The 72,089-nt window shown below is 38.9% G+C and overlaps 1 protein-coding gene across 2 annotated transcripts; it reads left to right on the forward strand.

Annotated features, from left to right (window-relative positions):
* Nucleotides 1-4,793: 4,793 nt before the first annotated feature.
* Nucleotides 4,794-55,511, forward strand: gabrz (gamma-aminobutyric acid type A receptor subunit zeta). 2 transcript variants are annotated; one of them, XM_007259145.4, is made up of 10 exons: nt 4,794-5,054; nt 19,324-19,401; nt 41,824-41,924; nt 42,182-42,249; nt 45,326-45,543; nt 47,071-47,153; nt 51,897-52,034; nt 52,617-52,769; nt 53,497-53,690; nt 54,064-55,511. In XM_007259145.4, exons 2-10 carry the CDS (start codon nt 19,349-19,351, stop codon nt 54,400-54,402), a joined length of 1,347 nt encoding a protein of 448 aa, XP_007259207.2. In that variant the 5' UTR covers nt 4,794-5,054; nt 19,324-19,348; the 3' UTR covers nt 54,403-55,511. The 2 variants fall into 2 exon arrangements, with proteins under 2 accessions (XP_007259207.2, XP_007259208.2); XM_007259146.4 differs by having other exon boundaries at nt 19,328-19,401.
* The last annotated feature ends 16,578 nt before the right edge of the window (nt 55,512-72,089 follow it).

Here is a 72,089-nt window from a genome sequence, read left to right on the forward strand (position 1 = left end):
GTGTGTGCCCACACTGTGAAAAATTGGCCTCGCTGGGTTGATATGATAGCTGTGTAGGAGAGTGCTGTAGGTGTTGATTGAGAACTGCTGACCCACCTGAGTTTCAAATTCTGTAAGACTCTCTCTCTCTCTCTCTCTCTCTCTCTCCATCTGTCTTTGTATCTCTCTCGCTCGCTTTCTGTCTCTCTGACAGGCTCAGGATGGGTCCAGTTAATAATTCATACAGTTTTTGCTTCGATTTTTTTTCTCGTGTTACAGTACAGTAATTCTCTTGTTGATTGGATTGTATTTTTTTTGTCCAGCCTACCTGTTTCTCCATGGCTCATCTCCTTTCCACATCAAAGTCTTGGCCCCCTGGGTCCTGCTAAAACCAGCGCAACAATTGTTACTTTTTTATGACAGTACTGAGAATGAAATTGTTCACAGGAAATGTACATTACAATATATTTTTGTAACCAGGCACAAGTCTAACAAGTAGCAACTTCATTTTTTTTAGAAAATTGGGCCTTTGAACTAAGCTAAATTATTCACAAGGATTCTGCAATCCAAGTGCAATCACTAACGCTGCAGCAAATGAGCTGCATTACTATACTCGTACAAGCCGTTTGGAGTTGTACTTCATTATTTGATATAATTTAACTCAATCACACACACACACAGTAGATCTCGCCATGATGCATCTATCAGATCAAATCAGATTCAATCAAATCAAAAGACAAAATTTGTATGGCTTCATGTATTTGAAATTACAAGCAAATTTTTAAAGCAAAAATGGTTAAATGATTAACAATTTATAGCTTTGCCTGTAAATTCTGACAAACCTCTTATCTCAAAACTCTCAGGAAGTCTATTCTCCAAATGAAATTTTTATTAAGCAAAAATGGCCAATTATCCTGTTGGCTATACCGGATAATTAGCTCTCAAAATAGGCTGCCGTTTGAAAGCCAGCATCACAGGAAACAGGCATTTAAATAAAACATTTAAAATCCTAGTGCACTATTTTAATTGTGCTGTGTTTTCTTCCTCCTGGCCTTTCCTCATTTAGAACCTGCTGGGGCTGTCTGTGGAGCTAGCCGCTAGGTGACAACGTGCCGAGTTCAGCCTTTTTCCTTTAGAGGAGCGCGTGTGGTTTGTGATCTGCACTTATTAAATGCATCTCAGTTTTAGAGATCAAAGATCAGTGGAAGCACAGATCCAGCTCTCATCAAGATGCTTTCGTCCTCCAGTCGCAGAGCAGATGTTATTGTATTGATATGCCTAATGCAGAACAGTTAACACATAAACTGCATTATATAACAAATCACAAAGATACATGCAGAGAGGAAGCGAAGATCCAGCTCATTCCCAGGTTCCCTGAGATGATGGCAAGAAAAGAAAAGAAAAGAAAAGACAAAAGTCTGGTTCTTTTAAGTGAGCACAAAGACCAAGAAATGTTTCATATTCAATACTTGGCCTCATTTTTTTATGCCATAATACAAAATATTTCTTTATAAATGAGATGCTAAGAAGTGTTTCGTGTCACTCTCAGAGGCTCAAAAAGGGCTACATGACATTCTTTACTGTTAAGTGTCTGTATAAAGATATCAGTTAAAAAATAAAGAATGTAAGCTAGGATTATTTTGATCCTTGTCTCAAAATAGCAATAATGATATTTTGTTAGCAATACTGACTAGGGGCTTTACAGGTAAATGATAAACAACCCTTTCATGAATAATAAAGTCTGATTGACTGAGACACATTCCATGCTGTTTTACCCATCACATATTAGCACATGATAAATGTTATATGTTAAAGCATTCATTCCCATGTTAATGAAATCATTTACATTCATGAAATAATCTATAATTATTATGTTGCATAAAATATGTACAACCACTGCAAGCCTTTTCAAAGTGCCCACTGAGATTTTTCATCAATATAGTATTTTCGGTTGTTTTAATAATCTGTTAAAAGCAATGTGTTCTTGTTTGGGCAAACACACAATAACATTTGGAGTCGGATATGAATATGCATATGAGATTTGTTAATGCTAATCGTGGCACCTGTTTACAGAGAAAATCCCACCATTCAACAAAAGAGAAAATTAGCTTACTAGTTGTGCAGAAAGTGGAGGAAGGTTAGTGTGCTAGTGGGGAAGATCCCCCTTGATGTGGGGATCAGCGCAAGCGCAGTAGCCTTAACAATTTTTTATTGATTCCATTATTTCTCCAAATACAACAAACTGTTTGTGAGATTTTTTTTAAACAGTCAATAAATTATACCTGAAAAAGGAGACAACAGTGTTTGAGGTTCACAGGATATCACTGTAGTGTTTTAGGTACTATTCAGAACCAATTCTGTTACAAGTGTAGCACAACGTTGAAACAGGCAATTTAGAATTCGTATTTTATCTCAGCCTGCCTGGAATATTAGTGCAAAAAAGCTAAACCTATCATGATCCACTGTCCAAACCGAAACCTGTCACCTTTTCTCACATATGTGTCATGTGATTAATAACGAAAAGAACCTGTATTGGGTTTCTGATTCTGCACAACCTCAGAGTGGAGGCTGAGGTGGTGCTCTAACGTAACTGGGACAAATTTAAACCATTTGAGTGGGAGAGCTGCAGTAAGGCTTCACTGCTCGTATTTGCAAGAGCAGGCAGAGAATATTTGGCTAGAAGAAAATAGCACTTGGCTTGCACACATTTCTCCTCTGTGGTTTCAAATGTATTTGGAGACATTTTTTGGATGCAATTGTATTATTATTTTCACAGATTGTACACTAATTTCTAAATGCGATCAGATGAGATTTAGTAGGTGTGATCTGAAGGTGGGTACATTTGTATCCAGCCAATGCTTGACCAAAGAAAGAGCATTGACCTAGGAATCAAAGACTCTGAATTTTAACACTCAGAGGCACAATGGCAGAAGCCATCAGCTGGAACTGCACCAGTTTCCTACTGAGTCATAAGCAACGCATGGCCAGTTCCGCTGACCTCTGGGTTTGCCCGACTACAGGGTTCTTTGTTCAATATGAGAGAGTTCAGCTGGGCACTGACTGACTTGTAAAGAACAGTATGTTCTAGTGAATCACATGCCCCTGCTAAATATTTGTGTCATAGGCTGACATGTCTATGACGTGACTTCTGCCCTAGAAAACTAAAGAACATTGCACTGGCCTGTGGAATATGTGTGGGGTCTCAGGTTGCCTTGTTATGAGCATGCTGCCCACCCAGCGTTTAACCTCACTCATTACTGCAATCCCATGACTTGTGGTATGTCAGCGTATGTTCTCTTGATTGTGGGTAGTGCTTGTATTGTAAATGTGTAGTACAAAACTAAAAAAATAGACCTAAAGTGTCTAACATCATTGTGAACATCAGGGAAACATAATAAATGGCACATATAAAAATACACATAAAATATAATGTATGAGAATCTAACATGAAATACATGGCCTAAAGAACACACATACAACAATGCTATTTGATTTGTCTCTTTGCCATTCTACATGTTCCAATCTCTATTTCCTAGATTTGAGAATTTGGGGATTTAGAGACCTCTTTCAGACAAATGTTATGTGTAAACTGACCTGAGTAGATACAATTTCTAACAAAATAATAAATAATAAAAAAACTTGCTTAATTTGTATATTTGCTGTTTTTTGTAATGGTAAAGAGAACAAATTTAACATATGTGTTGTTTATATTACTTGCAACTGGGATGAAGTAAACATTTTTTAACAATTATTTTACCATAAAAGTTTTAAATGAAATGCTCTAAAAGGCATTTTGAGCGACAAGAGTAGGAAACTAGGTTGCCTAAGAGTAAACAAAACTGAAATTCTTAAATCTACACAGTTAATCTACACAGATTCCTCTCTTGAAATGTATTTATTCATTTAGCGGACTGCAGCTTTGTGTAGGTCTACTGGTATTTTTTCTTATTTTACATAAATTTATTTCGAAAATTTTATCCCATTTTCTTCCCAATTTACATGGCCCAACCCAACCCACTTATTAGGACTCCCCGTATCACTAGTAATACCACAACGCCAGGAGGGTGAAGACTAGCACATGCCTCCTCCGATACATGTGAAGTCTGCCACCACCTATTTTCAATCTGTTGCTACTGACGCAGCATTGCCGAGTAGCATCACTCTGAGGAAAGTGCAGCGCCATCTACCCACCCAGAGTGAGCAAGGCCAATTGTGCTCTCTCATGGCTTCGGCAACTGATGACAAGCTACATGAATGGGATTCGAAACCGCAATCTCCCTAGTCCGCTGGACTACTCGGAGCCCCGTCTATTGCTATTGGTATTGAAATACAGAAAATGCGGTACCACTTTAAAATAAGACTACTTTTATAAAGGGTTTATAAATGGTTTACAATTAGTTTATTAATGGTTACAAATTAGGTTATAAATGCCTTAAAAATAAATGCCTGTTGTTTGCCAAATAGTGAACCCACAGCCATCTGTATCAGTGCCCTTTCTATGTATGTCTTATATCTGATTATTAATGATCTTATTTTAAGATGGTACCGAAAAAGCTTCATGTTTCTTTTTCTGAAAGCACTTCTTCAGCTGCAACCAACTGTTTCATGTCTAACCAGCGTTTATTTTTCCCACCTATTTTCGATAAGCCCCGCCTCCTGCGCTCTGAACATGAACCAGGCCTGTACAGAACACGCCTAGCGCAGAGAGAGGGAAAACATTAACCAATCAGAGCGCAGTAAAACTAGCCAATCGCTACCGTGAGAAGGCGGGACGTGTCTGAATGCGGGTGGGTCAAGAAGTCGGCAGTGCTGAGGCGGTGTGCTGTTTTCCGAGTTTCTCTCAGACGCAACCAGTAGTTGCTGCTGAGTGAGTGGTGTCTGCGCGTCCGGAGGACAGACTTCAGCTTTATCTTTCTTTATCTCGCTTTTTAGTGAAGAAAAACACGGGAATTCTGTTTAAACCGAGAACTAAATGGCTGAAAGCAGCAAGGAATTCAGCTTTCACAGATGAGCGCTTCGTTATCCTTCGCAGCTGCCTTCAGTCTAGACATGCAAACGGGTGAACGACTTTAAATGTGAGTAATGCTACTCTGACATTTATAATGTACTGCGTGGAGCTTATTTTAATAATACTTTAATTAAATGCTTCATTTAAATGAGCTTGTTCTTTAAACACTCTTCCATAATATTTGCTTCAATTACATTGTGTTTATTTGTTGACATTATGAGGTTTTAATCACTTAACTCTCAGAAAAAAGATACTGCACATGTACAAACTGTGCAAATGTGCCCTCAAATATCAGATTTAACTCAAAAGTAGAACTTAAACAATTACAGTACAGAAATACAGTACAAATATGTTCCCTAGAGCTGGGATGAGCAGTTATTTGTTTTAAGGGACCACATGATAAACTGGGACTATTTGTACAGTTTTGATAAGCTGTTACTGGAAAGATGTTACAATTAGCCATTACAATGTGAAACCGGCATCATGAAAAACACCAATATTATATAATTATTAAATCAACATTCACATCAACAATTGCAAACACAATGTCCAGGTGTCTGCAGTAAAAAACAATATTTAATTAACTTAATTCAAAGAACTAAGGCTATTTTGATTCATTTGATATTTACCTAATTTTTCAGTACGTTTTTTTCTTGTTGATTGAGGGAAATCTAGTCTGTTTTGGGTTTGAATAAGTGCATTAAAGTCCGGTTCAGTTTCTGGGGTTGATATGCAAAGGACCCAAAATGGAAAGGCAAATGACTGGTTGTGGCCCCCTGGCTGTAAAATGCACAGGTCTGCACTAGATGGAACCACCCCAGAGACAAGATGGGTACCACCCTAGTGACTCTAGTTTGTACCATTATTTTTTTATTTATTGTTTTTCTCATATTGTTTTTTTATTGTTATTTTGACTGATGATTGTTGTTTTCTTGGTATTAATAGTGCACACGAGGTAAATGCTGTTGGGACACACTGTACACCCAGCACACCCTTTTTCCTTTTCCCATTTTATATAACCTTTAAAACTACAAGACCAAAACTGCACCTAGAGGATTTAAATGGCCTCGGGTGACTCAGGAGGCATTTGGCATTGGTGATAAGAGAAAAAAAAAGGACCAACAGGTGCAGGAGGGAGAGCATAGCTTTAGAAACACATGCGGAGCGCAACACACGTGTTGCCTGAAGATGTGACTGGGTTGCATTCAGGACAAGAAAGGATGGTCTGGAATATAATGGGCTGGTTTCTCTAAAGAAAAAAGTGGGTCCTCTGAAGCCTTATTGGTACAGTTGGCTGGCGATGATAGCGCTTTTAACCATTAATTAAAATGTCTTTACATCCATTTTTTGTGTTATAAGTAGATTGAGTGATCTATGGCAATTTGGTACAGTTATGACAGTATATATTTTCTGTATTGTTTTTATTTGTTGTACATTTCCCCCAGTCATGATCTCTCTCTGTTAGTAGTGATAAAATCCTTGCGTTGAACTACTGCTCTAAGATTTTGGGAAAAAAATTATATTGCAATCTATTTTTTCTGCCTGGTCTAAAAAAGGTCACATGCTCTAATATTTGGTTGGACTGCCCTTAGCTTAGATTACGGCTCGCATTCACTGAGGCATCATTTCCGCAAGCTTCAGCAATGTCGCAAGATTTATTTCTGTCCATAGTTGTAATAATATTTCCCCAAGATTTTGTATTGATGATAGAATATTTGGAGCACTGCGCAAAGCCTTCTTCAGCATAAAACACAAAAATTCTCAATGAGGTTAAGGTCTGGTCTCTGTGGTGAACAATCCATGAACCACTCCTTCACAATTCCAGCCCCATGAATTCTGGCATTGTTATCTTGGAATATGCCCAAGCCATCAGGGAAGAAAAAAAACTGATGGAAAAAAACTGGTCTATATTCAGTATATTCAGGTAGTCAGCAGTAACCAACTGCAGCAACCCCAAATCAAAGCAGTGCTCCCACAGGCTTGTACAGTAGACAGTAGGCATGATCTCTCTTTTCACCCTGATGCTCCATTACTCTAGAACAGTGGAAGCTGGAATCATCAGACCACATGACCTTCTTCCATTGCTCCAGAGGCCAATCTTTATGCACCCTAGCAAACTGAAGCCATTTTTGGCAGTTAGCCTCAATGATTAGTAAAATTTAATTTCAGCAATTGCCTTAGATATTTTCTTTGCTTGATTAATGCCAATAATTTGACAATTCTGAAACAGATTAACTACTTTTCCGCTACACAGGATGTGTCTTTTCACATGGTTATTTAACAAATGAGAAACTACTCACTGCATCAGTTAGGGTTAAATAACTTGTTGCCCTCTAAAACATAATCACCCATGCATTGATTACTTATTTGCTTACTTAAATCCAGGTGGTGATTGTTTTTTGGCCTGGTAGTGTAAATTAACCATCATGTCACAATATGCACACTCTGTAAATCCAAGATTAGAGTAGAATTTATGATTAATGATGAGCGTGTATGTCATGGAAATATGGGAAACGGGTGACTTGTCTCTTGGCATAAAGTAGAAAACAATATACTCTACAGCCCAACAGTAAACTAATTTCTGGATCTATATGTTCATATGTTTACTTATTACTTTTCTTCACTTTTTGTTTCACTTTTGGAAAGTAAGCATTTCATAAGGTGTAATATACTCAGTGTGGTTCAGGTAATATCCTGTGTTGATATGAACCTGAATGGTGTTTTGGGATTGGAAGACACTAGTTTGAACCTCACACTTACACAAAACATACACTCACACCAAATTATCCTAAAACCTCCGGTTTTGTCATCCTGTTATCTTGCCTTTTTGCCTTTTTTCCATGTGTAGTTGGAGAAGTGTTCCTTAAGCTTCGAACATTTTTGATCCTGGCTTAGATTTTGAATTGGCTGAGCCAATTGTTTCATAACCCTGCCCTCATCTTTCATTCTGGTGTAATGAGAAATTTGTACAAATGCGACTAAAAGACCATCTTAGGATTCGTACAATGTGTGCTAAATGTAGATCAACCCCCGAGCATATGCACAAATTACTGACGTGACCCAGACTGGCAAAAAAATCTAATGGTTTAAACGGAGAAACAACCAGAGCAATTTTATTACCTAAACCTCAACATAAGCCTAAACTTAACCTAAACTCATTAAAACAATTTTACATGTATGACTTTTATAAGATCTTATTGCATCTTTATGGCTAGTTGAATTGTAAAACAATCTCTCAGCTCACAGAGAATGGATTATCTGATTTACACAAACCCTTTGTTGCAGTTTCTTGGACAGGGTTAAGTCTAGATTTAAACTATGTTTTCCTTTTAATTTGAAAATCTTAATTAATTCTAAATGCTGTGTAGTCCAAGACTTAATCCCTGTATGAGACACTGGCCACTTATGGGACAATTCCCTCAATGTAGCCTGCTGAAATCTAGCGGGTGCTACACACACTTTATAACATTGGGTGAACATAGCAACACGTGTAAAGATAAAGAGTCTTTTTGTAGTCTTTATAGTAAGTATAGTTTTTTGTGAAGAATTCTTGTTGACAGTAAGTTGCTGTGTTAATCATGTTGTGAACTGGTTAAGGCAATGCGAGGCCTTTTTAACGAGAGAGCTTCAGATCTGATATGCACGATTTGCATGATTAATTCAGTAGCTTCTTGAGGGTATAAGTGAAAATATTTTTAGGCTAGTTGAAGATGTAACCTTAAAGTAATTGGATACAGTGGTGGGAATATGTTTATGTATCTCAGTCATACATTCTGACCTAGATTTTCAATGTCTGTCTTCCATACTTTTGCAGCAGGGCTTGTTACAGTAAGTCAGAATAGCAAGAACAGTTTGGAGAGGAGTATGCTTCCAAACAAAAAAAGAACAAACCGAAAGTGTCTTATTTATTTGCAGACTTACATTCAGATCCATAAGCATTCACATTCGCTGTACACCACCATTGGCTTTCAACAGGAAACAGGAAGATTTGATTTAAAGTGTTTAGCTTTAATGTAAAGGTTTTAACATAAATATTGGATTAACCAATTAAGAATTACAGACATTTTTGACAAGCTCAAAAGTACTTTCTCTAACAAACAAACAAAGAAAACGTAAAATAAGCTTCATGCTGGTTTAACACAGCATTTTAGGTTTAATTTCTCAGCAACAAAGATGTCTTATAGTATCAGAAAAAAGTAAATCTTGAACCATCATTTATTATATAATTTAAAATACAAACCAAAATTAAGTGTGAGCAGGAATTACTGATTAGTACGCTAATATACAAATTGAATATATATGTTTTGTATTTCTTCTCAATGACTTTAACATTACATTTGGAATTGGGTGATGTGTCATTTTTAAATATCCAGTAGTACTGAAGTTACAGGTTGCACAATACCAATCCTAATAGTAGAGCAATACCAATATACCAATTTCAATATCTCTGGATAAAGTACTTTGGTTGGGATCTTAAAAGGATGAGTTTTTAATCCCCAATCCAATGCCATAGTCTTTTAAATAGACATTGGAAATAAAAGAATGATTTTACAGTGTAGGAAACTCTACTCAGATATGGACTTGAACCCAAGACCCCAGTCCTGAGAGACAAATGTACAAGCAACCAAGGTGTTGAACTGTGCTGCTCTATTGCGTACTGATTATACACTGATCTGCCATAAAATGTAAGACTTTCTAAGCAGTGACAGAAGTAAGTCACTTCTTGAAAATGATGCGTTAAACATGATTAAGGATCTGAGTGACTTTGACAAGAGCCAAATTGTGTTGACTAAACAACTGGGTCAGAGCATCTCAGGCAGGCAGATTCTGTTGATTGTTCCCAAAGTATGCACCTAACCACAAGTGCTCCCATTACAAAGAAATACCCCTGGTGAATTGGAAATTACAGTATTCTGTGTCCCAAATAAGATACAATAAGCATGAAAGAAAAGCATTTACTGTTTAAGTAACTGCACATTTAAAAAACTGAGCTTGTGAAATGCCTTTAACAAATAAACAGATCGAGCAAGTATCATTTTGTAGCAACACCTTTTCTCCTTAATTAATGTAGTTCTATACATTTAATTTAAAATAGTACAGCTGACACACACAGAGTAGCAACTGAGTAATCATGCCAAAATGTTTTTTTTTCTGGAGAATGTCTTTAATGTGTTATATTTCAGCAGCTGAGGCTAAATTTGGCTCATGAATAGCGAGTGTTTTCTGATTCGCCGTTATTGTGGCGGGCAGATCACGCTTAGCTGCGTAAGCACACAGAGTGAGCCATGGTACAGTCATCTCTGTGAGTTAGTGCTGAGTAGGTAAGTTGTAACTTGGTTCTAAATGTTCTGTTAATAATAATGTGAAAAATACTGTGCAAAAACCCACATTATTAAGGTCTGAAAAGGGTTGTTATCCAGTACAACACATTTATTGAGTTTCTCAGTTTTTGGTCTCATTTTTATACAGGAGGGTATTTGTCAGTCTGAGGAGGAGTGCTGCTGACCTGTGTCAGCCTGGATGAATTTGCTGTGTTCTTTGGAATGGTTTTGTCTTAAATGATTGTATTGGAACTTCTGCTAATGGTTCCTCTTCTAAAGGTTTTCACTTCTGAGTATCTAGAGTGTTTTCCTATCATATGATCAGAGCTTGGCTTCCAGCGTGAGCTAAAACATTTCATCCTTTACTTAAACTCTAAATCTGAAAATGTAGATGTAAATGTGTCACTAGACTTATTAAATATATGCAGTCTGCTTTAACTACTGTTATGGCTGGCTCTCATGGTTGGTATTTTAGGTTTCTGCTTGTTGTTGTGTTACAATATTAGGGGTTGAACTAGTGAAGGGGAATGTACTTTGTGGATTGATGTATGGACTGTTCACAACATGCCAGTGCATTAATTCTCTGTTGGATGCGGGACACTGGTCAGTTTTTTTCTGCCTTTAATTGTACAGCATGCTTCTTTTAAAAACTCTTTTAAAAAGGCTTTACACAGCCTCTTCTGAGGAACCAAACAAGTAACCAGGCATGAATGCTCCCCTTTACTTTAAAGTAATTGTGTATCTCAGCAGGGGCGCAGAATTGGTCTGACTTGCTGGACCTAGATTCATATAAATTCAGCCTTTTGTTTAATGCAGTTTTTATTGTAGATCCAAAATATAACAAAAAAGTAGTGCTTTTTTTGTTTTACAGTACCCCAAATATCCCTGTGTGAGACTTTGTCCCTGTCTTCACACTTCCCAGCCACAGTAGGGTGCTCTAATGTTTTCCCCTAACTTTGATGCCTTTTTAGCTCTGTTTCACATTTTGGAATTCAGGAAAGTTCTGACACTTTTAAAACATAAGAACAGAACATAAACCAGATAGCATGAAGAATTGTCCTGAACTTGGTCAAGGTATGGCAGCATTGGCTGAGACTCAGCATTGGCCATATGGAATAGGCAGAGCTGCTGCATCTCATGCCTTTTTATGTGGTGTTCGAAATTAAATATAGTCATTAAAACCTAAAATAGCCTATTCTAAATGAGTAATTATTTGCAGTAAATTACTTTAGCCGTTTCACCAATTCTTATGAACACTTAAAATACCATTTTAAGTCATACAATTTTGATTGTCAAATATTTGTTGTATCCGTACCAAAAGTGTTGGACTTTCCCTAGCACCTTGCCCTGGAACTGCACTAGTGAGTCTTAGGTGACCACGGTTCTTCCCCAGGAATTGCACTAGTGAGACTTAGATAACCACAGTTTGTCCCCTGGAATTGAACTTGTGAGTGTCAGGTGACCAAAGTTCTTCCCCTGAAATTGCACTAGTGAGTCTCAGGTGAGCACAGTTCTTCATCTGGAATTGCACTAGTGAGTCTTAGATGACCACAGTTCTTCCTCTGGAATTGCACTAGTGAGTCTTAGATGACCAAAGTTCTTCCCCTGAAATTGCACTAGTGAGTCTCAGGTGAGCACAGTTCTTCATCTGGAATTGCACTAGTGAGTCTTAGATGACCACAGTTCTTCCTCTGGAATTGCACTAGTGAGTCTTAGATGACCAAAGTTCTTCCTCTGGAATTGCACTAGTGGGTCTCAGGTAGGGCTGTCCCTAACGATTATTTTTTAAACGATTATTCTAACGATTATTTTTTTCGATTAGTCGACTAATCTATTCATTGAGAAACATATTTAAATAATTATTTTACGTTTTAAAGCAAACAATAAATTACTATATTTATATATAATAACAACAACAACAACAACACAAGCCTACTAAACCAAACCCCACACTTATAATCACTTACATGTACAGCACGTTGTTTAGATCTATAACGCTAAAAATGGATAAGCTCCCATACACCACAACCGTGTGTTGCACTGTTTTCTGTGACCGCTAGATTTTGTGACCACTGGCAAGTAGTTCTCAGCAGACCGGTGCACTGGCCGATTCGAAACGTGTTCGTTTCTAATGTTTACCCCGACTGGCCAAAACGGTTCAGTTTAGGGCTGAGGGTAAGGTGTAGGTATAGAAAGCTTCCGTTTTGCCAATGAACGCTCATAACCGTGAGCACTGGTCACAAAATTCCGACGGTGACAGAAAACGGTGTGACACCGCAGCGCCGACGGCGCTAGCTAAAATAACTTAAGGCAGCTAGCTTAGCTAAACACCTGAACTTATGAATAATGCTACTGTTTCTGGAAACTGCGAAATGCCATGCACAAATATAAACCAAAAATGTATAATTTCTGCCTGTGGCAGGTTTAAAACCTTTGGTAGACAGCCTTAAGTCTTTTGAAGGACACCCGCGGAGACCCTGATGTAAACGGTAACTTACTGTGTGACCCTGTTGACATAGTGCTCCTGGATGTTTGCGCTTCAAGTGCTCCTTTTGCACGTATGGCAGAGGACCACATTGTTGCCCTTTTGCGTGAAATGCTCCCAAACTTTAGATGCCCGCTGGCGTTTTTTTGTAGCTGGAGATTGCTCTCCGGAGTCCAAGCTCTCTAGAGCTTAGATTCTCTGCCCGAACCCGACATGACCCGAGGCCCGCCCGTAAATCCGACCCGGGCTCCAGAAAATAGTCCGAGATGTAGGCGTCTGTTTTTTAATTATATTTTTATTTTTAAAAAAATAACGAAAACTGAAAGTGAAACTAAACTAATTTATTTATAAGCGCTGTTTTCACTACCGCAGTTCTACAGCGGGGGTGTTGTGCCGATTCTGTCCGCGAAGCGGGAGTCAGATTCAGCAGAGAGTCGGATTCGGCACAAACGCGGCGGCACCTCGCGGTCCGCGGTGTCAGTTGTAAGCGCTCGCGCTAGCCGCAAAATACGGCAGAAAACACTGAGGGAGCTGCAGAATTATGAATGGGACTAGAATATGAGCACGAGGAGATCAAAGAGAACCTTCACCTGTGAGTAGAACAAGCAAATCTCTCTCTCTCTCTCTCTCTCTCTCTCTCTCTCTCTCTCTCTCTCTCTCGCACGTGAACTCCTCCGCGTTTGACCTGCAGAACTGTGTTTAGCTGTTCTTAAAAATCATTTTAATTAAATAATAGTTCTATGCTTCTATGTTACCGTGTTAATTAACATAATTCTGATCATATTTCGCTCATTAAAACAGCCCGAAAACAGCCAGTTGGAATTTTTGGGCCCGATCTAACCTCTAATGCTCTCCACAGGCGCCGCCATGTTTACGACGCGCCGACGCACGTTATGCAAATCGATGTATTTTTGTAATCGATGACGTCGATTATGTCGATGCGTCGCCCCAGCCCTAGTCTCAGGTGAGCACAGTTCTTCCCCTGGAATTGTGACTGTGTAGCCCTGTAGATTTTATGGCACACTAAATGAGAACGACAGAGACACTGTCTCTGACTTCTGTCTTCAATCCAAAACCCATCTGACAGGCATTAAGTCATTATTAGAGCCTTACAGTGGCAGAGTAAAAGAGGACTCGAGAGGAAGTTAAGTAGATGTACCTGGGCAGATGTTTTGGGACCAGCTCAAGCAGATCAAATGAGTGCAGGCATTTACACGATTGTTGTTACCCTTAGATAAGCATCATAGAACTCTCATGGGAAGGATGTGCCCGCCTCGGAGGATTCACGCTCCGTCATAAATATTAGATTTGCATGTGTTAAATATTTATCTTTAGAGGCTCATCTCTGCACTGTAAATGAAGAGGAGTTTCTTATGGGAGTTTGTGGAGCCAATAAATCTGTGCAAACATGTTATCCCAGCCAAGAAAACTTAAAAAATAAACTGCCCTCTCAAAAATAAAGGTTGCTCAATGGTTTCTGGTGTATATGGTCCACGGGGAAAACATAATATAATTATTAGTATACAGCCTTTACCTTCTGTGGAGGTTCTTTAAACTTTATAAAATATCCTCACCCTCACCCACATCTTATTTACAGAAATTATTACTTTTTTATTTGGGAATGTTTCTGTAGGTAAATAAAGTGGTAACTCTTGTGGTATTGCATATTACAGATGTTTTAGGACAGTTAGTGTTTTTAATTGTGTACACTTATCAAGGATTACATTGTTTCTATACCCAATAAGCATTTTTTTTTTCAGCTCCACTGATCATATAGGACATAAACACTGTGTTCACTCACTGTCGGACACTCCAACCTAGCTGCTCCACCATGTAGATTTAAAGTCAAATTAGTCAAAAAGTCAAGACAGAAGCTCATCTGCTGCTTCAAATGATTGTTTTGTCATCTTCTAGTCTTTTGTCTGTGCTCTCAGGATGCTCTTGGTGGACTGTTCTTCGCCAGCAGCACTGCTGTGTCTGATTCACTCACACCAGTACAACACACTCCAACACACCACCACCATGCTGAGAATAACTGGCCCACCACCCGAATAATACCTACTCTGTGGCGGTCTATCCAGTAGATTCAGACCATTGTAGAACAGGGTGAAATAAGGCTAATAAAGTACACAGGGTAACAGATGGACCACAGTCTGTAATTATAGAACTGGCGTGCTGCCTTCCTATTCTTAGTGGATCTAAAAAAATGGATAATGGGTGTTGAAACAAGGAGTTCCCTGAAAAACTGCTTTACATACAGCATGCTCAAGTGAGTATGGGGTTACAGCCAAAATAATCAAAAGACTGCTTTGTCTACAAACAAGCAAAACTAGCATTCATCCAGTTTATCATTTTGATTTTGGCAGATCTGTCATGTAGTTGCTTTTTAATTAATTGAGTTCCTGTTATTTTTAAATAGCTGCTTTTGTGGCAGCATTAGTTTGAGCAAACTACATAAACATACACATTATATCATTTGTGTTATAAGATATCCTGTGCATTGAAGTTAATGCATGTAGCTACTTTAAATTTCACCTGTTGCTGACACAGATGTGCAAATGCACAGATTGATATGCAAATGGATTATCTAGTCCCTGTAGAGAAGTTATGCTAACAGAATACTAAAACATTAACCCTTTGAAAACATGAGACTAGGGGCAACCAGCATGAATTTGTTGACTCATGGATCTGATTAGATTAACACTAATAAGTGTTAATTTAACACTAACAGTGTTGATTTAACACTAACAGTGTTGATTTAACACTGCCGAATTTCCTGTGTAATAAGTATAGTCTCCAAAATTCAGGCATCAACCACTTTGACTATAGTGAAACGTCACAATCAGTGCATTACTCTACTGCTTATTTGCCACAGTGAATAATGTCACTTCTGAATTCACACCTGAACTTGTGCACCTCAGCCTGACTTGCTGTGTATAAATCTGACATGCGCTGGCAAGAGATTTTGCTCTACCCATTTATTAATGGCTCTGCTTTTCTTGATCAGCCTCCTGTTGTCTACCGCACATTCCATGATGCGCAGAGCTGGCGGGCAGAAAGAGCCTGCAGCCTAAAAATAATAAATAATGAAATAATCAAATGAAAAGCTCTGAACTTGGAGATGAGACAGTTGTGTGTGGGACGGCTTGGTGAGCAGGCAGCTTTGACAGTGCTCTGAGGCATCTGGGAAAAGCAACGCAGCTCCATAGAGCCTTTCAGAGTGTATATGTGTGTGTGTGTGTGTGTGTGTGTGTGTGTGTGTGTGTGTGTGTGTGTGTGTGTGTGTGTGTGTGTGAGGACAGGCATGTGGAGCCTGCTGGGATGGAAGTACAATAGGGACAGAGATTTGTTATGTGACTACATGAGATTCAGCTGGCAGTACATGGTTTGGTCCCCAGCGTGTATGATTGTGGTGTATCTGAGGCAGTATGATTCATGGTTGAAGGTCTCATTGCTGTCACTGAATCCAGATCCAATGGCTAGAACAAAGGTCACATCAACGGATGAGAAGATGGCATTAAAGCGATTTTCATGCCTTATGGCACGTGTAATGCCGGCCTAATGCAGAATGAGCTTGAATACAATGCTATAGATAGCTCAGTGTGTGTGTGTTTGTGTGTGTGTGTGTTTAAAATTCTAAGCCTAAAATGATCTGACTTTTCTGAAAACCTCGAAAAAACAGGGCTAACTTACAGTGTCAAGAAACTCAACAAAATGGTTTGAATTTATTTTTTATAAAAAGTAAGTTAAATTTTTTTTTAAGATTCGAGATACCAAAGGTGGTATTTCTTTGCAGTATGTGGTTAGCTAGCTAAAGCAGTTAGCTTTTAGCCTTGCCCCATTTGCTGACGCCTCACAGGCAAATAAGTAAGCCAGTACTTTTCCTTCTAATTTGTGTGTAGCTCCAGTTCTGTATCAGATGAGGTAGTCCAGTTTTTTTCTAGGATGGAACAGACTAGCATTGGGTAGTCTTGGCTTTTAGATTTCCTCTAGCTTTTGCTCCGTCCCCTGCTGAGTTTAATAACTATGCACAGGAAAAATTTTATATTCTATGGCCTCTTTAATAAACATTATTTTTTTACTGTAGTTATTTTTTTTATGACAGATTTTAAATAAAATTGCAGAGAATGTTTTAAAAGGAAATTGTAAAAATTGTATAACATATTTATAACACAGCTTGTTTTTTTGTTACAGTTATATGTCAATTATATAATGAGCTAAATGTGATAATTTATCTGTAAAATTTGTTAAAGGTATTCTTAACATTCTTATTCCAACTCAAAAGCCAGAGATAATCGGTAATTAAAAGCTGTTTGGTTTGTGGGTGATGTGGGGTTAACTTTCCTATAGGCGTGTGTGTGTGTGTTGTGGGGGTGAGTTTGAATGTGTTGAGGGCAGAGGTCATCATGAGAATTGGCTGTATGTGTGTGTGTGTCCGTGTGTGTGTGTGTGTGACTGCTGCAGGGCAGAGGTCTGTTGTCTGGCACACGACTCTGCAGCTGCACACGGATTATCTCAGTGCTGGAAGACTGAGCAGAGAATCTGAGAGTAAATCTGCCATCCAGGCCCAAACAGTGTTCACGGACATGCAGTGAAATCCAGTGTAGTGAAGGTTCAATGAGGACTGCATTCAGCTCTGCTGTGTAATTCTGATTTAAACCAGTGTCCAGCAGTAATGCTTTTCTTTTTTTGAGGGATTTTTGGGTCTAAGCAGTCCAGTGAAAATCTCACCGGCTTGATTCTGCTAAGACAAAAAAGGAATCGCTTCGCTGGCTTCCAGGGAGAGGTGCTTGTCAGAAGCTGGAGCCTGGGAATGTAATATTCACAAAGTGATGTATCCATTTTATCACCACCAGACATTTCTGTGACATATAAAGTATGTATAAACCAGATTCATATTATTATATAACTTTTACAGATTGGACCAATACAATCCAGTATCTGTATCAAGGCTGAAGACCGAAATAATTAACGGTTATCAGGCCAGCAAGGCTGATTGCACAATAAACCCACTGTTACATTAAAACCAAACTATAAAGTTGTTTGTTTGAAAACATGTCAGTGTGAAAATGAAAAATACCACACTTCATTTGTAATTTGAAGCCAGTGTGTTGAGAGCAAGAAGTTTGATGTGTTGTACAATTGGCGGATTGGCCCAGCACTATTAACTTGTATCCTAATATACTGTAAATATATTTTTTATACATTGTATGTTTAACACTGTTTCTGATTAACTGTAAAGAAGTATATTATCAATATAATAGTCTAATATCAGGCCTGAGCTAGTGGGATTTAAAACCACTCAGTTTTGTGCTATGGAGCAGTGGAACTGTATTCTCTAAAACTATGGTGTAGTGGCACTCCGTTTCTTGTTACTCCTTTTGTACCACCTTTTGCTGTCAGTCTACCAACCAGTATTTGAAAAAACTCGAGAGAGTCCGAATCTTCTTTTCAAAAGTTTACTCATAAAAAACAAAGACAAACATTAGACTGGACTCATATAGCTCGGTCAAAAAACTGTGTTGCTTCCACCGTCTCTAACAGCAATCTGGCTACTAACGTACATGCAGTGGAAATGACGTGTACTGACGGAAGCCAATAAAATAGCATTTTATAAAATATGCATTTTATAAAATACAATAATTATAAATGCATAAAAAACAACATATTTTAACATTTTTAACTAAATTATTCTTTAAATAAAATAACTCTTATTTGGCTCTTACATATGGTGCTTCATTAAATACTTTTTGAGTATCCCACTAACTGTTAGTTAGATCCCACTAACTGATTGTAGTCCAAACCTAACTAAAATCCAGTGGAAATCCTTCCCTGAACGGCAAAAACAGCTATTCCTACAAATGCAGGATGTTTTTTAATAACCTTTTTAATAGAAATGATAAACAAACAGTGGTCCCAATAATTTTGTCTTACTTCTTGAACACTAATGGTTTTATTTTAGTTTTTTTTTAAATGTGTAATAGTAAGTATTTGCTATTGGTTGTAAAAATGCTCAGATGTTGTTTTACATGTCTGTATACAATCCTGTTATGTTATTTCAGTGAATGCTTTCTTGGAGGACTTGCATGTAGTCTTGAAATACTAATATTGATACATAAAGACTGTTTACTGTTTTAGGAATTGGTCTATTTTACAGCCCTGTTCTACTTGGGTTTTGCTAAGTTTTTTTATAACAAAATGGGATAAATAGACAATTATATGACATGGTCTGTGGACGCATACGCAACATGTTTATAGATCAGTTCTGATGTAACTGATATACAGCAGTATATATAAAGGTACAACTCCCCTAAAGCATTTTAGCACAAGGTAATCATTAAATAATCCAGTAAGAACTGGTGAAGTACCACTATGCTACCTTTAAAGCTTGGCCCAGAGCTTCTAAAGTTCCAAAAGATGATCTACTGGTTTTATCACTGCATATCTTTGTTCATCAAACACTGTCCATTTGTTCATCATCAGTATGAAGAGTCACACTTTTCACTCTTTTTCTTTTTCTTATTTCCTAGACAGACGCCTGAGACTCCTGCCGCCATGCGTTTATGCAGCCCTCCAGGCTCTGTAGTCTTTATTTTCATCATAAGCAGGTAAGACATTTTAAACGTTTGCTCTGAACTCTGCTTAATCAAGCGCTCATCCCAACTAGCCCACAGAGTGTGCTCCAGAACTGTTGGCATCCTACAGGGAATTTGGACTTCGTTTTTGGATTTTTCAGCTCATCCCACCAGTTAACAATGTGTACCAGTTAACAACAGTGTAACATCATTTGTGTGGATTTGGGGATGCCTTCCGGATCACTGTTCAACTGGAAGATCCAACTCAAACTTAAAATTGCTTTTAAATTGCACTCCTTGAAATGTTTTAACAAAGCTCAACACATGAGTAATACAATAAATTATTGTTCAGTATAGGGTTGCAGCGGTAACCGGTTTCACGGTATACCATGGTATTAAAATGCACGGTTATCATACCGTGTGTGTTTGCTTATTACCGGTAAAAGGCAAGCCAGCGGAGAAACTCACCCGCGCATGCGCAACTCTGCTCCGCTTCAGCTGCTCAGCACACAGCGGTGAGAACGGCAGAAAGTGCATCAGACTAAACAAATCTCCGTCCGCCTACAAAAAGGCTAAACTAAAATCAGCAGTGTGGGACTATTTCAGAGACACGCCGAACGCACCCGAGGATGGTTATCCGATTTGTAATCAATGTGGCCGTAAAGTCACAGCTAAAGGTGGACATACGTCAATCCTGTTCTCCCATCTCCAAGAACACCACCCCGCCGTGCAGCGCAAAGTATGTGTTTAGTTTATAATTTTACTCTGAACCTAAATAAAACCTCTCTGTAGTCGTGCACAACCAATGCGGTAAGCGCCCGCAAAAGCGCTGAGTTATCCGAAATTTGGGCACGCAGGTACAGGCGTGATGTGCGTCCTACGACGGATTCACGTGTCCGTGTAAAGGTCCTGGCCGGACTGGATGTGAAAGACGCCATTCATTTACATGCGTTCATTTTTAAATTCTGCTGTGCCTGTTTTTCATGTGTTAAAACCAGACTCTGTGTGAAAGCCTTAAAATAGAAATCTCTATTGTGAGGATCATGTCAGAAATAAATCCCCTCTTTCTGCAGTATCTGGTTATTTACCAACTTGGCAGTAAAACGGACGTTTACAACAGTTGTTGATCAGACACTGACCCAGGCTCAGTTTATCAGATATTAAATAATTTAAACTTAAATAATTGTACTGAATAGTTTAAACACAGGATCTTTACTTCTTAGAGGACATGTAATGTGTGTAATGTGTGTGTGTATATATATATATATATATATATATATATATATATATATATATATATATATATATATATATTATATATATTTATATATATAATATATATATATTTTTTTATATACACTCTTAATGCCCTTAAGAGTAGTGGAAAAAACTAATTTCCTTCACCTGATGGTGTACAGCTTATTTTTTTTAAGGAGACATTAAATTATAATTGTTCCAGGTTTCTACAATAAATAGTTAATTGAACAAAAAACCTTTGTTGTCATTTCTTTAAGGGTCAGTTTAATAATATATGTAACAAACTGTGATACCGTGATAACCGTGATACCGCGGTATTTTCTGAGACAGTTATCATACCGTGAAAATCTCATACCGTTGCAACCCTAGTTCAGTATAAAGAACCCTTAAATAACCCTGATAAAGACCTTTATAAGGTCAGTTGTCTGAGGCAGAAAAATGTCAACCCAGTCCAATTCTCTGGGAGCAGTAAGAACAGTTCAAAGCGAGATACTCAGGTGCACATGCTTGCATAATGCCTTACAGACCCTGGTGCATTATTCATCAGTGACTAATGTAACAAGCCCAGAGAGTCATAATTACATTTAATAACATTAAAATATACTAGACTTTATGTTGAATAATTTGCATTAAAGGATTGAATCATGCTCAGGCTTTATTTGACTTGTAAACACTCTCAGGAATCATTGTGACCAGATTAACATCCATTTAAACTACATTCAGAAATGATGGTAGAACATTAGAACAGTTTGTATGTAGGTGTAGGTGTTTCTGTAGTAATTGCTGAATTTAGCAACGTTTTTTTAGATTAATTCATGTTTACTAAGGACTAAGGACGTTTTCTCACCTGAAACTCTGGACCAGACTTTGAACTAAGGTTCAAACTCACACTACCCTACACAACTTAAAAAGACTCTGAAAAGACTTTTAACAGACTCAGGTCTGACACCCTCTCATCTAAAAAGACTAGTCACAGACTTTTTACTCACAGGCTAAGATTTTATACAGACTATCTTACAGGATCACTATTTACATATTTACATATAATACATATTACATATTAAGTTACAAATATTTTTTTTCTGCCACTCTGTTAGTTCTTGATATTTTTTTAATAGAACACATGTTCAGCTCTGATTATAAGCTTCTTTTACACCCTTTTTTGCTACAACCTTTTTTTTGCAAAGGTTGCTATACATTTGCATTTGTTTTAGATTATTCTTGCGAAATGTGAATTTATTAAACTTGTTTGTATCAAAACTAACACTGCACAATAAGACAAAGTAGAGTCAAATAAAATAACGTTAAATATAATGACTTTAAAGTGCTACCTGTGTTTAAAATACTGTACATATTAAAGTAAGAACCATATAAGGCATATTCACTGCAAAATGTGTCAGATCAATTGTAAACAGTCATGTGAAATATATTCTTGCCTTGTCTTCCTGTAGCTCTCCTATTGGTTGTTAATATTGTTCACGTCACTATTTGCGTGCCAAGTCTCAAGATTTGCGATAATATTCAACACAATTAATTTTATGGGAGCGCCAGGACGACAAAAAAAAACGCTTGAATCGCTTGAAAATTATTAGTGAGCACTAGGGGTGGGCAATATTATATCATATACAATATATCGTGACACAGAAATATCATGATATTAAAAATCCATATCGTGATAATAGGGCTGTTTTGTCTTAAAAGTAGTCTATTATTTACTGTGAAGCTTTAGGTTTATTTATTCTATAATTGTTTTAGTTTGCAGTTTATATGCATGCACTAAATATTCTGCAATATTTTTTGCTGCATTATATTATTTTATGCTATATTATTTATTTTGCCACATTATGATTATTCTGTTATACTATTATACTATATTCCTGAAATGAATGAATTATTTTAGTTTTCCTATATCGCCAAGTATATCGTTATTGCAAAAATACCCTGAAATATCATGATATTATTTTAGAGCCATATCGCCCATCCGTAGTTTGTCCTTTCATCATCATCTCTGTGGGCTGCATCTTCCTATATGTGACACTGATCGGTGTGTAGAAGTTATTTTGACAATTTGATATTCCACTGTAAAGCACAAAAACAGCCAGTTACCAATCTTTCACATATCTAAAATGCAATACTACTTTGATTATTATGTTCCATATTTTAATCTTATTTTTACAGGATGTTATCACCTCAGAAATAAAGAGCCAATGCTTCCTATTTGCTAAAACGTTAACCATTTCTGAGTAAATTAACATGTAGCTATATATGTTTTTCAATTTATTAAAAAACACAAATACTGTTGGTCTTTTGGTCTGGACTGTGGTTTGTGGCATCATTTTTTACATTTCTTAACTTACATTTTGGTGTAAAGCAAACACAACTGAACTCTGTTCTGTAATTTGATGGAAATATAAATTGTTTTGTAATAAAATGCATGAACAGCACTTTCCCTGTTGAATCATTACTCTTACTGGACAAACTGGGTTTCCAGTGTGTTGTTGCCATAGCAACCAAAGTGTCTACGGGAGGAAATGCAACTACAGTCTGATCAAATAGATCAGGATTTGGATCTTGCAGTGTGAACATGGCAAATCACAAGGCAAATCAAGCCTTTTCAATAAGTGTGGTTAATCTCTGTTAACCTTTTGTTAACCTCTCTTAAAATAGCTTTGCCATACCTAACGCAAGACGTTCTTGGAGTGTCTGTTCACAGGCATTAGCAGTGCGTGGGATGTGAGTGTATTTTGGTAGCAGTTGGCTTGCCGCTCTTGAAGACTGCAGTGCTCAGCGCGAGCAGGAATCCTGAGGCGGAAACCCAATTTTGTCAGCAACTTCTCCTGGGTGATAAGCTTACATGATGACGTACCCATAGAGAAGACAAGCACAGTATAATTTTGCTCTTTATACTTTGGCAGTAAATGAAAGACTAGCTGCCTTAAGTATGCATTCACACAGGATTATGTGGGCCTGGTAAAAGGTGTAGCGATGGTAGGATGGAATTACAGCTAATCCGTGAGGACTTTTTGATTCAGCCTGAATGGCTGTACTGCAGTGTGAGTGTGTGTGTGTGGGTACAGATGAAAATAACAGCCCTTGTATGGTGTTCCTTCTCCTCTCTGCATGCTCAATGTTATCCTCCCTTGCAGAGGTACAGTAACTAAAGCACTAACGTGATTACAGATAGCCCAGTTTAGCTCGGATGCATTGATTTACTGCAGTGTGATTGGGTTTTAACTGGGCATGTCCAGGCAGATCGGGGTTAATGAGATGCAGGTCTCATCAGGGATCTTACTGGTCAGAGTTGATCTTTAATGCTGGTCTGATAAGAGGTGGGTCTGGACCAGCTAAGAAAGCTCTACAGTTTGTGCTTTCTGTGAATGGCTAGTTTCCTCTGAAGCAGATCAAAGGGGTGGAGGGCGAACAGCAGTTCGGGTCTTGCCTCACCATCTGTCTGCCTTCATATACCTCCATTCACCTCCTCCCCTCTCCTGCAGCAGCAAGCCGAGCGGAGAGAAAGGATTCACCACTGGGCATGCTCAGATCTTTATTACATACTCACAGACAAGAACTGTCTAGTCTGAAATACAGTACTTTGCAAACAAGTACTATAAAGCAATTTAAAAGTAATATTCAAATTATTTACATGCTTACTGATTACTGATCTAAATTAATCATATTGATAACTTTTTGCTAAGAAACTATTTCAGCCTGCACAATTAATTTATTTGCCTATAGAAGATGGTTACACATACCAGAGGTCTTAAAGAATAATTACACTTGAAGACTTTTTTTACATTAATAGCTCAAATATGTTGCCATGTAATAATAAACTCTACTAGCCCTGCTTAAAATGCTTAAAAATTATGTGCACATATTAATATAATTTAAATATGTGACCATATTTTGATCAAAAGTTTACTTATTAAAGTCCAAATAAAATGAAAACCTGGATGTTCTTTATTTTTTTATCTTTTAATTAATACAGTCTTGCCTTGAGGATTTTTATTATGAAGCCCAAAATGGCAGATTAGGCAATAACTGGTTGTATAGCACTTATGGCTAAATGGTAGCTGGCAGCAGAACTCAGTAATAGGCTTGGAGTGTATTTTCCGAGATTAATTAAACACTGATTTTTGATATTAAAATAAACTTCATGTGCTGGTTAGATAGAGAACGTTCTGCTGAATGATATTATTTGTGTAATTTCTTCAAGCTACTGTGCTCTTTAGTTATTCAGGTCTTCAGTGGTTTTGTTTCTCCTCCATCGCATTTCAGGAACCAAGGTGATTAATCAGCGATAATTTCTTCTTTGATTAAATAATTGAAATTTGCATGTTAATTTTACAGCCCTATTGTAAACATGTTTAATCTTCATGGTGTTAAATATCATACTTTCTTAAAATATTTTGGGTTTGGACTTTTTTGGACTTTTTATATCAGTGCTGGCTTTTAGTCTATGCAAGTTTAAATTTCATATTTGTTTATTAGATCAACCTTTTATATGTACTTCTGAGAGAGATTAAGAATGCATGGTTTTAAAGTACCAAAGATTTGTCTCATGTTCCTGAATCATATTATGTCAAGCAGGACAACAGTAGGCCATGTCCTTTTTTCTGTCATCTAAAAGAAAGGGAAAAAGGAAAAGCTGCTTACAGGGAGATGATAGCTGAGACAGAGAGGTGAGACAGCAGGATGCAGGTAGCTGCATGTTGTCATCATCAGTCTCTCATTGTTTTGAAATTTGATATTTGAATATGTAAAATCTGTATGTGTTCCCAACAGTTTTATCTTCATATCTGTCCCCCGGTGTGTAACTCTTTGTGTGTCTGATTTTAATCTAAATTGTTCTATTTATTCTTATATGACACAGTCGCTCCTCCTGGGATCACATGGGAAGTACACAGTTTTTCTTTTTTGTGTGAGGACTGGGTTTATTGGGTGTTCAGACCCCTAAAACCCTGGTCCTAGAATCATCCTTAATAGGTGGCATCAACTTTCTATATTTTATAAAATAAAACTAGGACTCTCCTACAAATTAGACTAACTAAACTTACTGCTTCATTACTCCGTGTGGAGGCAGTAGTCAGATGAAGGTTTTAACTTATTTAGGAGTATTTTATTCTCTTCAGTAACACAGATGCTGTAAAGCGGGGTAGAGAATGGTCGATATATTGATTATCACACAATCACGGTATTGTGATATCATTGTTTTCGTGAGCAGTGTTTCTGCATTCTTACCCCTACTATATAGGGAGGCTTTTGTAGTTATTTTTTATTTTTTTATTTATTTTAAAGGACTTTTTCATCAGTAACTTTATTTAAGTAATTATATTTAAAGCACTGTCATGTAAACTTGATTGGCATGATTTTCACTTTATGTGACCCATTATTCTACTGCTGTTTTGTTATATTTTGTGCTATTGATTGTTGACTAGAGGAGGATAAGTTTCCCTTCTCAGTCTTTCTCATGGTTTCTTCCGCAGTTTTTTCTTGCCACTGTTGAATCTGTGTAAAACTGCTTTGTAAGGTAAAAGCGCTGCATAAACTAAAAAAGTGGAGCAGCTGAAATGGTTCCCACTGCTTAATGGTTTCTATGAGGTTGCTAGCTGGTTGCTATGGTGATTTAAAGTGGTGACTAGCTGGTTATGCTATTGCTAAGTGGTTGCTAGTTGCTACAGTATTCCAGGATGGTTTTGTTGAGGGGGTTTAGCTTATTGGTAGGTGGTTGCTAGGCATTTGCTAAGATATCCTAGATGGTTGGTATGGTGTCTCAGGTGAATGTTTAGTTGTTGAATAAATTTTAATCTCTGTTGATACATAGAACAGTGCATTCAATCCAGACTAAATAGTTGAAACATTAATCAGGCACCATGTAGACTAGGAGTTCACAATAGCACAAATTCAGTTATAAATTCAGGAATATGGAGTGAAAATGTTTTTTTTTCCTGTAGTCACGATACTGTAACTGGCTACTGAGAAAATAGAAAAAATACAGTTTTAAAAAGGGCAATCTCTCTAAGTAAGGAAACGGCTGGTGCTCACAGTTCAGTGCTAAGTGCACAGTTGTGTCTCATGTCTCCGGAGGGTACTCTGTGAAGGACTTTCCTCACCCTGGGATTTTTTGTGGGCTACTTGAGATGACCTGTTTTGAGAGACCTACAATAGCATCTTGGTTTGCAGCGATATTCATTTTTTTTGTTTTTAATTACTGGACTGCTGTCCCAGCACTAAAATCTTTGTTGATAAATTATGTCCATCAGCTATATCTCTCGCCATTTCTTTGATATGTCTCAGTGCTGCTGTTTCATGTTTTTTCTTTTAAGATTTCTTATGTAAGTCAAAGAAACAGGCTGGTCGATTAACACTCCCCAAAAAACAAACCAAAAAAATCAGGAGACATGCAATAGTACACAGCGCTGTATTAAAACAAAAAATATCTTTTGGGTATCATTCGAGAGACTGCCTAAGAGCCTAGGAGAGTTACAGAAGTCCTTAAGTCACTGCCTTCACTAAAGCCATTGCACAAGAGCTGACATTCACGTTATGTAAGATGTTTTACTGCTTTAATAAATTAACAGGGATTATTGAATGATGCCTCTTCTATAAAACGATTTAACACACTTCTTTTAAAATCTGAATGCTGAGCTCATCTCAATGGGGTTTGTAGCTGAAATATTTTTCTCCGCAGTAGAATTAGTGAACTAATCCCTCCTAATTTGTTATTATAATACTTGTATAATGCAGCCTAACTGATACATATTTAAGATTGGTTCAGATTTTGGTATCTCATTATTTACTGCACTTTAAAGGACAGGGGCTCAAAGGCTGTACTCAGAGTTAGAGACATGAAGACTTTTGTCAGTACAGATTGTCACATATTTCTAGCACTGTTTAGACAAAAATGTAGCATCAGTTTAATATACAGCTCTGGAAAACAATTAAGAGACCACTCAAAAATGATGAGTTTCTTTTGATTTTAACAAATTGAAAAGCTCTGGAATATAATCAGGAGGAAGACGGATGATCACCAGCCATCAAACCAAGCTGAACTGCTACATTTCTGTGCAAAATCTGTGTTTGGTTACTGTATCATTGCTGAAACAGTTTTATATTACGCTAAAATAAGTCAGACACTTAGTACCTTCGGCAGTGATTACCTGTCTTCTTGTGTATGATGCCACAGGGTTCAAGTCAGGGCTCTGTCTAGTCCTAAAAATCACCCCACGGCATGATACTGCCACCACCATGCTTTGCGGTACTGATTGTAGTGGGCAGATTATGGGATTGAACAGTAAAGATTCTGTTAGAACAGATAAATCTGGCTGTGCATCACAACTAAATACTAATATAAACTAGTTTTTGAGTATGCAGTATGTAGTTTAGATAAAAATGTCAAACTTGAATATACTCCAATATCCATGACATACACTCAGAACCAGGTGGATTTTATTATTTTTTTATTTTATTTATGAAGTTACGATGGACACTGTTACCTATTAATATATAACTTTTAATTTACATTTAAATGTAATCTAAATGTTATGTTTTTATGAAACAGCATTTTTAAAGTTTAAGGTGATTTAATGTAATTACTAGTAAGTTACATTTTTAATGTCTTTTTATGCCAATATTTTTTATTTGAGTAAACTCACTTCGTGCATTATAATGTATATTTTTTATATTCACTTTGAAAATCTTCCAGGGATTGCCAAGCTTTTTTTAGATAACCACAGTATCAGTGGAAGTACTGTTACACATATTTGAGCAGGATCATGTATTCATCAGTGCAGGAGCAGTGAGTATTGGCTCCACAGTGCGAATGTGTTATGAACTGGTTTTTAACCCTCGGTGGGTCTTTGGCTGAGGGGAGAGAGGGGGTTTGAATAATGTGAGCTGGCGGCACAGTCGGTCTGGTTCTGAGCTGATCTGCTTCTAAAGCAGCAGGCAAACTAACACACAAAAACAGCTACACAAGCACACACACACATACCCACACATACTCACGTCAGTCAGTCTAAACTCCAGAGACACAGGCTCGATTTAGAGCTAGTTTTGGCTTAAAGTCAACTGAATGGAGGGAGAAGAGGAAGAGATAAGCGTTAGTTTTCAAAGCCCGACTGAATGATTCTCAGTGTTGGAACATTGATCTTCTGTTCAATTTGGCTCTGGAGAGTGTGCTCGAAAAAACTGAAGCCTCATCATTTTCACTGTTTTCTTTTTTGTGGCTTTTTGCTTTTCTGCCTAATGAGTTTCAGATCAGATTCATGTATTGTAACTCCCTGTTGCTGCTGTAAATTGTCTCAACCCACAAAACCATTTGGGATTAGTGCTGAGAGTGGCTGTGCTGGGCAAGAACTTTGTGATATCGTTCATATGACGATACAGGGGTTAGAATAAAAATATATATATATATACAGCTCTGGAAAAAAATTAGAGACCACTTCAGTTTCTGAATCAGTTTCTCTGATTTTGCTATGAATAGGTATTTGAGTTAAATTAACATTGTTCTTTTATTCTATAAACTACGGACAACATTTCTCCCAAATTCATTTATTTGCAGAAAATGAAAAATGGGTGACAATGGGATAACAAAAAGAGGCAGATCTTTCAGACCACAAATAAGTTTTAAGAGTTCAGAAATCAATGTTTGGTGGAATAACCCTGGTTTTTAATCACAGTTTCATGCATCTTGACATGTTCTCCTCCACCAGTTTTACACACTGCTTTTGGATAACTTTATGCCACTCCTGGTGCAAAAATTCAAGCAGTTCAGCTTGGATTGATGGCTTGTGATCATCCTTCTTACTCTTGATTATATTCCAGAGGTTTTCAATTTGGTAACATCAAGGAAAAACATCATCATTAAGTGGTCTTTAATTTTTTTTTCAGAGCTGTACATTTAAAATTTGCAATGTATTGTTTTTCTTACAGTAGCTCAATTAAGTAGTACAGTGTGATTGTTTATACTAACAGCTGTCAGTATAAAAACACACTATCAAATTTGTACATTTTGGAACATAGAAAACATAAAATTTGGGCAAACATATTCATGCAGTTAAAACAGTGTGATCTAATGACAGACAACACTGCTATCTAATGGCCGGGATATAAACACAACACAAAATGAACCACTGTCTGCCTACAATCTTTGTGAATAAACTATTCATTAAAAATCAATACTGTTTATGATAATCGATACAGTATTGCAAAACATACAATTGCTATTTTTCTACATATAATTTTTTTTACACCCTTAATGCTGAGACAGGCTGACACATCAGAAGAAGACACATGCAATGAATGATAAAATACATCATTTAAATCTATCTGCAAGTCGTTCCCAACAAACACAGTATTGTGTATGAGTGCTGACAGGAGCAGTGAGTGGGCTGATTCACAGCATATTTAACTATATTGTGGCGGCTCTGGGTTGTGTGTGTGGCTGCCTGTAGGCATGGTTCTGTTCTCCTGTGTGCGAGGATGACAGGGGTGGGGCATCTCCCTTGGGAGGGGTTATGCAGAGAGGGTGGGCACCACTCTGGATCTGCCATCTGGGAGACACACAGCTGGGTTGGTGGCCTTTGGGCTGTTTTAGCTCTGTGGGGAATGTTTTTTTAGCTCTCCTAGTCTTGCTAAAGACTGTAAGTGAGTGGCAGGCCGGTTCAATAAAGGAGCTGTTGAGCATTCAGCATGAGTCTCACGGGTCTTCCTTCCTCTTCCACGCCACATTTGGTGTCAGAAGTGACCCTGCTGGAAGATATTGAGCTGCTGGCAGGGGAAATCGAACGGCTGAGGAGGAAGACAGCAGACCAACGGACTAGAGGCAAGGCTCTCCAGCGGAGTGGACTCGGACCTGATGGCGCCAGCGGGCTGTTCGGAGGTCGTGGCCAGGGAGAGGACGACGCGAGCACGGCGGCGCTGGCTCCCAGAGCGGATGGCGCGAGGACGGCGGCGCTGATTCCCAGAGTGGATGGCGCGAGGACGGCGGCGCTGGCTCACGGAGCGGATGGCGCAAGGACAGCGGCGCCGACTCGCGGAATGGACGGCGCGATGATGGCGGCGCAAGCCTCTGGGATGGCGGGCTTGATGGCTCAACCCCGTCTTACCCCCTACGATGGCAGCGCTGACTGGACAGCCTTCGAAGCTCAGCTTGAGATCGTGGCGGGCGGTGCGGGCTGGACGGACGCCTAGACGGCAGCCAACCTCTGCCTGGCGCTGCGGGGCGACGTGCTGAGGGTACTGATCGAGCTCCCCGCCGAGTACCGCTGCGAGCTGCCTGAACTGACACGGGCGCTGAGAACACGTTTCAGCCGCCAACCGTCGGCGGCGGCCGCCAAAATGCTAGTGGTGGACAGACGCCAACAGCAGGGGGAGACACTGGGCGTGCTGGCATCGGAGATGGCCCTGCTAACCCGCCAAGCTTACCCAACGTTTCCGCGAGCGGCCCAGAGGAGGCTCGCGTTGGATCACTTTCTGCGCACCCTCGAGCCGAGCGAGCTGCGCAAACACGTGAGGCTGTCCGACCCGCAGACCCTGGAGTCCGCGGTGGAGGTGGCGGAGCGTTCCGAACTCATCCTCTCAAGCCATCCTGGACCGTGGGGGGCGTCGCCGGTTGCCCGTAATTCGCAGAGGTGGGGTCGGAGCCGGTCTGATGCCCTACTGGAGTGCTGGCGCTGCGGGGGGCGTGGCCACAAGCGAGCGCACTGCAGCCGGCCGGGAAACGGAGCCGGGACCACCCAGTGAGGGTTACGGTGGCCCCAGGAACGCTATGCTTACCCTCGGGATCTGATTCCGGAACTGCCGGACTCAGCGGCTATTTCCTGAAATGCACATTGAATGGAGTGACGGTGAACGCGCTGGTGGACACGGGCTCGTCAGTCTCACTGATACGGCCCGAGCTAGCGACGGAGGTAGCGGACGAGTTTGTGACTGACAACAGCCAGCGCATCGCTCTCTCTTCAGTCACCGGGGATCCTATAGGTCTCCTAGGATTAACGGAGTTGACGATTGATGTCGGCAAGGGGCCCTTTCAACAACAGTTCTGGGTAGGACGCATCAACGACCCGTGCATTCTGGGCAAGGACCTGCTCTCACGCGTCGGAGCTATCATTGACTGTGCACGGGGCTCGGTGCTGGTGACTGGACTCCCCATAGAGATACGCGACGAGTTAGGGGTAAGTGAACTGGTGGGAGGGTATGTGTTTGATTCGGTGCGTGGTACGGTAGAGGGTCCGCTGGATGCGGGGTTGAGTGTAGATCCGATAGAGGAGATGCTGGAGCGCAGTTGTGTGGGTTTATCTGGTCCCCAACAACTCCGTTTGCGCGAACAGCTTGACTCCGATACGCTGGATCGACGATACGCTGGACCAGCTGTCTGGCTCAGCCTGGTTCAGCTCGTTAGACCTGAGGAGCGGATATTGGCAGGTGCCCCTCGCGGCGGGGGATAGGGAGAAAACCGCTTTCTCGCTCGGCTCAGCCCTATGGCATTTCACGGTGCTTCCGTTCGGATTGTGTAACTCGCCGGCTACTTTTGAGCGTCTTATGGAGCGTGTTTTATGCGGGGTTCCGCGGTCGTGCTGCATCGTTTATTTGGATGATGTCTTGGCGCACGGAAGCAACTTCGACTCCGCACTGTCTCACCTTGAAATGGTGCTCAGCGCGATTCAGGCGGCTAACCTGAAGCTCAATCCGGCAAAGTGTAATCTGCTAAGGCAGTGTGTGAGCTTCCTGGGCCACGTAGTGAGCAGTGCTGGCGTGGAAACCGATCCCAAAAAGACGGAGGCGGTCCGTGACTGGCCCACACCACGAGACGCAAAAAAGGTTCGTAGCTTCTTGGGGCTCGCCTCGTATTACAGGCGGTTTATTAGGACGTGGCAGCGCCGCTTCATGCTCTGACTAAGCCTAGTGTGAAATTCCGCTGGTCTGACGAGGCGGAGCGGGCATTCGAGGAGCTAAAAAGCCGCCTGTGCAATGCTCCGATTCTGGCGTATCCGAAGGTGTCTGAGAGTTTCATTGTGGATACTGATGCGAGCGACCACGGCCTCGGAGCAGTCCTGTCGCAGGTTCAGGACGGCTCCGAGCGCGTAATAGCGTACTATAGCCGCCGCCTGGACAAGGCGGAGTGCAACTATTGCGTAACGTGCCGGGAACTACTCGCGGTGGTCGAAAGCCTTAAACATTTCCGAGCGTACGTGTATGGGGTGCCCTTTCTGCTGCGCACTGACCACGCCTCGCTACAGTGGCTCATGTGTTTCCGCAAGCCCGAGGGCCAACTCGCGCTCTGGTTATCTAGGAGTTTCGTTTTGAGGTTGTGCACCGCCCGGGCCGTGGCCACAGTAACGCGGATGCTTTGTCGCGCCGGCCGTGTGTGGCCGCCGACTGCAAACATTGTGCTTGTGCTGAGGAGAAATCTGCTGAGACCGCACGCTGCGCTGCAATCTCCGGGGATGTTACTGGCGCTGTCGGGGTGGCTCAGGTGTCCGTAGAGCAGCTCCGCGATGCGCAACGGGCGGATCGCGAATTATCGTGGGCAGTACACGCGCTCAGTGTGAACGTCACACTGTCGTGGGGGGAGGTGGTGCCGCTGGGCCAGATTGCTAAGGCGTTGCGCTCCAACTGGGCTAGTTTTAGTTTGTCCGACGGCGTGCTGTGCCATACCTGGGAGGATCCGGCGAACGGGCGGCGCGTTTTTCAGGTGGTGGTACCGCGGGCGCTTAGGGGATCGGTCCTACGCGGAGTTCATGGGTCACCTGGGGCTGGGCACTTTGGTGTCACCAAGACTCTGAAGCGCCTGAGGCAACGCTTCTATTGGCCTGGGTGTAGAACCGACGTGGAACTCTTCGTGCACTGCTGTGACGTGTGCGCTGCCAAGAAGGGCCCCTCGAGGGTGCCCCGCTTCACCCTTACCAGTGCGGCAGCCCGATGGAGCGGGTGGCCGTGGACGTGCTGGGCCCCTTTCCGGTGACGGACTCTGGAAATCGCTTTGTTCTGGTGGCGATGGACTATTTCACGAAGTGGCCAGAGGCCTACACGGTGCCGGACCAAGGGGCGGTCACTACTACGGATATCCTGGTGCAGGAGTTCTTTTGCAGATTTGGGGTTCCGGAAGAACTGCACAGCGACCAGGGGAGAAATTTCAAGTCGGAGGTCATGGCGGAGGTCTGCCGCATCCTGGGAATCCATAAGACCAGGACGACGCCCCTTCATCCGCACAGTGACGGACTGGTGGAACGTTTTAACCGCACGCTGGCGGCGCAGTTGGCCATGGTGTCGGACAAGAACCAGCGTGACTGGGACAGGCACCTGCCGGTAGTGCTGCTGGCCTGTCGCTCCGCTGTGCAGGAGACGACGGGATTCACGCCGGCTCTGCTTATGTTCGGGCACGCCCACTTTTGTCTCGGACCTTATGTCTTCGCTGGAATTAGCACACCGTCTAGCGCGCTCCAACCAGTCTGCTGCCGGACAGAAGCAGAAGCGTGCGTACGACACGCGCTGCTTTGGGGACCCGTTGGCGGTGGGGGCGAGGGTTTGGCTATATAACCCTCAGCGGAAGAAGGGACTGTGCCCGAAGCTCCAGTCAGCCTGGGTGGGTCCGTGCTTGGTGCTGTCCAGGCTGGGGGAGGTGGTGTATAAGATCCGGTGGGGCAGACGCACTATGATTGTGCACCGTGATAGGCTGGCCCCCTATAGGCCGAGACTGTCGGACACTGTGGACGGTGGTGCGGAGCCTGCCGGCCTTGCACTCGTGCCTGACCTGAACTCTGGCTCTTCGGAGCCGCTGGCAGGCGGTGCTGTGCCCGGCCCCTCCAGGCTGCCGCGGGCACGGAGGCAGCCCGCCCGCCTTAATGACTTTGTTTGCGACTGATTGTAAAAAAAAAAAAAAAAATGTTCTGTTGTTCACGGGGTTTGTGTTGGGTTGGTGGGGTCGCCGGGACGGCTGACCCTTGGGAGGGGGGCTATGTGGCGGCTCTGGGTTGTGTGTGTGGCTGCCTGTAGGCATGGTTCTGTTCTCCTGTGTGCGAGGATGACAGGGGTGGGGCATCTCCCTTGGGAGGGGTTATGCAGAGAGGGTGGGGCACCACTCTGGATCTGCCATCTGGGAGACACACAGCTGGGTTGGTGGCCTTTGGGCTGTTTTAGCTCTGTGGGGGAATGTTTTTTTAGCTCTCCTAGTCTTGCTAAAGACTGTAAGTGAGTGGCAGGCCGGTTCAATAAAGGAGCTGTTGAGCATTCAGCATGAGTCTCACGGGTCTTCCTTCCTCTTCCACGCCACAATATGAATGTGTGAAGCTGTTTTGTCAGATGCCCAGGCAGATGAGATGGATGTTTGTCAATGGCAACAGCTCGCAGACACTATCTGTTTCAAACTCATATCTCTGTCAGCTCAGCTCAGTGACCCAGCATTCCCTCGCCCATGCAACAGGGAGCAAGCAGAGAGCCTCCCTTTTGATGGCCGATGAAACCCTAATGATCCTTTGAAAAGCTCAGTCCTCTGAGAATAGGTAGAAGCCAGGCAGCTGTACTCTTCACTGAGGCCTTGCAGCCTGGGCACTGAAATACTGACGCTTTAAAATCATTTGATATTGGATTATAACATGTACAATTAGGTCTGTCACGATAATTAAAATGATCAATGTATCATACAAAAATAAACATGACCTCAATCATTTTTGCTGACCTCAACATTACACATTATATTTTCCTCAGCATAGAGAGCCCATTAACATGAATGAGTTGTGCCTTTTGTATCGTGTGATGCAGAAGGTATGTACAGAACTAATTCTATTAATTAATCAAGGGTGTGCTCTGACTTTAGCTGATTAGTATTTTAACAGCACATGTATGCTTGGGTGATCACCCTCATTAGGGGTTGTATGCGCATTGAGAACACTGGACCTGTGTTGCCAATATAGCAATGAACGTCTGACTGTTGCCTGTCTTGGTTCTAATCAGTCAGTGGTGCACCTGTATTTTCCATTGCCAAGAAAGCAATATGCTATCTATACACTTCCAGACCACCACTTCCATCACCATAGATATATTCACAACAATCATTGCTATTTTAATGATGCAGGTGCAAGGCGTGAAAATAGACTGTTGGCGGTGTGTAAAATAGCAGTGTGAATCGCTATTTATTACCCAAAGATTTTTTATGACAGGCCTATGTACAATATTTATATGTGAATATCATACCTGAAGTCTAATTACATTTGAATGTGCTAATATACATAGTAATTTTTAATAATATAGGTTTATTTCTGCACAATAAGACACGTTTCAATTGCAAATACTTTTTCAGTGTGTAACAGATCAAAACATCATAACTAATCTAGTTCATAATTTTTTAAATGTTGCACAATTATTATACCAATTGATTGATTTGCTGACATAGCTGGTCACAAGATTATAACTTTATTAGACTATTGTAACAAAGATTTTGCATTGTCGAGTCAATAATAAAATACAATTTTAGGGTTCAGTCTCTTTTTGGCTTTTTCATGTTAAATTATTTGTAGGTAAATCGTTAATTTAGAATATATTTATCTGCTTTTTGTCTGTCTTTTCCCACCTTATTGGACAGTAACAGAAGTATGGTGTTGCTGTTAGCACAAAGCTAGGTCAAAGTGTTTATGGGAAACGTGCTTTACAACTTGTCACTATTGGGCCCTTGAGCAAGGCCCTTAAAACTCTCTGCTCGCTGGGCGCCGCAGGATTGTCAGCCCACCGCTCCGGGCATGTGTGCTCACTGTATGTCACAGTGTGTTTTCTAAGTGTGCTCACTGATGGTGGTAATATAAAAAAAATAATAATAATAAATACAAGAAAATATAAAAATTGATATTGCACATTTGTCATATATAACAAATTATAGTTATTAAGTGGTAATATTGTAATTATTCTATATATGCTTAATTTAGATACTGCACATACTAGAGCACTACAGCAGCAATAAGTACACAGTTTTATATCACATAGTAATAAATAGTTAAGTTCTGATCTGCTGAGAGCAGCGTTTGTTATACAGTCTGACAGCGGCCGGAAGGAAGGACCTGCGGTATCTCTCCTGCACACACCGTGGGTACAGCAGCAGCAGCCTGGCGCTGAAGAAGCTGCCCAGTGCTGTCAGAGAGTGGTGTATAGGACAGGTTCTCCAGCATGTGTTTAAACTTAGTCCTTATTCTCCTGTCTCCCACCACCTCCGCTGGGTCAAGATGACACCATGGGATATAGCTGGTCTTCCTGATGATCTTGTTCAGTTTCTTGCTGTCGGCTAAAAGTGGAGGTAAAATTCTATCTGTTCCCAGCGCAAGTGTGATGTATATACTGCTCTGGAAAAAAATAAAAGACCACTTAATGATGATGTTTTTCCTTGGAATATAATCAAGAGGAAGACAGATGATCACAAGCCATCGAACCAAGCTGACCTGCTTGAATATTTGCACCAGTGGCATACATGTATCCAAAATCAGTGTGTAAGACTGGTGGAGGAGAACATGCCAAGATGCATGAAAACTGTGATTAAAAACCAGGCTTATTCCACCAAATACTGATTTCTGAACTCTTAAATCTTTATGAATATGAACTTGTTTTCTTTGCATTATTTGAGGTCTGAAAGCTCTGCATATGTTTTGTTATTTCAGCCATTTTTTCATTTTCTGCAAATAAATGCTCTAAACAGAGAGAGAGAAATGTATATAGTTTATAGAATAAAACAACAATGTTCATTTTACTCAAACATATACCGTAACATAGCAAAATCAGAGAAACTGGTTCAGAAACTGGAGTAGTCTCTTAATTTTATTCAGTATTATAAATAGCATGGTCTTATTCTTTTTATACAAATTTTCAATCCATCCTCTCTGAAGTTGCTGCAGTTTTCTCCTCGTCATTGTTGCTCTCTGGTGTGAGCTGTGCTACTTCCTGCCCTCTGGTTGTGCGTGCAGAAACCCAGCTAAAAAATAGTCCAGAATTAAATGTTACATTAACATGCCTCAAAGTTAAAAACATTTTCTTCTTCTGGAGTTACCATTTTAGAAATTTGAAGTATCAACTAAGAAAAACACACATTTAGAATGCAACAGAAATGAGTACATGCTGAAGCTGCATCTTGTTTTTTTTCATGTATCTCAGCTCAGATCAGTAAAGCAGTTTTCTCAGAGATGGTTAATTTTATTCCCCTACCATCTAGTGTAAACCCACAGGAGAACCAACCCTGACTGTAAAACACAGTTTGGAGCCTGAGTTCAATCTTCCATTTGGCATCCGGATTCACCCACACAAACATACTGTAATTAGTTTTCCTGATATTTTTAGATTCTAGCTGTAGAGTTAGTGCTGAAAACAAATTAATGCATAATTTACAAAGCCCGTTTCCACCCAGCGTGCATTCCTGCTATATATAAGAAGCGAGCGGTGTGAGATGTCTTGTTTGTGATGGAGAAAATGAGCATGTGCGCACTGTGGAGAATATATATATAAAGCACAGCCAGTGGCTTGTATGGGTCGCTGCCTTGTTGCCTGGTTTTAACAGCAGTATAATTAGGATAATAATGTGCTGGAGTGTAAAGTCTCAAACAGACAGTGTAGGTATGAGTCAGACTGGGGTGGGCAATGTGGCAGTGTTTTTGTTGGGCTAAATGGCAGCACAGTACACTGTTCCCGAGCACACCATGGATATACTTAAAGAAATGCTTGCTGTCTAACCACATATTTTATGACAAAGAATCTGTAATTAGTTGAGATCCTGATGGTGTTGGATCATATTGATATCAGCAGGTAGTTACTTTATATTCTTTATATTAGCATCTGAAAAATGTTGACAAAAGGAATATAGAGGAGAGAGTGATTTATATTATGAACTCTATATTGCAGTAAAAATAAAAAGAAATTTGCCTTCTGAGCTCAACAGCAGCGTTGCTGTGCTTACATAACCATATAAAACCACCAATACCTCACCAGGCTCTGTAAAGTGAGTGAATTACAGGAGGATGCTCGGGCAAAACTTATTACTTTAAATTTGTGTTGAACATTTACAGTTTAAATTCTGTGACATAATGAGTCTTTAGTCTGTCTAATGTAAAAATGTGTTGCTTAACACAGTTAAGCAGGCATAACACAGTTGTAAAATGATATAAATGATATTGTTTATCACAATAATTAATATATTAATAAATTGTCCAAAAAAGTACTTTTTGGAACATGTCATCAGCTTGTGATTATTAGGAACTAAAGGAGGAAACTGAAGAGAAGTGAGAGAATTTAGGGAACATTTTGGGCTGGAGTTCAGGCGGCTTCTGCTTGTCGAAGGAGGTTAGTCCCACTTTTTCGGTGAGTGGAGAAGGTAGGAGAGAAGAAAGACTTAAAGGGAGGGGACCGGGTGGTGGAGGGTTGCAGAAAACACATCATGAACATTGCCTAATTAGAATAATAAAAAATATTGTTTCAAATCAGTTTTTAAACTGGATTAGTTGAGATTGTACATCTTTTTATATAGAACCTCCCGAAGGGTATCTTAATATTCTTAATATGATATTAATATAATATTATTAGCCATTATTATTTGTTACATCATTGTAAAGCCCTTTTCCATCACTCTTCTATTTAGTTTAGGGATATCATAACTTTTCATTACATCTACATTACATCTACATTACATCTACATTACATTACATCACATTACATTTGGCAGACGCTTTTGTCCAAAGCGACTTACAATAGTGAAGTACATAAAGCAATAGTAGTTAAAGGTAAAAAAACATCTTTAGACAGGGCCTAAAGGAGGTCAAAAGGAGATAAAGGGATAGAGGAGTAGAGGAGGAAAAGAAGGAAAAGAGGTTAGAAGTAGTTAGTGTGTTAGAGGTGTAAGGAGAGTGAGTGCTCTTTGAAGAGCTCTGTCTTCAGGAGTTTCTTAAGGATAGCGAGGGACGCTTCTGGTCTGGTAGTGGAAGAAACTTTTCCATCTTGTCTTTTGCACAAACCTGCTAAAAATTGATGTATGGAACCCCACTATTGAGGTTCATTTTACAAGTTCATCTACATCTGTCAGGGTGCATGATTAATTAAAATATTCTTCTTTTATTTCCAATGAACTAATCACAATGACCATTCGGCTCTTAATTAGGTGGCCCCTGAGCACCGCTCTTCTTAATAATGAATGAGAAATGGCACCTTTATGCTCTGCTAGATAAAAAGTAAGAGTGCAGTAGAGTCAGTGTGGGCTCGTGCAGGGTGGTGGGGGAGGCTGAGGCAGATACAGTGTGCTGAGTGCAGGAGATCGTGGGGGGAGAGGGAGCTGGTTAAGCCCGTGCTGCAGTCAGTAAGCTGCTGTGATGTTCCCCACGTGTTCTCTGTTGCCTGTGAGAGCCAGCCGACAGCACTCTCTGCCGCTCTGCCCAGAGACACACAGTCTTTTCTATTCTTTCTGGAATATTTATGAGGGTGTTGTGTTGGGGTCGATCATGCAGGCTTTTTTAAGTGCCTCTGTAACTGTTTCTTCCATGTGGCGCTATTCTCAGAGGGTGGGGGGAGCGCTTGTTCTGAAGCTAAATCTCATCTGGAGCTCACAGACCCACGTCACTGCAGACATGGAGACTTGTTTTCTCCACAGGAAAGAGAGAGACTGAGAGAGAGAGAGAGAGAGAGAGAGAGAGAGAGAACATGCTAGAGCACTGGAAATCAGTGTTGGTTGAGAATGATTCCATAGCCCATCCCAACAAATATATGTTTTATAGCAGCTGTTATGCTGATAAGCTTTACAAAACGAAAGCTATAACCTCAGTAATTATTTTAAAGCGAATTAGTTTTGATAAGTATTCAAGCTCAGTGTCACATTTTAAACCAGAGACTTAACATTAGGCTAATAAAGTAATTTGGGACACTTTAGGTTCTTTGGAAAAGTGCACTGTCTTAATGTTTTAGATCTAACATCACCCAAAGCAAATAGGTAGTCAAAAAAGAAAGAATACAACCCATTTGAAAATCTGATGTATGAATTTAGCATATCATTTTATATACAGCTCTGGAAAAAAATTAAAGACCACTTAATGACAATGTTTTTTCTTAATTTTACCAAATTGAAAACCTCTGGAATAAAATCAAGAGGAAGATGGATGATCACATGCCATCAAACGAAGCTGAACTGCTTGAATTTTTGCACCAGGAGTGGCATAAAGCTATCCAAAAGCAGTGTGTAAGAGTGGTGGAGGAGAACATGCCAACATGCCACCAAATATTGATATCTGAACTCTTAAAACCTTTATGAATATGAACTTTTTTCCGTTATTTAAGGTTTGAAAACACTGCATCTTTTTCTTTAATTTGGCCATTTCTTATTTTCTGCAAATAAATGCTCTAAATGACAATATTTTTATTTGGAATTTGGGAGAAATGTTCTCTCTTTTTTTTCCAAAGCTTTATATAGAAATATGCTGTAAACATACATGTGCAAAGGTACTGTATATTAGATACATATGCAAAACACGTGGATCATATGTGTATTTCTGTTTGACAAAGAGATATGTATTTATATGTAGTAAACATATGAGTAAATCTATTTAATAACATACTGTTACTGTTCTTCAAAAACCTCATATTTACATTTGGGATGTCATGAAAGCTTGTGTAGGTTTTTGTTACTTAAGGATCAGGGACACTACATTCACATTTCAATGAAAAAATACATATTTGTCTCTTTTTATAAACTTTATGCATATGAATTTACATAGAAATTACGGAGAGTGCATGGAGGCAGTATGACTGAAAGGGAATATGGTATTGTGTTCACTAACTAAATCCACTGGAGATGCACTCTTGAGGGGTTCCACCCCAGTGACAGTTTGGTACCATTCCTTGTCAGTGAAACTGTATCACCCTGAGGAGCCCTGGTTGCTTAGTAACAACAATGGTCATGCTCCTGAAACTACTTTTGTTGAAGGAATTCTTCAAAATGTAAAAAATGTATGTGGAAAAATATATATGTATTTTTATAGATTGCTCTCCTTATTTTTACTTTGCAAATTCTAAAAGCGTAAAAATGCTTGAGGTTGTGTTCTATCACGAATAACACCACAGCTTTAGTGACTTACAGCCAAATCACAACCATGATGTTTTTAATGTAACACTCCCTCTTGTGTTCTGTTGTTTAAATGCAGCCTGATGGGAAAGAGAAATAAAAAGTGTCTCTGTATTGTGTGTTTGCAGGATCATAGAGGGCTCAGGCTCCGGCGCTGAAGAGGTGCTGCCTCCCACCATTCAGAAACTGATGAAGGGATACAACAAGTACCTGAGGCCTTTCTTCGGCAGTATGGAAACGAAGCTTTCACATTTACCCACACAATTAAGCACCATAAGTGGATCTTTAAAGTTTAATTTACTCTAAAGACTTTGTTAGCATTAAGCCGACAGAATAGACGATTGCTTTTGCTTAGCGGAAGTGCCTCAGGCGTGAGCTAATGTAGTCCGCTATAGTAAAGCTTGTGCATTAGAGCATCACTATTTTTCCCACGTTCTCTTCAGTCTGCTTCTAATTCTGGTGCTCTTTTTACTTTTTCCTCTGCAGATGGTCCTGTTACTGTTGGGATGAGTCTGGACATTGCCAGCATAGACACTATATCAGAGATCAATATGGTGAGATACTTACAGGTTGAAAACTCGAGTATATGACTCTAAAATGAGGTTAGATACTCTTATGTCATGTTGCAAATATATAAACAGTTGCTCCCAGAATGAGTCAACCAACAAAAATAAACAGTCTGTCACAACCACCCACAGGGTTTCATTCCTGTTGGTTGGTTCTTTCTTGGTTCTGGGTCTTTTTGGGATTTTTTTTTTCGATGATGCTCTGGAAAAAAAAATAAGAGATCACTTCAGTTTCTGAATCAGTTTATCTGATTATTTATAGGTATATGTTTAAGTAAAATGAACATTGTTGTTTTATTCTATAAACTACAGACAACATTTCTCCCAAATTCCAAATAAAATATTGTCATTTAGAGCATTTATTTGGAGAACGTGTAAAATAGCTGAAATAACAAAAAAGATGCAGAGCTTCCAGACCTCAAATAACGCAAAGAAAACAAGTTCATATTCATAAAGCTTTAATAGTTAAAAAAAATCTATATTTGGTGGAATAACCCTGGTTTATAATCACAGTTTTCATGCATCTTGGCATGTTCTCCTCCACCAGTTTTACACATTGCTTCTGGATACTTTTGTGCCACTCCTGTGCAAAAATTCAAGCAGTTCAGCTTGGTTTGATGGCTTGTGATCATCCATCTTCCTCTTGATTATTTTACAGAAGTTTTCAGTTAGGCAAAAACAAATCTCAAACAAAACTCATCATTTTTCCAGAGCTGTATATTCAGTTGTTCTTTACATACTGTAATGAATTCAGTTGTGAATCCACTTTGTCTTCAAATATTATGGTAAAAATCATATATAGGAATATAGGAATAAAATCACTCCCACTGAAAGTCAGGAACATTTTCCCTCCTCCTGTAAAGTTATCATTTTGCATATTGGAGGATTTTATGCAACAGTGAAACTGCCAGATGTACTGGTGCTGGCAGATATCTTTAGTTCTGAAGTATCAGCTGAAGGCAGGAGCAATATGAATTCTGAGGTCTATAGAAATATACTGTATATGCTCAAGTTCCAGTAAATGTCTGCTAGCTCTTTGGGAAAGTAAATACAAGATAATGATCTCAAAACACTGCTAAGGAAATACAGGTGTTTGTCAGAAAAATTGAATGGTCTTGCCAGTTACCCAGTTAAAATTTCAGAAAGTCAAAAACAGTAAAAATTAAATTATAAGTTGTTTTTGTCAGACAGTGATGGTATTTCATAAGTAGTCTAGCTAAGAGATGTGATACAAATATACAAAATAATTGCATTAACCTCATCCTTTTAATTTCCCTATTGTCTTTATTAATACAATTTATCATTCCCTCAAGAAGAATTTTTACAAATCCCTTTTTTGAATCAGACTGAAAGTGAGTGAACTCGGTACACAGTGAGTGGAAAGGTTATATGCATCTGAATGCATTTCGGCTCTGTGAGAGAGGAAAACAGCCCGCCACGTGTTTGGGCACACCTAGCTTTTTAAAACATTCATATACATAAACATGTTTTCTTTGTCTGCAGAACATTAACACATTAAATAAGAAACAGATCCCTGTTTTTTTCTGTGCAAAAAACTTAAGAACTACAGAAACAGCAGATGAAAGCTCAATCATGGGAATAGCGTTTTTCTGCGCGCGTTTTATCTTCTTGTTTGGATGTCAACACTCATCATCTCTCAAGCATTACAGCTGTTTAATCCTCCACTGGGGCAGAATCATTTTAACTTGTCCTCATATAAAATGTAAAATATTATTTTTGCAAAAATACCCAGGGAAACACTTTTATCAAACATGTAGAGTTGCAAAGTATACCCAAAGTATGAGTGAACCTTTTTATACAGTCACTTTAACACTGCTAATCCTGGGCTGAACCTCCCTTTGCTCTCATAACAGCTTTTATGCTTCATAGCATGTCGGAAACACTCCTTTGATATGGTGAACATGGTGCATGTTCTCTTTTTCCACATTTCAAAGTTTGTTTGAGTAAACTGACTCACTGTATTTACTATGTGAAATAGTCCTGTCAGTATAATTATTATCGACTTATCGTACAATAAATCAACATGATGATTATAGACCTCATCATGATATGAACCTTGGCTTGAAACTTAGGGTGTGTTCACAGTTTGCTTTTTGTTCACCAAAGTTATATAGAGTGACTATCTGAAATACAGTCTTTTTGTCAACTCAAACCAGTCTAGCCATTTTCTGCAAAAAAAAACTAGCCGAATTGAATCCTGTTCTTGTAGCTTGCCATCAGCAATCTCTGGGTGGGTAGATGGTGCTCTTTTCCCACATCACTCCTAACTGTGATGTTGATCAGCACAAGGCATCTGTGAGCTGATGTATCTGAACCGAGTCGCTGCGCTTTCCTCCGAGCACACTGTGATGCTACTCTTTAATGCTGCATCAGCAGCAACAGTTTGAAAAGAGGTGGTAACTGACTTCACAATGTATCAGAGGAGGCATGTGTTAGTCTTCACCCTCCTGGTGTTGGGAAATCACTAGTGATAGGGACAGTCCTAATGAGTGGGTTGGGTAATTGGCCATGTACATTGGGAAGAAAATGAAAAAAAAAAAATTAGAAATAAAATTTAAAAAATAGCTCAATGCTTTAAGTGGTGATTTATTCAGGGGAAAAGGTATACTTTGGGAACAATTAGCTGAGAGACAATAGACTATCTTTGGATTTATGGAAATAACTTAACAATCTGGTAACATAAAAAGGGCACAGTTAACAGTTATTATTATATAATTATATAATAATTTGTTTTAAGTCAAGTACTGCTGTTAAATTGTAATTATATTAATTATATTTTTCCATTATTTGTTAAGTTATATAAATTATGGAGAGTTGATCATCAATTTAAAGTTCTAAAGTGATTTTCTAAAATAAATATTACTTTTTTTAACTTTGTCAGTTCTTGCCAAAATGAGCATATTATAATAATGTGGTACATGCACAACTGTAATATGCCCATTATCACATTATCACACACTTATTGCAATTATTAAAATACGGTAATCTAAGAAGCCACTAAAAGTTGTTTTGTATAATGTGTTTTTAATGTCTTTCTTTTCAGGACTACACAGCCACTATCTTCCTGCGACAGCGCTGGACGGACGAGCGTCTGTGTTTCGACGGGAATAAGAGTCTGAGTTTGGACGGCAGGCTGGTGGAGCTCCTCTGGGTTCCTGACACATTCATCGTGGACTCCAAGAAATCCTTCCTGCATGACATCACTGTGGAGAACAGACTGATCAGGATATTCCCCAACGGAACCGTGCTCTACGCCCTCAGGTCCTTACCCGTCTCTCACCGTCTCTCAGCCTGTCACTCACTCACCGGCTGCTGCCGCTGCTGCTGATGTATTAAACATGAGTGAGGAAGAGGAGGAGGGGCGGGGGAAATCGAGAGGCTTTATCAGGAGGAGGAGGTGGTGGAGAGAGAGAGTGAGAGGAGGAGTGTAGGGCATTGAGGTAGGATGAGAAGGGGATAAGGGAGGACAGGACAGGAACAGGCGAGGCACTGAGTGTGTGTGTGTGTATGCGTGTGTGTGTGTGTGTGTGTGTGTGTGCTGAGCTGCTGGTGTTCAGGATTAGGCTGAGGAGCGCCGTTACAGCAGATTGACTGCCATCGAGCTGAACACCAACATAACACACACAGTCATATTCTCTCTCTCTCTTTCTTTCTCTCTCTCTTTCACTTTCTCTCTTTCTCCCTCTCCATCTTCTCCTCTCTCTGTCCTGTCTCTCCCTCATACTTTCTTTGTCATACATTCATACACTGTTTTTCATTATCTCCTCTTTTTCACTCTTTTTCTCTTACTCTATCGTTTCTTTCCATCCCACTCTCTTCACCTCTTTCTTCTCCTCTCTGTGTCTGTGTTGCTCTTTTTTGCATTGTTACTCTTATACTCTCACAATCTTTCTCTCATTCCCCATCCCCTTCCTCTTAACACCCTCACACTCTATCTCTCACTTTCACACTATTTCTCCTCCTTTTTCTATTACATTTTATCTCTATTTTACACTTTTTATCAGTTTCTCTTACATCTACACACTTTTATCTCTCTCTTTGCCTCTTTTCTTCTTTCTGCCCCTCTCTCACTGTTTTTACCCTTCCCCTATTCCTCTTCTTTCTCGATGTCACACTCTCTCTTTTTACTTAAACCTTTTATTCCTCCTTTATTTACATTTAACTTTTATTACGTGACATTTGTTTTTTCACTCTTCCCCCCTTCTGCTATTTGCATCACTTTATCTTACTCTCACACTCTTTCTATCCAACCCTCTTTTTCATATTTCTGCTCTGACTTTCTCTTTACACTCCTTCTTACTTACACTTTCTATTCCTTCTCTCCTTCTCTTTGTACCTATTTCTCTTCTCTTACCTCTTATATTTACTTTTCACTCTCACAGATTTCCATTTGTATATATTCATTTTCCTTTTGATTTACTTTCACTCACTCTTTCACGCTTTTTTTTAATCTTTGTCCTGTCTTTCTCTCATACACATGGTGTATTTTTCTATTAGTCTTACATTTTTTATATCACTCCTATCATATTATCTCTGTTCTTATCTCTGTCCTGTCTCTCTCACACTCTTTTTCACTTTCTCTTACTCTCACACATTTACGCTCTCTCTTTTTTCACCTTTATCTCCTCTCTTTCTGTTCAGCATCCTATTTTTCTTAGTATTACACTTTTTTATGTGCTTTTTTATACCTTTTATCCCTCCCTCACACCTGTTTTCTCCTGTTTCCTAACTGTGTTCTCACTGTTTTCTTTAGTATTTCCATCTCTCTAACATTCTCTCTCTCTGCAGAATCACCACCACAGTGGCTTGCAGTATGGACCTGACCAAGTACCCTATGGACAAACAAACGTGCACACTTCAGCTGGAGAGCTGTAAGCCTTAATTATGTATTTAAATGCTGTTCTGTGGTTCTGTAACACATGTTCACTTTAAATTAACGTAATGAAAAATACCTCTTATATAGATACTCATCTTAATCACAAGGACCACGTTTTTACTCTTCAGGAAAGTTGCTCCGCTGGCTCTGGATGTCTTTGAAGTTTTTTTTTAGACCGTGTTTTAACGAGAGTGGACTTTGATCCTGCAGTGTTTCACTGTCAGGCCAGAATGATCTTCTCCATCTCCCACAGTGAGCACGCACTGATTCACTAGCAGTATGAGAAAGTGGTGATCTACGCTCTGACCTTGGGTTTTGGCTTTGAACTGAAATAGCAGAGCAGAGTGCAGGATGTGCTCCAGGGAAGCAGGTCTTCCTTTCATTTTAAAAAAAGCAACAGAGGGACAGCAGTGGGCAGCTATGAATTCAACCCAAAAGAGCCCATACAGATATATGTGTGTCACAGATCCTTTAAAGGATGTGGAAAAAACTGAACATTCTAGATGCATCACAGTTTTTGAAAATGTACCAAATTACAAAATGCCATATACTACATATAATCAGTTCTAAAACTGGTAACTTCTTTATCACAATCAGAAAAAAAACATTAATGCGCTGCTTAAATAATTAAATTGATTTAATTATATAAATGTACTTTTAAATCTGTGTCTGGGCTATTATGGTTTATTTTTAGAGTCTGATGAACATTTTGGTTTTACATTTAAGTTCAGGTGTCTTTTGATTGAATCACAAATCAAACCAATTTGATCCTAATTAATTTACAAACACACACTAAACAGTTCATTAGGAACGGCCTACTAACAATGACCAGAGCTCAGAACAGCCTCGGTTCTTTGAGACATGGATTACACCAGATGCTGGAAACATTTCCTTTGGGACTTTGGCCCATGTTACCGTGGTTGCATCATGCAGTTTCTGCAGATTTTTCTGAAGCACTTTCATGCTCTGAATCTCCTGTTTTACCACATCCCACAGATGTTCTGCTGGAACACTAAACTCATTGTCATGTTCAAGAAACCAGTTTAAGATGATTCTGCTTTGTGCCATGGTGCATATTATTATCATGCTGGAATTAGCCATTAGAAGAGTGAAGGGATGCATGTGGTTAATAAAAATACTGCATTAGGCCCTGACATTCACATGATTACTGATAAGAATTAGAGGGCCCAAAATTTACCAAGAAAACACTCACCACATCATTACCTCACCTCCACCAACCTGCCTTGGCACATGCAGAACTGCTGCTTACTTAATGTTTGCAAGGGTCCTATTTTAGCTACCTAAAATAGGCCTTGCATGACTCCAAATGAAGGCTCCCTTTAAGAACCAGGTTCGCTTTGACTTTGGCGTGTTGGTATCTAAACAGCTTGTCACTTTCAGCAAAAGATACTGACCTGCACTGTGATCATGCTGTGACGGTACACCAGCAGCTCATTTAAGAGAACAGCTATATAATTTTATTCTATATTGTAAAAGTTGTTTTTGTGCTGTGCAGCACATCCATGTGTGTGTGTGTGTGAGTTTAATGAATGAGGGTGCGGGGTGCATCTGCGTAGCTGGGATAGAAATGGACTCTGACAATTGACTGTTGTCAAGGTTCCTTTCAGTCAGGAGTGACCTGTGTTTTAGCAACACGCTAGATATTTACTTGAACACACCTCACTTCCAAACCACCACACCCATTAGCATAGATATATTCCCAAACTCCAACCCTAATTTAATGGTGTGGGCGCGAAGTGTGAAAATAGACTGTTGACGGGGTGTAAGATAGGAATGAGCATTGTGATTCACCTTGCGCAGGGTGTACGATAAGGCCCCAAGTCTAAGTAAACCTTAGAGCAGAAGCCATACATATAGACGTACCACACTCTAGGCCCAGTCACTGTCCTATCCGAACCTAGACCTATAACTGATTAACTCTTCAGAGCTTTTACATTTTGACAGCCTGTTTTTTAACTATCAAAACTTTGGTTTAGTGGCTCAGGAAACTTAAAAATCAGTCAGATTTGTGGTAAATATCTGATACCACTCTACAAAAAGGTCTGTGCATTATGATGAGTGCTGCAACTTGAGTGAGTAAAAACATACAGGGAAAAGAAAAGAAACGGAAAAAAATCAAGTGTATATAATATATTGTTTTAGCATTGCCATCGCAACGTGTGCATGCACAATAGCCACAATAATCACAGGCCATGCAGTGTCACACCAGGCTAATTTAATTATACATGCCTCGCTATAACTTGCCTGACACAAAATATTAAATTTGATTTTTTTCATATTTATCTTACTCTAATATTGGATACACAAAGTGAATTATTAATACCAAGACCATGAATATTTATTAAGTACCAATACCATAACCATTTTTTGTAGAAATCTGTTAAAATTCTTTTTATTTTTACAGATTTTTTTTTTTATATCGCAATAAATAAAATATCATAGAACAACAAAATATCGCAATGTCAGATTTTCTTTCCAATATCATGCAGCCCCACATGCTCTAAAAAAGAGAATAAGGGAGCACCAAATCCAATATGTTAATCAAGAATGGACAGACTTACATGTTTTTTTCTTTCCAAGGCCGTTCTCAATATGGTCTCATGACCATTGTAATTATTTAGAGGCTTTTTCAACTTTTTTTTTCTTTTTTTTTCTTGTTTCTAATTTTATCCCATTTTCTCCTGATTTCAGATCAATTACCCAGTCCCCTTTCATATAACCCCATAAAGGCTAAATTATTTTGGAATGCAAAAACAGTGTTAGAGTATTTGTTGTTTATAATTTGTTTAATTCAAGTATGCAGTTATAGAAATATTCAGACCAGTCTGTCTGCCATGTATCTGGATGATGTTATGCAATGCCTTGCACTGCTACCAGACTATTGACTGATTAGAAATTGCATGAATGAGTTTGTGTAAATTTTACACTTCGTAATAAATTGCTTGATGAGAGTATATCAGTTTTAAAGGAATTTAGGTGCTCAAATTGACATGTAAATAGTGTCAATAATGTCAATGATAGTTGACATTATTGGATAATATATGGACATTATCTCAGTTATTTGATTGACCTCAACATTATCAGTTGGGTTTTATTGTGTGTTTGTTTACTTATGTATAGCTTGTCACGCAGTGATGTAGGCAGCAGAGACCCTATACACTCCATATACACAGGGTGGACTGTGGTAGATGAAGAAAAATGTACATATACATGACTGCCATAGTAGACCATTATATCGGTTATTACAAATATATTTTGTTCAATATGTCGTTTAACCAAAAGTTATTGTGACAGACCTACATGTTAAATTTAAGTGGACTTAATGGAAAGAATAACTTATTTTTTATTGTGAATATAGGCTGTTTAGTGGCATAAAGTTATCCAAAAGCAGTGTGCAAGACTGGTGGAGAAGAACATGCCAAGACGCCTCAAAAAAACTGTGATTGAAAAACAAGGTTATTCCACAAAATATTGGTTTCCGAACTCTTAAAACTTTATGAATATGAACTTGTTTTCTTTGCATTATTTGAGGTCTGAAAGCTCTTCATTTTCTGCAAACAAATGCTCTAAATGACAATATTTTTATTTGAATTTTGGGAGGAATTGTGACAGTAATTTATAGAATAAAACAACAAATATTGATTTCACTTAAGCATATACCTATAAATAGCAAAATTAGAGAAACTGATTCAGAAAATGGATTGATCTGTAAATTTTTTACAAAGCTGTATATACTGTACAAATTGCATCATAATGCAGGATTTTCCCTAACAAAAACCCAAGCCCCTGTAATCGCATTAACTTAGACTGGCATGCATGCTTTTTTTAGGGGGGGCTTATTCCATGTTCTTTACGTACAGTATGGGCTTCTGAGGCATGTGCTTAACACCAGTCAGCTAGCTATATGCAGAAATACATAGATGGTACATCAGAAATATATCACATACATACTGAGCACCCAGTTCCACACTGCCACCAGCAAACCTCCTAAAAATAAATAGATAAATAAATAAATAAATAAATAAATAGCGCTCACAATTATTTTAGCTCTGGGCAGTCATTTATTTCTGAAATGCTTATGCAACTCTGTAGCCGAGCATTTTAAACATTTCTACACACACATTCTAGAACATTCATTCTGTGGTTTGCAGCGTGCCATATGCAGAGGAGATAAATAAGGAGCAGTGCTGTGAAAAAGCGAGCGTGTTAAAGTTGCTGCACCCTTCACTGATCAATTATGGGTGCCTCTTATCTTTGTAAAATACGCTTTTTGGCCTAAGGGGGGAACTCGGGCCAGCAGCTTTTGCATAGGATGTGTTTTATAGGGTTCATGCAGGGAAAAGCATGTTTCTGTTGCTTTAATGCTAAAACATTGTGTGTGGAACAGGAAAGGTTTGTACAATTAAAAGCATCCCCAAAAGGCTTAAGATGGTTAAGTAGTGCCCTCTTGTGGAGATTCATGGTGGGCACACAGTGCTACACACACTGGCGGTGAACGGCTGTGAATGATGATGTTAATATTTCTGTAATAATATTGGCTTCTGTATGAGTCAAACCTATAACTTCCTTGTTTTAGTGCTGATAGAGTGTTTAATCCTGTAGTGCAGCAGCAATGTCATAAAATATAACTGCAAGCCTGGATACAGCACATCTCTCTGCACTGGAACTATGCTCTGATAATTAGTTTTTAATTGACACTCTGCTTTCCTCCCTGCAGGGGGTTATAATGTGAAAGATGTGGTGTTTTATTGGACTCGGGGGAACCAATCAGTTAGCGGACTTGATACTCTACAGCTGGCCCAGTACACCCTAGAGGACTATTATACCTCAGAATCTGAAGCCGTCTATGAGACTGGTATGTCCACATGCACACATTAAGAAGATGATATTTAAGCTGTTATGATGAGATGTTTATCTGGACAGCATGTGTTCATTTGTTTTAAAAACACTAACATTGAATGAAATACAAATGCATTGTAGATTGATGTGTGTGAGTGCAAGTTCTCCTTAAAAATATATATAAATTTATATGTCTCATCCAATATCTAGTTTATCGTTTCAATCCATTATTAGAGTATATCACATGAGCTGTTGAAATAAAACTCAGCAACCAAACATGTGTCTATCTATCTTACTAGATTTCAGATTTCTACATGTAAAAAATTTTAAATACGGTTCAGTTCTAAATATATCATGCTCAGGTTAGATTTTTTAACTTTGTATACAAAATTGCATATGATTTTGCATATGTTCTTCCAGTATTTTTGCAATTTTGTGACTTAAACTTCCTTGTTTTTCACTGTTTATTTGTGTCATATCATATATTTGTCTTAGCAGCATTAAAACACACTTATTGCTGAGATTTTTGCTAACAATTATAATGGCTTTTGCAGCTTACAGAACTTTGTTTTACATTCATTCTGACACATCTTTACAGGTAACTACCCAAAGCTGATTTTTCATTTCCAGCTGAGGCGAAGCATCCTTTACTTCATTCTGGAGACATACGTGCCATCCAGTGCTCTGGTGGTCCTGTCCTGGGTTTCCTTCTGGATCAGCCAGTCCTCTGTCCCTGCTCGCATCTGCATAGGTACAGCCAAATCGTCCTCATTCTGCTTATTATACACTGAAATATGTAATTCAATCAATTGATTCGATGCAAAGATGTCAATTTCATATTAACACAGTTACTGCCAAAAGCAAGCAATCTAGAAGAAGCATGTTCATGTTCATCTAAAATTATTTATTTGTGTGGAAATGAAGTGCAACCACTGCCTGTTTTTTTAGTGTGTATACACTGTATATATATATTCCTTACTTTGTCAGAATAGTAAACTTAGTAGTAAACTATACTCCATTTACACCCAAACATGAATGCACTTATTATAATATATTATTACAGTCACCACACACCTATTTCTATGCAAGCTTTATGTTGGCATGGATGTTAAGCAATCTATCCACTAAAGGGCAAATCACAACTGCAAAACACAACATCAACAAAAATCAAAAAAGGCTGTAATAACAGACTTACTACAAAAAAACAGACAAAAGAGGCATAAAATGTTGTAAATAGCTCCTTTCTGCCCCAAATATTTCCATGGGAAATACTACATTTAATCCATACTCATAAGCTGATCTAACTTTTTCATGCACAGATATGGCTAAAATAAACGCAGAGTATGAAGAAAAGGCTCTGTCAGTATCTGGATCTGTATTTGACATTAAGTCCATTTAAACCTTGAGAAACTATGTCTGGAAGTTTTCTTTGTTCCCAGAGTGCTGAACATTTTCTGATTGTGTTTATTCTTCTGAAGGGGTGACCACAGTCCTGACTATGACCACTCTGATGATGGGGGCACGCACTTCTCTGCCCAATGCGAACTGCTTCATCAAAGCGATTGACGTGTACCTGGGCATCTGCTTCAGCTTCATCTTTGGAGCTCTCATCGAGTATGCTGTCGCTCATTTCTGCACTTTGCACCAGCCAAATGCTGCCAATGCATATATGGTAAGATTTTATTTTATTTTTCTTTGTTCTCTATTAAAACCTTTCCATTTCCATCATCATGGCATTATTTTATCATGACAGAATTATAAAATGTACTTTTTACAAGACAGCTTGATTGCCATTGTGGTCTTCTTCATCATCATGAACATCATCACCACCACCATCGTCATCATCGTTACAGAGAGTTGCATGCAGTCCTTCTCTGTGAGTCTCTGTGAGTCTCATTTTGGCTATCCTAGAGTAGCCATCTTGTTTAAAAGGGTATTGTTATTGTAAGCTAATATCATTTGCTGAATGTATTCATTAGTGGATATAAACACAGTATTGAGCTTAGATTCTTTTAAAAGTTGTGAATTCTGTCTGTGGGTATCAGTATGGACAGGAGATGCAGGAGCGTGAGGATGAGATGAACGGAATCGTCACCTCCATCGGCAGCGCTGCAGCTCTGCGGGCGCGCAGGAGGGAGGAGATGCTGTCCCGTGCCGGCAGCACCAGCAGCCCAACTCCCAGTGACAATAAAGAGGAGAAGACCTCCTCCCAGCCCCAGAGCGGCTGCGCCAAGTTCCTGTCAGTGGCACGGCGCATCATGTGTTTCCTGAACTGCTGCCATGTGGAAAATCCGCACTACATCGACAACTACTCCCGTCTGACCTTCCCCCTGTCCTTCATCTTCATCAACCTGCTCTACTGGACCTACTACCTGTACTTCTAGTGTGTGTGTATGTATGTGTGTGTGGATGCGGGTGTGTGTGTGTGTGTGTGTTTTTGTCAGAGTGATTGTGGCCAGTGTTGAGGAAGGCATATTGTTGCTGTTGGAACGAAACCTACTATATCTGAAACAGAACGTTTTCTTTAAAATTGTGTTTATTTATTTATTTATTTATTCACTTACTAGCTTGCGTATTGGTTTATTTATTACATAATGGTTCAGAAATATGATCTATCATCATATATGATAGAACTTTTACATAAAGTGTACTAGGTTTCTCATAATAAAGGATTTTTATATATACACTATATTGGCAAAAGTATTCGCTGCATTACATTTAGTGATGCAAAGCTTAGATGGAGCTGCTGAGCCATGGAAACCCATTCCATGATGCTCTGTACGTTCTATTGTACATTTAGCTGAAGACCACATGAAGTTTGGAGGCCTGTAATGATTGACTCTACCCCTTTTGCTTTCTTTCCCAGTTGCTTCTACTTTGTTTACATTACATTACATTTGGCAGACGCTTTTGTCCAAAGCGACTTACAATAGTCAAGTACAATGTAAAATAAGTTTAAAGGAAAAACATCTTTGGATAGGGATAAAAGGAGGACAAAGGGGAATAATAGGATAGAGGAGTGAAGGAGAGGAAGAAGGAAATGAGGTTAGAAGTAGTTAGTGTGTTAGAGGTATTAAGAGAGTAAGTGCTCTTTGAAGAGCTCTGTCTTCAGGAGTTTCTTAAAGATAGCGAGAGATTCTCCTGATCTGGTAGTGGAGGGTAGTTTGTTCCACCATTGGGGAACTCTGTATGAGAACAGTCTGGATTGCTTTGTGTGAGTGTTTGGCAAAGCGAGGCGACGTACATTGGAGGAGCGCAGCGGCCGGGAGGTAACGTAAGCCTTCAGGAGCGAGTGCAGGTAGGAAGGAGCTGTTCTGTTCTGACATCACCTTGTAGGCGATTGTAAGAGTTTTGAATTTGATGCGAGCATCAACTGGTAGCCAATGGAGCTCAATGAGCAGCGGGGTGACATGTGCCCGTTTTGGCTGGTTGAAGACCAGACGTGCTGCTGCGTTCTGGATCATCTGGAGTGGTTTTACTACACAGGCCGGGAGGCCAGTTAGCAGGGCATTGCAGTTATAATATCACTGAAAATAATGTTTCAGGCAGTGGATTCTGTTCAGGGAAAAGTGATTTGTTAGGGTTGACATTAAGTGAGAATTAAGTGCTCTGTTTTTTCCTTTTTCTTTTTTTTTTTTTACATTTGATTGTAAACGGTCTGTTTCTACATAGTACTACAGTGTTACCAATATGGAATTTATAATGACCTTTTATGAGAACTTGAGTGTAATAAAGAGGTTTTTAAAGCAGGCTTGCTCCCCCTCAATATTCATGTGTGGATGCTGAGGTGGCTGCCCAGCTAGTGACTAGTGTCAGTGTTTACTCTCATAGATGTGATTAGTACGGAAGCTAAAGAAAGAAAAGAAATTGGGCACAAAACAACAGCTGAAGTACTTACACTAATCACTAATTTGCTTGGTATCCTTAGTGTAACTAGAATAGTGTAGTGTTGTAAGAAGGAATGGCAATATTTTAAAAAGTTGTAAAGTGGTCAGCTTTCTTTTGGAATGTGTTTCAGCCCAAAAGTGCAGGAATTGGAAATTAATTAATTACAGTCATTTTAAAAGGATGGAATTCATACTTCTGTTATGTTTCAAGTCTGATTCTTTATTAAATTACTTGAATAATTAGAAAAATATGAACATAATAAGAGGTTTGGATCTAAACATCAACAATATGTTTATTCTTCAACTGGTTCCACAACATTAGGCTTTATTTGTACACAGCATGTGTGTGTGTTTTTGTGGATGCTACATGTGACTCATGCATGTAGTGTGTATAATTCTATTGGTTTTGTTGTGCTGTATGTGTGTGTATGTGTGAAATCTGGACTGTTGCAGGGATGCGAGGGCGTTTGGATGAGTGTGCGTGTGTGTGTGCCTTTTGGTACACTTTCATGCCGGAAATACGTGGCCTTTGTTTTCCAGTAGAGCTTTACATACTGTATTCTTTAATCAAAGTCTTGAGCTCTGAATTGCAATAAGATACACGACATGTCTGAAATTTTATACATATAACATGAGGAATTTGTCACTTTCTTTCTTTTCATGTTAAATGTCAACAAATTTTGGTCATAAGAAAAAAACAGCTTTAGTGTTTGTCTGAATTGAATTGCTTGCCAGCACTGAGCATATAATATAATTGATGTATTACAAATTACACACTGCAACGGAAAAAAAATATATTAAAAATATACTGTAAGCATCTAATCACTATGTATAACAGGGTCTCAGATATAGTAATAATGAATCGCAGGACCAAAGATTTATTGTATCTCCAGTATTCATTAATAGGAATATCACAGCGCATGCTAGCACAAGTTAACCACGTTGCATCATGTGGATGATTTCTGTTGTAATTTGAGCAGTTAAGCAGCCTGATGTTCTGTTTTGTGGTTTTGCTGCCTTTAAGAACAGTTTAACAGTTTCAGCAGGTGATTTTTTACCTGCTGGGAGGAGTCAGGAAAACGTCCTCTTCTTGTGTTTTTCTTGAATTCTGCTATTTAATTATGCATGACCGTTAACCAGGCCATCTTAAATATTGAAATAAAGTATTTTTAACAGCCACATAATCTGACGGGAGAATTATGAACATATGTACAGATAAACGCTGGAAATTGTCATTGATTATTCGCATAATTTTACATAAACACTGCTCAACAGGAAATGCAGTCTGCATTTCTAAAGATGGTGTTTAGTTTGTTGTACATGATTAGCTGTATTTATTTTGACCACCTCTCCAGCACTGTGTGTATTGTGTAGAGGGTCACAGGGTTATCCTAGTTTTACGGCTTTTTGTTTCCTTCATTTGCATACATGGACCTCTGTCTGGAAGCCCTTTCTTTAACTGTTTATGTCACACTTCTTACAGGTGGATTTTAGTGTGTTTGATCTAAACTGTACAGATACTACGTCTTCCTACTGCATTGAACTGCATTGAATTACAAATGCATTATTTATTATTATACAGTTTAATTATTATTTTCTTTCAGTAAATACTGATTATCATGGACTTTACACACACTTCTCTTCTAGGTTAAATACTTCAGTAGTCATGCATGAGGGTGGTGTAGTGCAAAAATAAAAGAGACAAAAAAGAGAATCCATGTAGCTGCAGTTTCTCATGCATGGAAGATTCTGAGGCGCCAGTTGCTCAGCAGCTTGTAGGGAAGGCTACATAGTGTGAGCTGTTAATGCTGCTTTCATGAGAAAATGTTATTTATGTCTTTACTATTACTATCTTTTTTATGATCTACAGTCTCTTATAGCCGCTGCAGAGGAACGGACAGTACATATTGTAGATCAGCTATTGAATCAGCTATTATGATTTTTTTATTGAATGAAGCACTGTAACTCTTAATGTCTTGTTAACTAACCACATAAATCCTTAATGTGGTTGGTTACTTTATTAACCTGTTATTAATGTAAATCCAAATACTTATTAATCAGTTATGTCTATGAATTATTTAATAATTACTTTGTAATAAATATGTAAGTTAGGTCTTTATAAACCTGAAGAATGGGTGTTTAAATCCCCTCAAATATGGGACACTGTGTTTTTTACAGTCCCCCTGCTCCAGAAACACCACAATAAACCAACAAACAAATAAATAAAACCCTAAAATCCTAACAGCACTTTTATTTCCGTAGTAGTAAGAGTAATAATAAAGTACATCAGTACTGTAACTCCAGTCTCCTGCTGCTCTGAAACACACAGCTGTGCTTCTGTGTACTGATGGCTCTTAAGGAGTGTTATTACACAAACCTACAAAACCTGCCCCTAAGCCGTCATCTTTGTAGAAATATTAATTTAGATAATGCTGTCTGTAATATCTGACTCCCTCAATTCAAACAAATGTGGAAATCTTTCTACCTTTAAAAGTCCCAATGTGTGAATGGTGCTTTAATTGGGTGACAGTTGGCTTTATACTGTATCTGCCGTGACTGGCAGATCCTTTGATGCCTTTTTAATACATCAGTCCTGATTCACCTTGTGTAAATCCAGTTTCAGTGAATTACATTTTTAATGGTGAAATGGGTAGAAGCACTATACACACAAAACATATATACACATACACAGCATCAGTAAACATGTACTTCCAAAAAGAAGAAGGAATAAACAGTATTAATGTTTACTGTTAGTTAATGTAAAAAGATTTTATTCCGTGTCTATTTATCAAAAGGTGTTCGCATAATATATATGAACTGCTGTGATCAAATAATGGAGAAACAATGGAAATTACGAAGATATATTTTTGACAGCAATGGTAGAAATATTCACTTTCCAATCAATGATCCATTTTTGACTTTTGGTTGAATTGCTTTAAGAAATAAGTGTGTTGATTCTACAAGTTATATTCCAGGCTCATTTAAATGAAAGAACTAACAAAAACACAGTAAATCAATATTAACCAATGATGTCAAGCAAAATAAAAATCACTTCCTTTGCATCTTTGTATGTTTTAATTATTTTTCATCTGTTGTAATATATTCCTTGACCCACTATGCATGTAAAGTTGATGTTGCAGGGAAATAAAACCTTTTTACTGAGAAGTGAAAGAAAATAGTGTCCTGTTCTCTTCTTTACAGTATTTACAGTATCTTTAAGTTTTACCTTGTAACCAGAGTGAATGAACACACTGTGACCTGGTGAGAGAAATTCCACTCACTTAACCTTCTAGAGCAGGGTGGGTAACAGGGCTCAGAGTACAGCACAGTAGCTTTCCTGCTCTAACAGAAATACAAACTGTTGTTTAATTATTAGACTATGCCTTTAATGTTTTAATTTATAAAGCAATAGAATGTCACAACTATGTCTTTGTACATTAAAATTAGGTGTAGGACTTTTAGGTTGGAAATTTTATCTGGGGGTAGAGCAATTATTTCAAAAACCTTTAAAATCGGGAGCATGGCCAACAATTAGAAATTAAGAGTCAGCCAGTCAAGTAATGTGTGGTGTAAACTTAATGATGTTTACTTATATACAAATTTATGATTTGTATTAACATTTTATGAATGTCGCATGTTTTAGCCAGTTTTGTTAGGTGCATATATGTCAGGTTCCTGTATTGTTTTGGTTCCCTCTAGTCTGTTTCTGTGTTTGTTTACCCTCCTCTGCATGTGCCCTGTGTTTACTCCTTGTTTCCTCCAATGTCTTCTGCTGCGAGTATTTTTTTCAAAATAGAAAAAAAAATGAAACAAAAAGAAAAACGGAATACATAGAAAACACGGGAACACGAAACTTGACTGACGTAGCAACGTACAAACACGGACGGGGAAACAGGTACAAGGGGACTATTTATACACACGGACAGGAAACGGAAAACACCTGGGACCAAACGAACAGGTAAGCACACAGAAGACAGGGGCGGAGACGAGGGATAAACACAGATGGGCAGAGGAAGGTAAATAAACACAAAGACAGACTAGAGGGAACCAAACCGGACGAGAATGTGACAGAAAAAAATATATAAGATTTTAGATTTTTTTGTGCATGTTGTTGCTTTGAGGCAAAACAAACCAATTAACCCTCTTGTTATGTCAATTTGTCAAAAACAGTAATGTGTTCCTGCGTCACATTGACCCGGTTCATGTATAATTATCCAAAAAATGTCTGACACCAAACAAATTCTAACAACAGTGTGAATATTTCGTTACTAACTACAATACTAATGATTCTGTCAATATTTAGTGCAACGGTTCAATTAGGATAATTCACTCGTTTTCATAAAAAAAATTTTGTTTGGAAACTTGTTTCAAAACTTTTGAAAGACCAACATAGAAAACCCAATAGTTTTACATAACATTGAAACATAACATTGACATTTTGTTTTAGTTTTTGTAGGGGGTGGTTGCAAATAAATGAGATGAACCATTTTAATATTATATGTTGATTACATTAATTAAGGCAAGAATAAGAAGTTTCATACTGAAAAAATACTTTTAACTATTTTTCCTAGATCTTCAAATTTTAAAACTGCTCTTTTAAATAAAAAATTGCTTGATTCGTCCCATTTTTGCTTTGAGGCAGCAAAATAAATAATAAATAAATAATTCTGAATTATTATTATTATTATTATTATTATTATTATTATTATTATTATTATTAGTGTGTGGGGGGATTAGTGGGGTGAAATATTTATTTTTCAAAAAACTAAAATTAATGCCACAGGCAGAGGTTTTTCCTACCCTTCATCCTTGAATCCAGTTCGCAGTTCTGGATTTAGCAAACTTCATAATCCTTGGTAGGTGTGTCACTATGTGGCCAATCACTTCAACTCAGATCATCTGTTCCTTTCTCTTCCAGCATGAACAAAATCCAGGATTGGAACCTGGATTCAAGGTCCAGCTTTAAGACCTGGGACACAGACGGTTAACACCACCTTTGTAACAATAGGAGGTGTTACTAAAACACATCCACATGGTGGCGCTCTTGGATCAGACTTTTAGCAGATCAGTAAGCTCAGTTCATAAAAGCATAATGATGATAAATAAATAAAAACAGATTCCATCATCATCAGTTGCTGCTTTGGTCATCATACTCTGAGCAGGGCTTGTCTTTCAGTTCAGATCTGTATCTAACCTGTTTTACTCATTGGCTGTGACCTGCTGTGTATTGAAGACCTTCTATAGAGCTGTGTTGTGGTTTGTGGGAGATGCTGGTTTGTTATCTGTTGAATTAGAAGCCTAATATTCACCAGGCTGGGCTTCTGGTTCATTACAAACACAATGCAAGAATGTAGAATAAGAGGAGAGGTTGCCACAGAGATAATCAGCTCACCTCATCAGAAATGCCCCACCCATGACCCATCACTCATTGGAAAAGCGCCTGTTGGAACACAATGTGAACAGACTTCACATGCTATCAGAGCATTAGCTATTTTTTTCTCCAGATTACCCCCATCTTCAATCACTGATCCAACACTGATGAGGTCTAAGCCACAAGACATTGCCAATACATTCAATACCAGTGATCATCTCTTTGTGACACACTGCACCCTATTGTTCCTCAGGGACATAACAGCAAAGGAGAAAAGCTCCATGTTCATTTCCTACAATCATGGATCCTCCAGGAGGAATATTAGAGGCACATGATGGTGCATTAGTGTTTCTTTGTTTACGAGCTGCAGCAGAACCCAGACCAGAGACGAGCAACACCGCTTTAGCTAATGCACTTGAGTCACAACACAACACACACTCTGCTCAGATAAACCCCTGATCTCTTAACACTATGAGTCAACAGAGATATATATGGTAGAAGAGCAGTGTGTGCATTAGTAAGCAGTGTGTGAGTGTGTGTGTGTATGTTGGGTACAATACAGAAAAAAAGAATGAATATATATATATATGTTATGATATAAAATTAGCTATTGCCTTGCAGAAATGTTAGCCTTTTCTTTACCTAAAAGGTAGGACAATGATCGCCCACACAGCACTGTGCATGCAAAATGCAGAATGCAGTACAAAAAATAACACTGTAAGCTGCAAAAGAAATAGTCCTCCACCAAAAGAAAACTCTCCAATCTATAAATCAGTTCATGCATCTAGTTGTCTTACGATGTGTTTATACTAGAGTTTATTCAGGTGTCAAAACTGACAGAGCTGTGCCATTAACAGTTTTATTTAGTAATATAACTGCAATGCTTAGAGTTGAATTCAGAAGGTAGAATACCTTTTATATATGCTCTTTCTCTCTCTATCTCTCTCACACTTGTGTGGTCATGCACAAACAAACACACACACAGCTAATGGCAAGTTTCCTCAAGCTGTTAAAGGTGGAATATGGAGCTACACTAGCATTTATTTTCTCCATTAAAGTCTCTATTAAACTCAGTAACTCAACACATTACAATATTCTAATTTAAAAAGCTTCAAAACAACCCTGAGATATTAAGATGCAATAAGACTACCCTGAGATATTATAATACAGTAAAATAATATAATATATAATAAATTTAATTTATCCATGATTTAGTCACATGAAATTATTTTTTTTGATTAATACAGGGATTGGCACCATTTATAAAAGTGTGATTTGTGATTGGTGATTCAAATAAGCAGCAAAATAAAAACACTGGTATAAAAGGCATAGTGGTGTGATTTTGTTCTCTCATAAAATATAATTAAATCCATAGAGGGTTAATAAATAAGCTGTTATGTTTTTATAGAACCCATTTCTACCCATCCCAAAATCATTGCTACTTCCAAAATAAATATATTATCATATACCACGCTAATTTATACATTTATACACATAATGTCTCATTTTAAACCTTTTAGACTCTAGCTGTAACTCAAGCCTTAGCTCATTAACCAATCAGCTCAGAGTAGCAGTAATGCTAGCACCTTTACTGCCTAAAACCTGTATACTAAAGAAACAGAAACATTCAGATAAGTTTTCTTTGTTTGTTTTTTTTTGTTTGTTTGTTTTTTTTTAACATTTTTATCATTCTACTTTTGATCATTGAATGAATGTCCTAGCCAAGTTGTTAGTCACAATTTCTACAATTTTTATTTATTTTTTATTTTTAGCCATTTAGCTCCATTTATTTTCATTCATTGTGGACTAATAGCTGTTTGCTTATTTTCTTGGAAGTGGTTAGACATAAAACCAGTTCTAACAGGGTTTGGAGCAGGATAGCCACAAGACACAAAATAAAGTTTTTCTTAATGCTATTGTGCAAATACTGCATTAACGGAACAATAAGTCTGGTGATTTTTTTAAAATCTGACCCAGCATGTTTAATCTGCTTACAGAAACCTGTAAAAACTATCACTACTTGCAGAGATCATCCTGATTGGTAGAAATTCGTCTCACCAGCTCCAGTTCTCCCAGTAGGCCGGTATGTAAAGTGTTTATGTCTTTATTCTACAGAATGGGTGTGATAATACGCTCACATTAATACTGTGTGAGGGATAGATATCGAACTAAAAGATGGATTTTTCTTAATAATGGATTTTATACACAGACAGACCAAAAAATAGGTCAGGACACTTCCACTGTCCACTGTCTGTGTGTGTATTCTGTATATAGGATGTAAGAGTTGTGTGTAGCTAAAGAGATCAGAGTGTGTGTGTGTGTGTTGCTGATGAGGTCATTGTGTGTATAGGTGACGTAAGCAGTGTGTATGCTGGGTAAAAGGTGTGTATGTGTGAGGAGAGACAGAGAAAGAGAGAGAGAGAGAGAGAGAGAGAGAGAGAGAAAGATGGGTCATACGATTTACCCACAGTGCTTTGTAAAAATTCATGTTTCTTCATTTTTCATCTTTTCCAAGGAATGAACACACGCACACACAGGGTGCTGAAGTTAAACAAAAGTGCCTCAAGCTCAACTTGTTTTGCATTCAGGTTTCATCCGTCTGTTCAGAAATGTGCAGAAGTGTGTGCATTAGATGCACTCTCTCTGCGCTGCTCTGAGAAAGTTAAGTGCAGGGATGCAGGGGGTTGCCAGTGATGTTTGCTGCATATGTGCATGTGGTAGTGTGTGTGTGTGTGTGTGTGTGTGTGTGGTAGTCTGATATTTGGGCAGTACAACAGAGCTGAAATATTGATGGGGTCACTCTCTTTGCTGTGTTTATACATATAGAGTGATATATTATTGATTTTGCCGCAATGAGCCTGCACTTTAATAGTCGATGTCTAGGAGTGGATTGACGGGGGAAACAGTCTGTTGCTTTTTTCACATTTCACATGCATACCCTTCTCTATGAGATAAAACCATTCGACTGCACAGAGGGCAAACTGTCACTGTGCACTTTGTTAACTTTGCACACCCTCACGGCTCATCCTGCAAAAAAAAAGACAAATCTTTTATTATAACCCCTAAAAGGTGAAAAATAATATAGTTGCTATTTTAATAGTTTGTTGTGTAAATACACGCAGTAGTGAACCATCTGTTAGCTAATTAGGCTACATACCAACATAACTTCCATTTGAGTTGAGATGGCTGCCCTTCACACCAACATAAACAGTACAGCAATAGTATTATACAGTTTCTTAACACTTCTTTCCATTTGTTCTTAAAGCGCCTACTCTCCTAACACAACATACTAACTACTTCTAACCTCATTTCCTTCTTCCCCTCCTTTACTCCTCTTTTCCACCTTCTGATATATTGACATGTTTTAAAGGGCGCATATTATGCAAAACTCACTTTTTGCATGCTTCTGTATTTCCACTTGGGTCTACACAGCAAGTACTCTAGTACTTTTATGAGGATGAGTTGGGGAGTTGGGGATGAGGTGGAATGGTAATCATTCGGCATTCTAATATTACACTTTTGTCACTGACTGCAATCAAATCTTTAAAAAAACAAATCCCAAAAATCTAGTACAAAGCCTTTCCTGAACTGTAGAAACAGATACTCCACCAAAAGCAGAATAACCTTTTTAATGCCCCTGGTTTTAGAAGAAACTGTACTATACTTTGGTCATCAGCCTAATTTTACATCACATTACATCACAATGACAGCCATTGTTATCTGATATTATCTGTTATCTGTCAATGTTACTCAGTATTACTCAGTCTAGAGTAATGAGGCGTGATTGCTGCAGTGCTGGTGATTTTGTATTAAACAGGCAGTCTAATGGAGCTGCTGTATTCAGATCAGATAGCTGAATGATTCGTGCTGCCTGTCTGATGCTCAGGTGCAGATGTGGAAGAGTGGGCATGTGGGACATGATTCTACATGTCAGTGTGTGTTCAGACCCTGCCGTGACTGGCAGAAGCTTGGTTTGGGTGGGGTCCCACCACGTTTTTATCATTGTTTCATTTTATTTTATTAGATTTTTTTCTGCCTTTATTTTTAGTTTGCAGATACGCAGCAGTGAGGCAGAGATCCACCCCTCAGGGTCCTCATGAATATTCATCTGCTGCCTTTCATGAGACCAGAATCTCAAAAGCAAGACGAAAAAAAAACACAGCTAATCTTTACTTTTTCTCCGTGAGCCATACATCACGAGCGCCTTTTATAAGAGCAGAGTGCAGCAACTGTAAACGTCTTAAAGCATGTCTCATAACCTTGTCATAGCCAACAGTGTAATGCTGCCTCAGAGGCAGCGCATCCACATGGCTGCAAAAGAGAGAGAGCGAGAGAGAGAGAGAGAGGGTGGTGATGAAGGCAGTAAAGAGCAAAGAGGGGAGAGTGGGGGTAGAGGAAGAGAGAGAAATAAAGAGTGAGATGGGAGAGGAAAAGAGAGAGTGAGAGAGAGATAGAGAGAGAGATGAAGGACGTGTAGAAGTTCTGAGGGAGTGTATGGTTCAGAGCACACTGCTCACACACACAGGGAGTGGCGTTGTTTGGCACGTTGTAAATCTAGGGCAGCTCATCTCTATGCCCAGCTGCATATCTAAGCACGCACACACACACACGCCTAATAGACACACTCTTGTTTTTATACATTGTCAGGCCATGATATTAAAATATAGATGTTTTTAATGGATCATTTATCCAGTTTTTAGTTTCATAAAAAAAAATGTTTGTTATGAATAAAGATGTGTGATTACAAAGAACCGTCACATCAAAAACCTAGCACACGTGGACACTTTATGGAGCCAACAGTGGCTCAAAAAAACAATTAAACCATAAAATATCTTTACATAATAGCTGTAACATTGTGCTGTGTTCCATTTGAATTACCCAGTTCCAAGTACAAAATTTTAACTTAAACAACCCCACAAGCCAGACTTCCTAATTGGAAAGTCGAGAGAGCCTCACCACCACTGTGTTTAAAAACCAACAGTAGTAAAACATATACAGTTGTGGTCAAAAGTTTACATACACTTGTAAAATAACATAATGTTATGGCTGTCTTGAGTTTTCAATAAGTTCTACAACTCTTATTTTTCTGTGATAGAGTGATCGGAACACATACATGTTTGTCACAAAAAACAGTCATAAAATTTGGTTCTTTCATAAATTTATTATGGGTCTGCTGAAAATGTCACCAAATCTGCTGGGTCAAAATTATACATACAGCAACAAAATTTGTCAATTTTGGTGATGTAGCGAGTTGTGTCAATCAAATTAGCTTCATGTCATGGCCTCTTCACTTCTTGTAAGTGATTCTGATTGACTACAGCTGTTGACTTCTCATGAGCCCATTTAAATAGGGCTCATTTGACCCAGTGATTAGACTCAGCTACAAAAGCTACAATGGGAAAGTCAAAGGAACTCAGTGTGGATCTGAAAAAGCGAATTATTGACTTGAACAAGTCAGGGAAGTCACTTGGAGCCATTTCAAAGCAGCTACAGGTCCCAAGAGCAACTGTGCAGACAATTATACGCAAGTATAAAGTGCATGGAACAGTTGTGTCACTGCCACGATCAGGAAGAAAACGCAAGCTATCACATGCTGCCGAGAGGAGATTGGTCAGGATGGTCAAGAGTCAACCAAGAATCACCAAGAAGCAGGTCTGCAAGGATTTGGAAGCTGATGGAACACAGGTGTCAGTCTCCACAGTCAAGCGTGTTTTACATCGCCATGGACTGAGAGGCTGCCGTGCAAGAAAGAAGCCCTTGCTCCAGAAAAGGCACCTTAAGACTCGGCTGAAGTTTGCTGCTGATCACATGGACAAAGATAAAACCTTCTGGAGGAAAGTTCTCTGGTCAGACGAAACAAAAATTGAGCTGTTTGGCCACAACACCCAGCAATATGTTTGGAGGAGAAAAGGTGAGGCCTTTAATCCCAGTAACACCATGCCTACTGTCAAGCATGGTGGTGGTAGTATTATGCTCTGGGGATGTTTTGCTGCCAGTGGAACTGGTTCTTTGCAGAAAGTAAATGGGATAATGAAGAAGAAGGATTACCTCCAAATTCTGCAGGAAAACTTAAAACCATCAGCCCGAAGGTTGGGTCTTGGGCGCAGTTGGGTGTTCCAACAAGACAATGACCCAAAACACACATCAAAAGTGGTAAAGGAATGGCTAAACCAGGCTAGAATTAAGGTTTTAGAATGGCCTTCCCAAAGTCCTGACTTAAACCCCATTGAGAACATGTGGACAGTGCTAAAGAAACGGGTTCATGCAAGAAAACCATCACATTTAGCTGAACTGCACCAATTCTGTCAAACATTCGACCTGAAGCTTGCCAGGAGCTTGTGGATGGCTACCAAAAGCGCCTAGTTGCCGTGAAAATGGCCAAGGGACATGTAACCAAATACTAATGTTGCTGTATGTATATTTTTGACCCAGCAGATTTGGTGACATTTTCAGCAGACCCATAATAAATTTATGAAAGAACCAAATTTTATGACTGTTTTTTGTGACAAACATGTATGTGTTCCGATCACTCTATCACAGAAAAATAAGAGTTGTAGAACTTATTGAAAACTCAAGACAGCCATAACATTATGTTTTTTTACAAGTGTATGTAAACTTTTGACCACAACTGTATGTATTAATAAGTTTATTAGCACTTCTATCCATTTGTGTCTCATTTATTTAGTCATACAAACAGTGCTATCTAACTTTTCTCTGTGCACAAAATAGTGTTTGAATGTGCAAAACATTGCTATCAACTGGTATCACAAGACCTGTTACAATAATTCGATTATCATACAATGTATGGACATAAGCTCAATAATTTTAGCTGACCTCAGTACTACGCATTGTGTTTACTTTTTGAGAAAATCGCATTATCATATATTTTCTTCTATTTATGTGAAATATTTACAGTAGATATTTTTATATAAAATGTAAATGTTTAATTATTTTTAAAGGAGAACTTCGGTGTTGAATGGGCTTTTGGTGTAGTAAAACATGATAAAAAGTACTTACCTTTGATGAATAGCACACCTCCGTTTTCCCACAGCGTTTCGAGATCCAGAAATTTTAACAATTATCCAAACACCCTTCAAACTGGGTGACACGGGGCATTATTTGCCCCGATAAATGGCTTTTTCCATCAGTATCCAGGCTCAAAGTAGCTCCACACCTCCTTGCTAGAATCGGAAGAGCTCTGACATTTAAAACAAGGCATTAATAACAAAGTAATTTAGTAAAAAAGTGCACAAAAAGCTTATTAAATCCTCTGTTTACATCCTTTAACGCTAACTTCAGATCCATGCGACGCCATTACTGAACTGAAAATAACATTCTAGCAAGGAGGTGTGGAACTACTTTGAGCCTGGATAATGTTGAAAAAAGCGATTTATCGGGGCAAATTATGCACCATGTCACCCAATCTGAAGGGTGTTTGGACAAACTCAGAACGCTGTGGGAGAACGGAGGTGTGCTATTCACCAAAGGTACTTTTTTATCATGTTTTACTCCACCCAAAGTCCATTTTACACCGTAGTTCACCTTTAATAATTAGAGCTCAATGCTAAGCAGAAAAAAAATCCTTAAATTGTAGCTCCACCATTGCAGACTCTTATTCACCCTCCACCCTAAACTTGTGAGGGTTAATAATGCAAACAGAACCGCCACACCAAAATGTACGTAATTCACACGTGCAACACATAACCCAAACAAATTAACATAACTGCCCTCTAAATAACCCTAAACAAAGAGAAAGTGCGTCTGTGAGCTCCTAAACCCTTCCACTCTACACCGCCACAGTATACTGTCTAAAAAATAATCATAGTTATTGTGATGATCAGTGATGATCTGGAACAACGTGGGATACATTCTGGCTATATTTGCCAGTTGTGTTAAACTCTGTTGTAAAGTCTTAAGCTAACTGTGTTCTTTGGAAATGTTTTAAAATAGTTAGCATTAATCTGAATGTCACCCAGGTGTGACATCATTCCCAGTTCCAACAGCCGACCTCTGCGGTAAATGGAACACAGTGTTAACCTCAGTAACCTCCGGAAAGAAGAGGTTTTGCTCTTTCAGTTTTAAATAATTTAACATGTAGCTGTTGTAGAAGAGCAGTGTACAATGTTAGGACTGTTCTCTTGGTCCTGACATCATAGGCCTCTTTTTCTCTCGCTTCCCAACTCATTCAGAACATTTCTATCCTTAAATTATAAGAAAACAAACAGCAGCATGCTCTCACATACTCCTACACTCACCAACCCTAGAGCCAAACCAGCCAGACGTGTGTATGTGAAGAGCCTCAGGCCCCAAACACTGAGGGCCTTTCTTCACGGACCCATTTCACACAGCCTGAGTCATTCCAACCAGACAGGGCACACAGGAATATCCCAAACACCTGTAATTAGGGAATAGACTGGGTGGGCTGAGCAGGTCCTCAGCAGGAAGTCTAGCTCAGTGAGATGCTCCACATGAGGTGTAGGATAAAGTCAGACTAACTGCAATAGCTTCTCTCAGAGGGAGCAGCAGAGGAGATTCAGGCCAAGGCGTGATCTGAGGTTCATACTGTGTTTAAAAAGCTCACAGTTCAACATTATTCTATTGCCGCACAACAGCACTAATAGTATTTACATCCAGTGCAGCTCTGTGTGCGTGAATCAGCAGTGAAGAATAAAGTGCACTATGAACTCTGCTAAACAGTGACAGATTTGGAGCTCCAGACACAAGTAATGGCATAAGGCATGTGGAATTAGGTGAAAATAGGGATATAAAGTGCAAACATATCAGTAGTGCAAATACAGGATTGTGATGCAATACAGTATTGGTAAATATAACAGATAATTTAATACACAAATATGATGTCATAAAAATGTGTGAATACAATGTTGTGATGCAATTAATTTTTTGCAGATATGTCAGGGGTGCAATACAGTACTATGATGTCATAATTAAAATGTGCAAATACTGTATTGTGATGCATTATGTTATCTGCAAATACTTCACCAGTGCAAATACAGCATTTTGATTAATAAAATAATGCAAAGCACAGTATTATATCATAAACAATGTGCAAATACAGCTTTGTGGTGCAATAAATTATCTGCTGAACTTTCCATAGTGCAAATATAGTATTATGATGTCATAAACACAGCTCTGGAAAAAGTAAGAGACCGGAACCAGTTTCTCTGATTTTGATCTTTATAGGTATATGTTTGAGTAAAATTAGCATAGTTGCATAAACTGCAGACAACCTTTCTCCCAAATTCCAAATAAAAATATTATCATTAAGAGCATTTATTTGCAGAAAATGAGAAATAGCTGAAATAAAAAAAAAGATGCAGAGCTTTCAGACACTAAATAACACAAGAAAACAAGTTTATCAATATCAATATTTGGAGAAATAACCCTGTATTTTAATTACATTTTTTTATGCATCTTGGCATGTTCTCCTCCACCAGTCTTACACACTGCTTTTGGAAAACTTTATATCACTCCTGGTGCAAAATTTAAATTTAAGCAGTTCAGCTTGGTTTGATGACTTGTGATTATCCATCTTCCTCTTGATTATATTCCAGAGGTTTTCAATTTAGTATAATCAAAGAAACTCATAATTTTTAGGTGGTCTCTTATTTTTTGTACAAGAACTCTAATGTGCAAATACAATACTGAGTTGTACTAAATAATGTGAAACTACAGTATTATGATGACATTAATAATGTGAAAAGACAGTACTGAGATGTACTAATATACTAAATATTACAGAAAAAAACAGTGTGACGTAGCTGAAGTGTGTACAGATATCAACAGTGAAAATACATCAGTGGTTTAGTATAGACTGTGCACTGTGAGTCATACAGTATATGATGTGTTAAGTTTTCAGTACAGTTAACTGATGCAGAATGATGCATTATTGAGAGTACAGTCGTGAGGAAAGAGCAGTGGACACTAAAGAAAAATGGTCCAGGTCTTGTGTTCTGAGCTGATGGGTTAATCACACTTCTGTTTTGACCCTTTGCAACTGTTTTTGCCCTCTAAGAAAGTGAGCCATTTTGAGCCCAGACACCTTTAGCATGCTGGGTTACACATATCCGCAGGGTATCCGCAGAAGAGTGGTGCCTAAAAATGTTTTGGTGTGTATGGGAAGTGTCAGCAGGAATGGCTTTAAAGCGAGCTGAGTTAAAGTGAGCTGTGAACAGCTCTTATTGTGCCTCGGAGCAGCACCTACGGTCAACTCTGACCTCAGCGGGGAGAAGGACGATGGAGCTTTTTATGGCTTTGCACATGCGCTCTTTCTCCATCTCTGAGTATAACATAGCCTCTCTCTCTCTTTCTCTCTCTCTCTCTCTCTTTCTCTATGTTTTTCTTTCACTTGCTGTCTAACGTGTGGATGTAGGCAAATGAGGCAGATGTTCCTTCATGCGTGATAATAAAAATGCATATATGGTCACTAACACATTAATGCTTATTTAGGTCATTCTATGGAAACCTTCATTTTATTACACTTGCATTAAACATGTAATAAAACATGTAATGGCAAAAAATTAATATATATATATATATATATATATATATATATATATATATATATATATATATATATATATATTATGTCTGTTGTACTGAAAGCCTGTGTTTATTTTTATTTTATATTTGATATTGACCTTTTTATGTCACAAAAACAGTAAAAGAAATCAGCAAAAATGAGCTCTTATTACTTTGCTCATTCCCATAGTAATGTGTAAATGTGTAGAGTCCTATATTTTGAGGTAATATTAGGAAACATGATCTTGTTTCTGGGGGATGGTTCTCAGCACTG

Source organism: Astyanax mexicanus, chromosome 15 (genome assembly GCF_023375975.1).
Source record: "Astyanax mexicanus isolate ESR-SI-001 chromosome 15, AstMex3_surface, whole genome shotgun sequence".
Taxonomy (NCBI): Eukaryota; Metazoa; Chordata; class Actinopteri; order Characiformes; family Acestrorhamphidae; genus Astyanax; species Astyanax mexicanus.

Coding starts and splice junctions, on each gene's coding strand:
- gabrz (XM_007259145.4), top strand. CDS start 19,349: ATGCGTTTATGCAGCCCTCCAGGCTCTGTAGTCTTTATTTTCATCATA. Junction 42,250..45,325: donor CTATATCAGAGATCAATATG/GTGAGATACTTA, acceptor CTTTCTTTTCAG/GACTACACAGCCACTATCTT. Junction 53,691..54,063: donor ATGCTGCCAATGCATATATG/GTAAGATTTTAT, acceptor TGTGGGTATCAG/TATGGACAGGAGATGCAGGA.